The 72,089-nt window shown below is 43.7% G+C and overlaps 2 protein-coding genes and 1 pseudogene across 2 annotated transcripts; 1 reads left to right on the forward strand and 2 right to left on the reverse strand.

Moving 5' to 3' along the window:
* Positions 1–6,797: 6,797 nt before the first annotated feature.
* Positions 6,798–7,781, reverse strand: LOC115638005 (olfactory receptor 6B1-like). Its single transcript, XM_030539606.1, has one exon. It carries the CDS (start codon positions 7,779–7,781, stop codon positions 6,798–6,800), a length of 984 nt encoding a protein of 327 aa, XP_030395466.1.
* Positions 7,782–37,896: 30,115 nt separating this feature from the next.
* On the forward strand, positions 37,897–38,832 carry LOC115638006 (olfactory receptor 14A16-like). Its single transcript, XM_030539607.1, has one exon. The coding sequence runs from the start codon at positions 37,897–37,899 to the stop codon at positions 38,830–38,832; it is 936 nt and encodes a 311-aa protein (XP_030395467.1).
* Positions 38,833–46,333: 7,501 nt separating this feature from the next.
* On the reverse strand, positions 46,334–47,101 carry LOC115638007 (annotated as a pseudogene).
* Positions 47,102–72,089: the final 24,988 nt, after the last annotated feature.

Below are 72,089 nucleotides of genomic sequence, written 5' to 3' on the forward strand. Positions count from 1 at the left end.
TGCAGCAGTTGCTCTTTGCTTACAGGGATGTACCACATCCCAGTTTAGGGTTTTCACCATTTGAACTTGTGTATGGCCATGAGGTTAAGGGGCCATTACAGTTGGTGAAGCAGCAATGGGAGAGGTTTACGCCTTCTCCAGGGACTAACATTCTGGACTTTGTAAGCAACCTAAAAAGTACCCTCCGACACTCTTTAGCCTTTGCTAAAGAAATCCTAAAGGATGCTCAGAAAGAGCAAAAGGCTTGGTATGACAAACATACCAGAGAACGTTCCTTCAAGGTAGGAGACCTGGTTATGGTCTTGAAGGCGCACCAGGCCCATAAGATGGAAGCATCATGGGAAGGGCCATTCATGGTCCAAGAGCGCCTGGGAGCTATTAACTACGTCATAGCATTTCCCAATTCCTCACTAAGGCCCAGAGTGTACCATGTTAATTCTCTCAAGCCTTTCTATTCCAGAGACTTACAGGTTTGTCAGTTTACAGTCCAGGGAGATGATGCTGAGTGGCCTGAAGTTGTCTACAACGATGGGAAAAAAGACGGTGGCGTGGAAGAGGTGAACCTCTCAACCACCCTGGAACATCTGCAGCGGCAACAAATCAAGGAGCTGTGCACTAGCTTTGCTCCATTGTTCTCAGCCACCCCAGAACGGACTGAATGGACATACCACTCCATTGACACAGGTAATGCTCACCGCATTAGAACCCCACCCTACCGGGTGTCTCCTCATGCCCAAGCTGCTATAGAACAGGAGATCCAGAACATGCTACAAATGGGTATAATCCACTCATCTACTAGTGCATGGGCATCTCCAGTGGTTCTGGTACCCAAACCAGATGGGGAAATACACTTTTGCGTGGACTACCGTAAGCTAAATGCGGTAACTTGTCCGGACAACTATCCAATGCCACGCACTGATGAGCTATTGGAGAAGTTGGGATGTGCCCAGTTCATCTCTACAATAGACTTAACCAAGAGGTACTGGCAAGTACCGCTAGATGAACCTGCCAAGGAAAGGTAAGCATTCGTCACCCATGAGGGGGTGTATGAATTTAATGTCCTTCCTTTTGGGCTGAAAAATGCACCCACCACCTTCCAGAGGCTGGTAGATGGTCTACTAGCAGGACTGGCAGAATATGCAGTTGCCTACCTCGATGATGTGGCCATTTTTTCAGACTCCTGGCCCGAACGCCTACTACACCTGGAAAAGGTCTTTGAGTGCATCAGGCAGGCCAGACTAACTGTTAAGGCCAAAAAGTATCAAAATGCCGAAATAGAGTGACTTACCTGGGACACCAGGTGGGTCAAGGAACCATAAACCCCCTACAGGCCAAGGTGGATGCTATCCAAAGGTGGCCTGTCCCAAAGTCAAAGAAACAGGTCCAATCCTTCTTACGCTTGGCCGGGTACTACAGGCGATTTGTACCACACTACAGTCAAATCGCTGCCCCATTGACCGACCTGACCAAAAAGACCCAGCCAAATGCAGTTAAGTGGACTGATGAGTGTCAAAAGGCCTTTACCCAACTTAAGGTGACGCTCATGTCTGACCCTGTGCTCAGGGCCCCGGACTTTAACAAGCCATTCCTAGTAACCACAGATGCATCTGAGCGTGGTATAGGAGCAGTTCTCATGCAGGAAGTAATGGATCACAACTTCCATCCTGTCGTATTTCTCAGCAAGAAACTGTCTGAGAGGGAAAGTCATTGGTCAGTCAGTGAAAAGGAATGCTATGCCATTGTGTACGCCCTGGAAAAGCTACGCCCATACTTTTGGGGACGGCGGTTCCAGCTACAAACTGACCATGCTGCGCTAAAGTGGCTTCATACTGCCAAGGGGAACAACAAGAAACTTCTTCGTTGGAGTTTAGCTCTCCAAGATTTTGATTTTGAAATTCAGCACATCTCAGGAGCTTCTAACAAAGTAACTGATGCACTCTCCCGTGAGAGTTTCCCAGAATCCTGTAGTTAAAAAGTGTTCTTAAAATGTAAATGTCTGTTACTTATATACTTAGTGGTAGATGTAAAGATGCATGTGTTTTATTAATCTGTTTATTTTAAAGTTCTAGGAGGAAATCGCCGCCTGTGAGGTTCCCCACTGTCTGCAATTTGAGGGGCGTGTCATAAACAGATAGCTAAAGGTTAATATTCTTTTACCTGTAAAGGGGTAACACCAGTAACCTGAAACACCTGACCAGAGGACCAATCAGGAAACAAGACTTTTTCAAATCTGGGTGGAGGGAAGTTTGTGTGTGAGTTCTTTGTTCTTTGTCTTGGGTCTGACCCTCTCGGCTCTGAGAGTGATCTTTCTGTCTCCTGGCTTTCAAATCTTCTGTTTCCAAGTTGTAAGTACAAAGATAATAAGACAGTAGGTTTATATTGTTTGATTTTTTTTGTATTTACATGTGTGTAGTTGCTGGAGTGTTTTGAATTGTATTCTTTTTGAATAAGGCTGTTTATTCATTTTTCTTTTAAGCAATTGGCCCTGTACATTGTCACCATGATACAGAGACTATTTTTATGTAATTTTCTTTATTTTTATATAAAGCTTTCTTTTTAAGACCTGTTGGAGTTTTTCTTTAGTGGGGACTCCAGGGAATTGAGTCTGCAGCTCACCAGGGAATTGGTGGGAGAAAGAAGTCAGGGGGAAAATCTCTTTGTGTTAGATGTCCTAAGCCTGATTTTGCATACCCTCTGGGTGAGGGGAGAAGTACTTATGTTACCAGGACTAGAAACAGGGAGAGTGGAGTCCCTCTGTTTAGATTCACGGAGCTTGCTTCTGTATATCTCTCCAAGAACTCAGGAAGGGAACACCTGGAAGGGAGGAGGGGGAAGGGAAATGGTTTATTCCCCTTTGTTGTGAGACTCAAGACATCTGAGTCTGGGGGTCCCCCAGGGAAGGTTTTGGGGAGACCACAGTGAGCCAGGCACTGTATAAATCCCTGGCTGGTGGTAGCTTTACCAGGTCCAAGCTGGTAACTAAGCTTGGAGGTTTTCATGCTAACACCCATATTTTGGATGCTAAGGTCCAGATCTGGGAAAAATGTTATGACACAGGGGTCTCCAACGTGGTACCTGCGGGAGCCATGGTGCCCACGGGGTATCTAAATAAGCCTCTGTCCTGGCCGGTGGTCAACCAGCCACTGAAATACTGCCAAAATTTGGCGGCTGTGCCCCTCGATGACGCTACTTGCTACCGACAAGTGACATCATCGAGAGGCGTCATCGTTGAAATGCCGCAGAAATTCAGCGGCAACGCCTCTCGATGATACCATTTGCTGCTGACAAGCAATGTCATCGAGAGGCGTTGCAGCCGAAATGCTGCAGAAATTCGGCGGCATTTCAGCAGATGCTCCACGGCTGCCACAGTCCTTTGTCTGGCGCCTGCCAGACGGAAAGGTTTGGAACCACTGCCATATGGTTACAGAATTGACTGCAAAGTGGAACAATTTTCAGGTTGTGTGTTTGGAGGATATCTGGATGCATATTATAAGACTGTCCTCCATAAATGAAGAAAAGTTGACTTGCCTTTATTATTCTTTTGTTCCACTCTTTGTTTCTATGGTGAATTTGCCAGTGCAATATCACGGTCTTTCTTTTAAACAAATACAACTAAAAAAAAAAAAGCAACGGTTGTTGAAAATAGCAATTCCAGTCCTAAAAACCACTGGGAAGCATTTCTTGCTCAATTTTATCCTACTTTTCCTACAGAAAATTACAGTGGATCAGTATATTTGATTTGGGAGAAATGAAGTAACAGCTGTCCAAATTGAGCTTGAGCACTCCTGAACTTTGAGGGTGTTTATATCTGGAAGGCAGGTGCTAGATTCTCTTTCTGAATATTAGCTAAATATTGAAAGGAAAAGTCAATTTCTGCTTCCATGGCTCAGAAGTGGACATCCTCCTACGTGCCTGGTACTGTATTTAAAGTTGCCGACGTCCTCTAGTAAAGCCTCCCCTCCCTTACTTTTCATTTTAAATTCTAGTAGGACCCACATATCTCCCTTGCTAGGCTTCAGATAGAGAGGGGCACTGTCCATTTAGTCCACCCATTTCCTTCTTTGGGGGCTGCAAGGTGAGGTCACACCGGTATCCCTAATCCAATCTGAGGATGTCTTCTGAAGGGGATATGTGGGGCACAGCCTTCTACTCCTTGGCCACACTTGTTCCCCATTCACAGTGCTACCCCGCTCTAGCACTGACCTTTCCATTCACAGGAAGCTGCAGCATGAGGTTTCAGCTACCATACTCCCTCTCCCTCCCTCTCCTGTTTATAGCAGCCAAGGGAATGCTGGGAAATGTGGTTCTTTCCCTGCTCCAGGGCTGGGTCTCTAGGCAGGGAGCTAACCAAGGAACTACAGCTCCCAGGCCCCCCTGTTGGTTTCTCAGCTCCTAGGCTGAAATTTGCCACTGCCAGCCCTGAAAATGGGTTTTCCCAAACACGTGCTTGCTTTGCTGGTGCGTAGAGCCACCCCGGTCCCAAAGTCTGTGAAACTGAGGGGTCATCCATCAGGATAGATTGTAGATTCTTGATGGTGTGCTGGAGAGGCTTTAGTTTGGGATGAAGGTGACAACTAGTGGTGTTCTAACTAACCCAGAACCTATCCTTGCAGCAAACCCCGTTGCCAACTCTGTCTGCCTATCTATTCAAGGCACACCATCATAGGACCTAACCACATCAGTCACACCATCAGGGGCTCTGTCAGGATTCCTTCCGATTCTGAACTCTAAAGTACAGATGTGGGGACCCTCGTGAAAGCCACCTAAGTTTATTTCTACCAACTTAGGTTAAAACCTGGTACGCTGCCACCACCAAGTGATTTAACAAGAAAGAAGGAAAGGACCACTTGGGGTTCCTCTTCCCCAAAAATATCCCCCCAACCCCTTATATCCCCTTTCCTGTGAAGCCTTGAGAATAATATTCTAATCAACTGGTTACAAAATGACCAAAACCTCAAACCTCTGAGTCTTTGGATAATGGAAAAATCAGTCAGGTTCTTAGAAGAATGATTTTGTTAAAAAGAAAATGTAAAAAATATCTCTGTAAAATCAGGATGGAAAATAACTTTACAGGGTAATCAGATTCAAGGAGCCCAGAGGAACCCCCTCTAGCCTTAGTTTCAAAGTTACAACAAAACAAGGATAAACCTCTCTCTAGCAAATGTAAAATTCACAAGTTGAGAAAACAAAGATAAACTAATACTCCTTGCCTGGCTGTTACTTACAAGTTTGAAATATGAGAGACTGGTTCAGAAGGATTTGGAGAACATGGATTGATGTCTGGTCCCTCTTAGTCCCAAGAGCGAACACCACCAAAACAAAGAGCACCAACAAAAGCCTTTCACCACCATCCCCCAAGATTTGGAAGTATCTTATCCCCTTATTGGTCCTTTGGATCAGGTGTCATCCAGGTTATCTGAGCTTCTTAACCCTTGTGACAGACCCAGTCCAGTGGGGTACAGGAGTCTGGTAGAGGGCAAATATACTGGTCACTGGATGAGTAGTTTTCTGTTCCCTGAGTGACCAGAGCAGGGGCTGCACTGGAGTAATCAGGAACCTGCTAGAACCAATTAAGGCAGACAGGCTGATTAGAACACCTGCAGCCAAGCAAGGCATGCTAATCAGGGCACCTGGGTTTAAAAAAAAGCTCACTCCAGTCAGGGAGGGAGGAGCTAGAGGAGAGGAAGTTTGTGTGAGGAGCTGGGACCAAGAGGCACAAGGAGCTGAGAGTGAGAGGCTGTGCTGCTGGAGGACTATGGAGTACAAGTGTTATCAGACACCAGGAGGAAGGTCCTGTGGTGAGGATAAAGAGGTGTTTGAAGGAGGCCATGGGGAAGTAGCCCAGGGAGTTGTAGCTGTTATGCAGCTGTTACAAGAGACACTATAGACAGCTGCAATCCACAGGGCCCTGGGACGGAACCTGGAGTAGAGGGCGGGCCCAGGTTCTGCCCAAACCTCCCAACTCCTGATCAGACACAGGAGAAGTTGATCCAGACTGTGGGGAAGATCACTGAGGTGAGCAAATCTGCCAAGAAGCTCAGGACCCACCAAGGTAGAGGAGGAACTTTGTCACACCCTTTACAGGTAAAAGGATTTTGGTGCCTCTGGCCAGGAGGGATTTTATAGGATTGTACACAGGAGGGTTGTTACCCTTCCCTTTATAGGTATGACAGGCTTGTTCACTTGCACATCTACCAATGTGATATATGCCATCCTGTGCTAGCAGTGTCCCTCTGCCATGTACATTGGCAAAACCAGACAGTCTCTACACAAAAGAATAAATGGACACAAATCAGATATCAAGAATTATGGCATTCAAAAACCAGTTGGAGAACACTTCAACCTCCCTGGACACTCAGTTACAGACCTAAAAATGGCAATTCTTCAACAAAAACACTTCAGAAACGGACTCCATTGAGAAACTCCTGAACTGGAATTAATTTGAAAACTGGACACCATCAAATTAGGCCTGAATAAAGACTGAGAGTAGATAAGTCACTACAAAAACTAATTTTCCCTTACTGTTACTCACACCTTCTTGTCAACTGTTTAAACGGCCACTCTGATTATATTGGCCTCATTACCATTACAAAAGTGATTTTTAACTCTCTCTCTTAAGAATAGGCCATTTCCATTTTAATTGAATTATCTTGTTAGCATTGACACCCACTTGGTAAGGCAATCCTCATCTTTTTATGTACAGTGTATTTATATCTGCCTACTGTATTTTCCACTCCATGCATCAAATCAAGTGGGTTTTAGTCCACAAAAGCTTATGCCCAAATAAATGTGATAGATCATACACTCCATTTCATGTCACCCTCTATAAATGAACTCATGAAAGCTACAGAGTTCCTGGCAGCTTTTCTCAGGGCCTCCATGACCTCTTTGTTTCTCAGGCTGTAGATGAGGGGGTTGGCCAAGGGAGTCAGGACGGTGTAGAAGACAGAGAACACTTTGTTAAGCTCTCGCAGCATCTTGGTTTTTGGTAAAATATACACAATGATTAGAGTGCCATAGAAAGTAGTAACCACAATAAGGTGAGAGGAGCAGGTGGAAAATGCCTTTTGCCTCCCAGTGCTAGAAGGGATTCTCAGGATGGCAGTTATGATACAAACGTAGGATGTCAGGGTTAATATAAATGGTGGTAAAGTGAATAGGAAGGATCCCAAGAAGGTCACAAGTTCCATCTGGTGGGTGATACTACAGGACAGTTTTATCACTGGAGTGAGATCACAAAAGAAATGGTCCATTTCTTTGGGGCCACAGAAAGTTAACTGTGACAATAAACATATTATTATGGTAACAATCAAAAATGCACTTAGCCAAGACCCAGCTGCTAGCTGGAAGCAGAACCTGTCATTCATATGGGTTGAATAATGCAATGGTTTACATATTGCTAGATACCGATCATAAGACATTGCAGCTAGCAGGTAACATTCCGTGCCTACTAGAGAACCAAAGAAATATAATTGTACCAAGCAGCCACTAAGAGAAATGGTTCTGTCCCCAGTCAGGAGACTGGCCAGCATCCTGGGCAGGATGGTGGAGATGTAGCAGGTCTCCAAGCAGGACAAGTTCCCCAGGAAGAAGTACATGGGGGTGTGAAGGTGCTGATTGGCCACAACCAGCACAATGATGAGGACATTCCCGGCCAAGGTCACAACGTAGATCACTAGCAACAACAGGAAGAGAAGGATCTGCAGTGCCGGGAGATCCCCAAATCCCAGGAGGATGAATTCAGGGATGATCGTTTGATTTCTCCACTCTGTGTTTGTCATTGTCATATCTAGGGAACACAAACAAATCCAAAAATACAATTTGAAGAGAATAAACCTAAACCACCTCTTCTTTTAAATTCCAGAAATGTTCAAAACTGCTCATTCTCCTCTATTTACCTTTCCAACAATTGGATCAAACTCCCATACCATGGAATTTATTTGTCTGGTATCTCTCATTTCGGAACAAATCATGCATATTCTGCCATCCAAACTCCACCAGTAAAGATCAAATAATGGCTCAGGCTACACAACTTTGAGGTGGTTGGGAAATTGCTTTTTTTGTTTGTTTCTTTCTTTTTTTCCTGAAAAAAAAATATAAAAAGAAGAAAAAATAGAACATTTTAGTTTTTGCTCATTGTTTTCAGTGTTTGTGGTTTTGATTCTTCAAAAGAAAATAAAAACAGAAAATTTAGCAGAATATGGACATTTTCACAAAATATTCCATTTAATTGAAAAAGCCATTTTGCTTCAAAAGATGCACCTCAGTGAAAAAGTTTTCACTAGTAGTACTGAGAGACTGAAGTGTTGTCATAACAGTTTTTATTATTTGCTCATTTTCTGTCATGCACTAAATATAGGAGCAGAAAAATGAAGAGTCCACTGCTGACAATGTTCATTATTTGACACTTTGGGGGATTCCCTTATTATTCTTTAGCATTTTTCACTCCTGTAGGTGCTGTGAAATGATTGTGATTGGTGTGGGATATTTACCTGAATAGAAGTAACAAGGACAACACCAACATCTGTGTAACACCATTGTCAGGGATCTAGTCACGCTTCCCGTATGGGGCACATGTCAGAATGCTGTCAGGAGATACACATGCTCTTAGCTTGCTGGTGATGGGCCAAGTTTAGGCACTGTCCCTGGCTTTGGGATGCGAGGTGCAGACCTTTTGTCTGGCACCCCTTTTGCCAGATCCAATTGCCCAAGCCCTGAAACTAGCATCATCTCCCTCAGGCCTCCCCAGCAGCTCTCTGCAATCCCCACCATGCCACTAAAGGTGTGAGCCCTCTGGTTTACAGTGAGAGCCAGTAGATTCACAGACAGACTTTGCACAGGATTCTAAACCTCAGTGCTCTTTACTTAACAGCAGGAGAGATACACAGGGCTACACAAAATATTAAACACACCTATCCACATTTCCCTGCCTCAGCTTTCCCCCGACCCTGGAGAGTTCTCTGGGCTGGGGAGAAACTCCTTGGGTGTACAGGATCCTTTACTGGTGTCTCATGACTTCTCTATTACGGCCAACCTTCTCTGATTTGGCTAGTCTACAGATAAACAGGACTCCCACTACAAAAGTTTCTTTTTGTCTTCTCCTCTCCTACCCAAAGCTTCATCTTCCTGTCTTAGCAAGTGTCTTGAATGTATATGTCCCCCTACCAAAACCAGGTTCCTTTGTTCTGCTTCTGGTGTTTTTCCAAATCCTCCATCACCAGCCCCCTTGCAATAATCTGGAGGAAGTAGCTTCTCCAAGCACCAGCCCACTTCCTCAGCATACCAATTGTTGAGTCAGAGTTCAGCCATGTAGATTAACGGCTCTCCATTGCCTGGTAGGTACATCCTTGTGCCAGTGTTAGAAAGTGGTAGATTCCACATTCACATAAAGGCATTCCCGGATACATCCATTTTATAACAACTTCATAGCATCAACCAGAATTTATAAATTGCACAGATAAATTCCCCAAGCCATCACAGCCATAAATCATGACTGTATCGCTGTGAATGCAAATCTGGTATTGCTGGGCATATAAATATCTGCTTATTTTGGAAATGCAGCTACATTTCAGTTTCAGATGAGAAAATATTTCAGGTTGACACTGTATAGCACACAGGAGCTTTTTCTTTTATTGGTGGCTGCCACCGGAATTAATTCGGATAAGCTCCAAAGGCCTATGTTTTGCAGGAGGTCAGACTAGATGTTCACCATGGTCTCTTCTGGTCTTGGAATATATGAATGGTTGTGTTTTTATTCCCTGACCTGTTTCTATCATTTCAAATAGGAAAAGGGGGAAGATTGCTTTACCTTTAAGACTGATCTTCAACCTCTGATATAACCTCTTCAATCAGCATTTTGGATAGCCAGGTGCAGATTGCATTCTCAGCAGACAGTCACCATCTTCTTCACTTGTCTTCATTCTCTCAGCAATAGTCTGGATGGCCTGCTTGGTTTCCTGTGCCTTGTATGTAGTACTAAAGAGCCTGTGTCTCTTCTGATTCATTATTTATCCTGCATGTGAGAAGGAGGCATCTCCCTTGGCACTTTGGCTGATGGGTGCTTGAAATAAGCCAAAGGGAAAAGCTAATTATATCTATACTCTCTAGACAGAATCAGTGGATGTGGAAATGGAGTCAACTTCTAAACTAAAAGGGAAAATTAAGGAGTGAGAAGAACTTCTAACTCAAAGGAAGTCTTTGTTTTCATTAGGTAGATGAGATGACAGTTTAGGTAACTTTGAAGCAATAACTCACCAGACCATGAAGATAAGTTTAGTGGTGTGATCATACATATTTTCTGATTGTGTGTTGATTTCTGGGTAAATCTTTCCAGCCTTTCTTTGAAGATTTGTTTTCTTTTCTCTTTTATGCTTTCTTGGGCTGGGATACACACTTGGCCATCACTTGGTATTGTGTCCTTTTACTCTGACTCCTCACAGAATTGATGTTATATTCTTCATAGTTAATTGCTTCCTCCACAGATAGCAGATCTTTCCCTCTATCACAGTGGTCCAAAACTTTAACAACCTTTGAGCCCCTTTCACTAAAAAGTCAAGTTTTGTGAATCCCCTCCTAAAAATGAATATTTCAAGGAATTTTCTCCTTTACCTGATGTCATAAACAGATAGCTAAGGGTTAATGCCTCTTTTACCTGTAAAGGGTTAAGAAGTTCACCTAGCCAAGCTGACACGTGACCAGAGGAACCAATGGGAGAACAAGAGGTTTAAAAAGGAAGGAGGGAAGTTTCATTTGTTTAGTCAGTTTTCAGTTTCAGCTGGAGTGAAAAAGATCAAGGAACCAGCCTCTTTTCAGACTAGTAAGTTTTAGAAAGGAATAAATAGGTTTATGTTTATTTTCTTTTGTACTTGTCTTGATGCAAATTAAGGGAATTATCAAATTTGGGTATTCTTGTGTGTATTAAGATTTTTGCCCAGGGGAACATCCTGTGTTTTCAAGTTATTGTCTGTGAAATTAGCAGATATGCTGTCTCCCAGAGGTTTTTTTTCTTTCTTTTACCTTTCTTTTCTTTAATTAAAAGCCTTCTTTTTAAGAACCTGATTGATTTTTCCTTGTGTTAAGATCCAAGGGATTGGACCTGGACTCACTAGGGAATTGGTGAAGGAATCTCTCAAGGCTACCCAGAGAGGGGAAGGTTTTTGGAGGAAAGGAAGTGATCCAGACACTAAGAATTCTGGATGGTGGCAATGATACCAGATCTAAGCTGGTAACTAAGCTTAGAAGTGTCCATGCAGGTCCCCACATCAGTACCCTAAAGTTCAGAAGCGAGGAGAGACCTATGACACCTGAGTATAAATTATAAATGCAGTGATCTTGGAAATGTAATATAATAATATTTGTATTTTATGACATGCTCATTATACACTATTTATTATTAATTATTATTTATCATTTGTGGTAAATATTACTAGTGTCCCAGAAAATGGGAGTGGAGAGGGAGAGACCCGGGCCTGCCCTCTACTCTGGGTCCCAGCCCAGGGGCCCTAGGGATAGTGACGAACCACTTGAAGTAGCGGTTTCTTCCCTTGGGCTACTTCCTTCTCTGGCCCTTCAGCTTGTGGGGCTTCCTGCACTCTTTCCACTTGGGCCAAGTTTCTCCCAACCCCTTGTGTCTGTAGAGTCCTTCTGCTCTTCCCAAGCCAGGTTTCCAGGGTTACCTAGGGTCTTGGTCTTCTGGACCACCACAGCACTTCTCCCAACTGCTCTTCGGTGCAACATCAAACCACTCTGCTTCAACTCCTTCAAACTGCTCTCCTCCAAACTATTCTCTGCTACAACACCAAACCACTCAGCTTCAACTCCTCCAACTGTCTGATTGAAGCAGGGTGTTTTTATCAGGTGACTGGCGTCAGGTGCTCTAATTGATTTAATTGGTTTCAGGTGCTCTAATTAATCTGTAGCAGTCTTTCTTCCCTCTACAGGGAATAAAGCTCTCATCATCTTGGGGCTTACATATCTCCCATCTATCACTCTCCTGCTGCCCTTGGCCCTGCTATATCACAAATTCCCCTCCTCCCCCGCCTCTGTTCAACACCATGGGGTTGGGCTACTTGGGACTAGAAGCAGTGTTGTTGTGACAGGCCATCAGCGTTGCCATGCTGGCTTCCAGCCCTATGCTGTACATGGAAATGGAAGGGTTGCAAGGATAGGAACCATCTTCGCATTCTTCTCCTTGTTTCCGTGCATCTAATGGAGCAGGGCGTGGTCTGGTTGTCTGACCTTATAGTCCACCTCCCCAATGGCTTGCACTGTTTCATACAGCCTATGCCAGAAAGGCATTTGCTTTCTGCTGTCAGCACTAGCACCATCACCCATTCTTTTAGGTGAGATATCTATACTTTCGCCTGGTGGTTGTAATATGTCCACTGGGCCTCTTGTGCTTTTTCCAAATGTTCTCGTACTATGGGGGTCACTTGAGCTATTCACTCTCTCATCTGTATCACATACTCAATGACATTCTTTCCTGGATTGGGTTGTTCTTCACAATCCTCCTTTCTAATATTTAATATTCCATGTGGTTGGTGTCCGTATAGTAGCTCAAAGGGAGAGAAACCAGTGGATGCCTGGGAAACTTCCCATATTGCAAAGATTAGGTATGGCAGAAGGGTCTCCCAGTCTTTTCTATCCTGTGCTACCACCTTCCGGATCATACTTTTATATCGCTCGACCAGGCCATCTGTTTGTGGATGGTAGACTGAGGTTCCTTGGGCGGATCAGGGTACATAAGCCCTTCATTAATTTCACTGTGAAGAGGGTTCCTTGGTCAGTCAGGTTCTCTTTAGGGATGCCCACTCTGGCAAGAACCTGTAGTAGTTCTTTAGCTATTGCCTTGAATTTGGGGTTTCTTAAAGGAATGGCTTCTGGGTACCGCATGGCAAAGTCAAGGATGACTAGTACATTTCGGTGGTCCTGTGTCAATCTTTCTAGTGGGTCCACAGCTATCGTCTTGAAAGGGACTAATACGTAAAAGTACTAATGAGGCCCTCAAGTGAGGTCAGGGGCTATGCAACTGGCATTCTGAGCAGGAGGCACAATAGCGTTGGACCTCTGCATGTATTCCTGGCCAGTAAAACCTTCTTAGGATTCACATCCCCCTTAACCCTGAGGATTTTAGAATACATTTCCACTGCAATCACAGAGTGTAACGGCAGCACAGGTAGATATACTCACACAATCTTTTATCTGGTGAGCATAAGGCCCAAAAGCCATGAAGCAGGTGCAGCACAGGCTGTACAAATCTGGCCCAGGACTCTGGGTACATACTTGGATGATTAGCCTGCTGTTGGCCAATAGATGTGTTATACGTACTGCACATTATATTTATACGTATTGCATATCACATGATAAAAATTAGCACAAAGTTATGCTAAATTGTACTAGGTTCACTCTTGCTCCCTGGTGACAAGAGCTATATGTTCCACAATACGCTGCAAGGTTAAATGGAATGTTTGGCACTAAAGAATATAAATGCTGTCAAAATCAGGACACGTGAGTGTTCTACTCTGGTATAAGTTAAGGAATCCCTTCACACCTCACTAGTTTGGAATGCTGTGTTCAAAAACAAGAGCTATAGGGTACTTCATGGTACCAGAAAAAACAAAGTATAAAATCATGACTAGTGTGGACAAAGTGAATAAAGAAGTGTTATTTACTCCTTCACATACCACAAGAACTAGAGGGTCACCAAATGAAATTAATAAGCAGAAGATTTAAAACAAACAAAAGGAAGTATTTTTTCACACAACACACAGTTAACCTGTGGAACTCCTTGCCAGAGGAGATCATTGTGATGTTGCACTCCATACGATTTTATGAAAATATGCTAAAGAGTGTGAATATAATGAACTGGAATATGCTTCATACAGAAGGTGTCTTGTAAGGTGTCATTACAAATCTTATAATTTGCTAAGTGTGTTCATCCTATTTGTATGAATGTATCATTTTTGTAGCTGAAACTAGAAATATGAAATATAACTCTAAGGTCCTATTGTAATTATGCAAAATGTGGGCTATTAATGTGATTTGGAATCTTGATGGCTCCCATTAATCAGGACAATTGATTGTAAATGGCTCTGTTTACTTGTAAGCCTTTCTGTATATGTGGGTGCCAACAAGTGGGTAAAGAAGTCTTATAGTGACATGTGATCATGCCACCTGAACTGGAATCCGTCTTTAGCCTGGTGCTTTTCCATTTAGAAAGATGAGTGGGAACCCAGAGAGAGACAAAGGATTCCTGCCTTGTGCCAAAGTTATATAAGGGGATGGAACAGAACAAAGAGGGTTCCAGTCATGAGAAATCCCTTAGTTACCACATGAGTTGGAACTAACAAGAACTGTATCAGGGAAAGAATTGGGTCCAGACTAGGAAGGAGTCCAGTCTGTGAAAGAAGCTTATTGGAACATCTATGAAGGTGAGATTATCTGTAATCAATTTCTTAATGTATTAGGCTTAGACTTGCGTGTTTTGTTTTATTTTGCTTGGTAACTTACTTTGTTTTGTCTGTTATTACTTGAAAACACTTAAATCCTACTTAATACTATCCTATACTTAATAAAATCACTTTTGTTTATTAATTAACCTAGAGTAAGTGATTAATACCTGGGGGAGCAAACATCTGTGCATTCCTCTTTGTCAGTGTTATAGAGGGTGGACAATTTATGAGTTTACCCTGTATAAGCTTTATACAGAATAAAACTGATGTATTTGGGGTTTGGATCCCATTGGGAGCTGAATGTCTAGGTGATGAAGACAGAAGCACTTGTTATGCTGTTTTCAGTGAAGTCTGCAGCTTTGGGGGCATGGTTCAGACCCTGGCTCTGTGTTGCAGCAGGCTTGCGTGTCTGGCTCAACACCACAGGGTTCTGAAGTCCCAAACTAGCAGAGAAAATGGGCTCAAAGGTGGTCTCAACACATCAGGTGACAGTCCCAAAGGGGTCTCTGTGACCAAACCCGTCACAATCATGAAGGCCAAGACTATAACAGGGTTCAAAAAAGAACTAGATAAGTTTGTGCAGCATAGGTCCATCAGTAGCTATTAGCCTGAATAGCTGGGGAATGGTGTCCCTAGCCTCTGTTTGCCAGAAGCTGGGAAAAGGCGACACGGGATGGATCACTTGATGATTCCTTGGTCTTTTCATTCCCTCTGGGCCACCTGGCATTGTCCACTGTTGAATACTGGGCTAGATGGACCTTTGGTCTGATCCAGTATGGCTGTTCTTATGTTCTAAGGTAAAAAGCTGATTGATTAATTCTTGTCTTGGGTGTTCTATAAAGTTCTTGTACTAGTATAAAATCAATATAGCTAATTTGCGGTCGGGGGGGGCATACTTTGGGATGTACCTTCTGTGCAAGATGAACTGACATGATACACGGAACAGTTTCCCAGAAGTATCACTAGCATAGTAACTCTTTCCTGAACTGCACTGTTATTGACTTTGAGCTGTAAATTTAGGTATTTTTAGTTATTTAGTCTTTTGAACACTTATCATCTTGAACTACACATGTGTTCAATATTCTTCTTCTTTCATTGGCTGGTGTAGAGCAGCAACTACCATGTCCCCTGAGGTCGATTGAGCCAGATGGCTCCATCAGGAGTGGCAGAATTTATTGCAGGGAAGTGTCCTTCATATAAATAAACTGGGCAGTAGGTGGTGACTTTTATAGTCTGTCATGGGGATCTGCTCCACCACCCTGGGGAGTCCTTGATTTTCAATTTGTGCATTACATGTCTACATCTAGCGTGGTTGGTTTGGATTAAGCTCAGAGTTGACCAAGATGTCCTTTTTCAATCAATTGACTGTGCTATTAGTTAGCAACACACTGAAGTGCATGCTATTGTGGCTTCACTTGGTACCAATGCTAGCTAGATTAAAGCTAACACAGGTATGATGATGATGATATTTTGTATTGCTATTGCACCATGGTCCCCAGTCATGGACCCAAACCCCATTGTGCTAGATTATGTACAAACATAGAACAGAAAGATGATCTCTACTCAAGGAGCTTTCAATGTAAGTACAAGACAAGAGGCAACAGGTGGATACAGACAGGCCAACAAGGGAGTACAAGAAACAATGAGATAATATTGGTCAGCATGGTACGTAGTGGTCTCAGTTCCCCAGTTTTCTAACTGTTGTCAAGGGTTTTTTTTTCTTTTTTTTTTTGGCAGATATTATGGTAAAGGAGATTTTTAAGCAGGAATGTGAAGGAGGATAATGAGGTAGCTTTGTGGATGTGTATGCAGAGTTTGACCCAGGCATGGAGACAGCATGTGAGAAAACATGAAGCTACTTATTTGAAAACTTAACAAGAGGGCAATGAAGGCTGACATTGATGGGCTGGTCAGAAGTGGGAGTTGACATCTTGATAGTGAAAGAAAGATGGGGATAGGCCAGGCAGGGCCTTGAAAAAGACCAGTAGATTGTGTTGGATGTGATGGAGAGTTGGGAGCCAGTGGAGGGATGCAAAGAGAAGGATGACATCGTCAAAGACATGAGCTAGGATAAGTGTCCTCAGGAAGAGCTACTTGACTTACCAACTGGCCTCATGTAACTTGCATGACCTTCGACTTGAGAGTAGATTTCAGTTGTGACCCACTACAGATGGCATCCTAGTAATCTGCTTTGGAGCTGACCATGTCATAGAGGGGTCCACATCTCAGAAGAAAGAAGGCCTCTTCTTTGGATGTGGACAGACCTCTTGCCTGGTATTGGCCGAACCTACTGGGAATCAAAGTCCCTATCTCCAGTTCTGAACTCAGGTAACAACTGGTGGGCACATTCTCTTAGTTAACCAAAAAAGGATGGTCTTGTGGTTCAGGAGACTTGGGAGACCAACTCTGCCAAAGATTCACTTGTGACCTTAGGCAAGTCATATGGGGCCAGATTTTTAAAGGTACTTTGGCGCCTACTGGAATTTTTAAAAGCATCTAGCTGCTTAACAATGAGTGATTTCAATGGGTGTTACATGCATAGGTACTTTTGAAAATCCCATTAGGCTCCTAGATATGTTTAAAAATCTGACCCTACGTGCCTATCTGCATCTTTAGGTGCCTAAATACCTTTACAGACATGGTCAAAGGATAATTTTTAAAATGGGACTTAGGATTCTAATCATAGAATCATCGAATATCAGGGTTGGAAAGGAACTCAGGAGATCATCTTGTCCAACCCTCGGCTCAAAGTAAGACCAATTCTCAACTAAATCATCCCAGCCAGGGAATTGTCAAGCCTGATCTTAAAATACTCTAAGGAGATTCCACCACCTCCCTAAGTAACCAATTCCAGTGCTTCATCACCCTCCTAGTGAAAAAGTTTTTCCTAATATCTAACCTAAAATTCCTCCAATGCAACTTGAGACCATTACTCCTTGTTCTGTCATCTGCTACAACTAAGAACAGTCTAGAGCCATCCTCTTTGGAACCCTTTTTCATGTAGTTGAAAGTGCTATCAAATCCCCCCTCATTCTTCTCTTCTGCAGACTAAACAATCCCAGTTCCCTCAGCCTCTCCTCATGTCATGTGCTCCAGCCCCCTAATCATTTTGGTTGCCCTCCGCTGGACTCTTTCCAATTTTTCCAAGTATCAGAGGGGTAGCCGTGTTAGTCTGGATCTGTAAAAGCAGCAAAGAGTCCTGTGGCACCTTGTAGACTAACAGACGTTTTGGAGCATGATGCATGTAGTGGAAATTTCCAGGGGCAGGTATATACATGCAGGCAAGCTAGAGATAATGTGGTAGTTCAATCAGGGAGGATGAGGCCCTGTTCTAGCAGCTGAGGTCTGAAAACCAAGAGAGGAGAAACTGGTTCTATAATTGGCAATCCATTCACACTCTTTGTTTAATCCTGAGCTGATAGTGTCAAATTTGCAGTTTCTCTTTGAAGTCTGATCCTGAAGTTTTTTTGCTGCAGGATGGACACCTTAACATCTACTATAGTGTGGCCAAGGAGGTTGAAGTGTTCTCCTACAGGTTTTTGTATATTGCCATTCCTAATATCTGATTTGTGTCCGTTTATCCTTTTCCATAGTGACTGTCCAGTTTGGCCGATGTACATAGCAGAGGGGCATTGCTGGCATATGATGGCGTATATTACATTGGTGGACGTGCAGGTGAATGAACTGGTGATGGTGTGGCTGATCTGGTTTGGTCCTGTGATGGTGTCGCTGGTGTAGATATGTGGGCAGAGTTGGCATCGAGGTTTGTTGCATGGATTGGTTCCTGAGCTAGAGTTCCTATGGTGTGGTGTGCAGTTACTGGTGAGAATATGTTTCAGGTTGGCAGGTTGCCTGTGGGCAAGGACTGGCCTGCCACCCAAGGCCTGTGAAAGTGTGGGATCATTGTCCAGGATGGGTTGTAGGTCCCTGATGATGCGTTGGAGAGGTTTTAGCTGCTGACTGTATGTGATGGCCAGTGGAGTCCTGTTGGTTTCTTTCTTGGGTTTATCTTACAAATTCTACCCATTGAATAGTACCTGTGCCTTAGACGTCCATTCAAAGTAATATACATTATCTAATTCAAGGCATAACAGTAGAGGGAGCCATTAAGCAGCGGCGCCCACAGTATAATTAGGTTCAACATCCTACGGGCAGGTAGGGTATCAAATAGTGACAGTTTTGGTTTTGTGGCTGAATGTTATCTGCTAGCATTAATGTCTTATGATTGGTATTTATCAATATGTAAACCACTCTATTATGCAGCCCTTGTGACTTGCTGGAGCATAAGTACCTTTCTGACTATTATCATAGTAATATCTTTGTTATAATGAATAATGTTCTGTGGCAACCAATGAAATTGACCTTTTCTTTTGTTACTTCACCCCACTGATCAATCTCTCCTGCCATGGCATCTCCTGAATGACTGGTGACCTTCAGATTCTCTTCTACACACACTCTGCCCAATTCCTATTGACCCCTACATCCTATGCTTGTGTCATCACCATCATCCTGAGAATCCCTTCCACTACCACAGGAAAAAGGCATTTTCCACCTGCTCCTCTTGCCTTATTGGGACCTAATAGCCGGTTTGCTACCAAATGCTGTTGCACTAAGAGACCTGAACACTGTGAAATCCTTGCTGATCTTAAATGCAAAAAAGAAGCTTACAAGAAGTGGAAGATTGGACAAATGACCAGAGAGGAGTATAAAAATATTGCTCAGGCATGCAGGTTCCGGTACAATGCCTGAGTGATCAAGTGGAATCAAAAGGAGAAGCTAAAAGAAGATATCTAAACAAGAGAGCTCCTGATGATACACAGAGTACTGAATATGAGTGAAGACCTGGACAGGATGTACAGCCAGCAATGTGATCAGGACCAGTGCTAGTGTTTTTAGCGTCCTAGGCACATGACTATTTTGCCGTCCCACTCGCTGGTCTGCGGCTCCGACGGAGCTGCCACAAGCATTCCTGCAGAGAGGGTCCACTGGTCAGCGGCTCCAGTGGAGCTGCCGCAGCCGCGTCGCAGGAGGTCCACCGAAGCCACTGGACCAGGGGACCCTCCGCAGGCAGGACTGCGGAAAGTCCACTGGAGCCGCCTGCCGCTCTCCGCCAGCAAAATGCTGCCCCCCAATAATCCTGGCCCCCTAGGCGATTGCCTAGGCCACCTAAATGGAAGTGCCAGCCCTGGATGTGATGTATTTGCTATCTCTGGAAGAAGCAACTGACATAGAAGAAATAACAGTAAATGGGTGAACATCCATCCCAGCCCAAGAAAGCACAGAAGAAGGGGAAAGCAAATTGCCAAAGAAATCCTAGAAAGAGTTACACAGAAGCCAATGCATGGGCAGTGGTGGAGACAGATCAAAACCCTTAGTGATAAAAGATTCACAGACTCACGGTTTGCAGAAAGATGCCTCAAAAGAGAGGCAGGGATCCTCGTTATGAGTGCACAAGAGCCGTCCTTAAGGCTTAATGACATTTGAAATCAAATTGACTGACAGAACTTCTCCCCAATCTGCAGAATGTCTTCCAAAAAGGAAGAGATGGTGGAGCATGTGTCAAATACCTGAAGGAGGCTGGCTGGGAGGGTATATATGAACAGACACAATGAAGTTGCCACTTTTCTGCACTGAAGCCTCTCTGGATTTAAATTAACCATGTGGTGTCACAACCACTGAATCAAAAATGCTCTAGAGAATGACAAAAGGGCTATTGTAATTGTCACAGGACAAGGACTGCAGTCACAGATGCTAGACACAGCTGTTTTAGGTAAACAAGCCCATGTTAATTGATACTGCCGGAGCAGCAGACAGAAACATGGAAAAGGAATGAGAAGAGGGCAAAGTGTGAACATCTCTACCACAAAGTGCAATGATTATGAGCAAAGATTGTGCTGGTGATTACTGGAGCCCTCGGAGCGACTCCTATGGATATGAATGAGCAGATAAAGAATGGAAGACATCACCGTCTATGACCTCCAGCAGACAGTGTTCTTTAGCCAAAGCTAAATGAGGGCATTTGAGCAACTAAAATGCAGGCTTTCTGTGGTGGGTTTAACAAAACTTCTAACCAAAATCTGTGGCGTCTGTCTGTGGCCAGGATTCACTGGTGACTCATGGGGATAAATTTTAGATGGTAGCTTTCCCCATTGTCTGCTTAAACATCTTGTGGTCCCAGTGGTCCCTTCTGGCCTTGGAATCTGTGAATCTATGAAAGGAAATATAACAAAACAAATTATTATTAACGTTCCCATGCTGTAATACTGAGGGATAACAATAATACAAATCTGGATATAGATGCTCCTGAAAGCTGTGGCCCACTGCACTAGGTAATACATAAAGAGCAAGATGGGCCAAGGGTGGGAAACGAAACAGACCCTGAGTTGAAGGTTGTTGCATACAGCAAGTGAGTAGAACCCAGGAATCCTAACACAGACACTTAGAAACTCCCAGCTCTATATGGTTTTGGTCTGAGCTCTCTCTGACTTTTGAGTATGAGCATCTTATAAAAGATTTACATGGTATTTATTTTCGTCACTTAGTATGTGTGAGAGTGTACACGCAGATGGACCCAATGAGTATCAAAAGATTATGAGTGTAGACATACAGAATAATTTCCTCTGTTGAGAGAGATTTCTTGTAAAATTTCTATTGACCATTCTCCTAGCTGCTGCACAAACACCTAGTGAGAGACAGCCTGTGTCACACTGAATTTGTAATCTTAACACAGAACACAAGGGAGGGGAAACTGAGGCACAAAATGACACAACTTGGGCCAGGTCACATAGCAGGTCAGTGTCAGGGCCAGGAATAAATGCCATGTCTTCTCAGTAGCAGGCCTCTGCCTCTACCAATTGAATCATAGACTCATAGATTCATAGACTTTAGGGTCAGAAGGGACCAATATGATCCTCTAGTCTGACCTCCTGCACAAAGCAGGCCACAGAACCCTACTCATCCACTTCTATAACAAACCCCTAACCTATGTCCGAGTTATTGAAGTCTTCAAATTGTGGTTTGAAGACCTCAAGCTGCAGAGAATCCACCAGGAAGTGACTCATGCCCCATGCTCCAGAGGAAGGCGAAAAACCTCCAGGGCATCTGCCAGTCTGCCCCAGAGGAAAATTCCTTCCCGATCCCAAATATGGTGATCAGCTAAACCCTGAGCATGTGGGCAAGACTCACCAGCCAGCACTCAGGAAAGAACTCTCTGCAGTAACTCAGATCCCATCCCATCCAACATCCCATCACAGACCACTGGGCATACTTATCTGCTGATAATCAAAGATCAGTTGCCAAAATTAAGCTATCCCATCATACCATCCCTTCCATAAACTTATCAAGCTTAGTCTTAAAGCCAGATATGTCTTTTGCCCCCACTACTCCCCCTGGAAGGCTGTTCCAGAACTTCACTCCTCTAATGGTTAGAAACCTTCATCTAATTTCTAGTCTAAACATCCTAGTGTCCAGTTTATACCCATTTGTTCTTGTGTCTACATTGGTACTAAGCTTAAATAATTCCTCTCCCTCTCTAATATTAATCTCTCTGATATATTTACAAAGAGCAAGCATATCCCCCCTCAGCCTTCTTTTGGCTAGGCTAAACAAGCCAAGCTCTTTGAGTCTCCTTTCATGAGGCAGGTTTTCCATTCCTGGGATCATCCTAGTAGCCCGTCTCTGAACCTGTTCCAGTTTGAATTCATCATTCTTAAACATGGGTGACCAGAACTGCACACAGTATTCCAGATGAGGTCTCACCAGTGCCTTATATAACAGTACTAACACCTCCTGATCTTTGCTGGAAATACCTCACCTGATGCATCCTAAAACTGCATTAGCTTTTTTAACGGCCATATCACATTGGCGGCTCATAGTCATCCTGTGATCTACCAATACTCCAAGGTCCTTCTCCTCCTCTGTTGCTTCCAACTGATGCGTCCCCAATGTATATCTAAAATTCTTATTATTAATCCCTAAGTGCATGACCTTGCACTTTTCACTATTAAATTTCATCTTTTTACTATTACTCCGGTTTACAAGGTCATCCAGATCTTCCTGTATGATATCCCGGTCCTTCTCTGTGTTAGCACTACCCCCCAGCTTTGTGTCATCCGCAAACTTTATTAACACATTCCCACTTTTTATGCCAAGGTCAGTAATAAAAAGGTTAAATAAGATTGGTCCCAAAACCGATCCTTGAGGAACTCCACTAGTAACCTCCTTCCAACCTGACAGTTCACCCTTCAGTATGGCCCGTTGGAGTCTCCCCTTTAACTAGTTCCTTATCCACCTTTCAATTTTCATATTGATCCCCATCTTTTCCAATTTAACTAATAGTTCCCCATGTGGAACCGTGTCAAATGCCTTACTGAAATCGAGGTAAATTGGATCTACTGCATTTCCTTTGTCTAAATAATCTGTCACCTTCTCAAAGAAGGAGATCAGGTTGATTTGGCACGATCTACCTTTAGTAAAACCTTGTTGTAACTTGTCCCAATTACCTCAATGTCCCTAACTACTTTCTCCTTCAAAATTTTTTCCAAGACTTTACATTCTACAGATGTCAAACTAATAGGCCTATAGTTACTCAGATTACTTTTTTCCCTTTTTTAAAGATCAGAACTATGTTAGCCATTCTCCAGTCATATGGTACAACCCCTGAGTTTACCGATTCATTAAAAATTCTTGCTAATGGGCTTGCAATTTCATGTGCCAGTTCCTTTAATATTCTTGGACGAAGATTATCTAGGCCCTCCGATTTTGTCCCATTAAGCTGTTCAAATTTGGCTTCTACCTCAGATGTGGTAATATCCACCTCTATATCCTCCTTCCAGTTTGTCATCCTTCCATTATCCCTAAACTCCTCATTAGCCTTATTAAAGACTGAGGCAAAGTACTTATTTAGATATTGGGCCATGCCTAGGTTATCTTTATCCTCCATTCCATCCTCAGTGTGTAGCGGTCCCACTTCTTTCTTTGTTTTCTTCTTATTTATATGGCTATAGAACCTTTTACTATTGGTTTTAATTCCCTTTGCAAGGTCCAACTCTACATGGCTTTTAGCCTCTCTCACATTATCCCTACATGTTCTGACCTCACTAAGGTAGCTTTCCTTGCTAATCCTACCCTGCTTCCACTCCTTGTAGGCTTTCTGCTTTTTCTTGATCACCTCTCTGAGAATCAGACTCATTGTTCTATACCCTACTGCCTCTCTGTAATTGTGACCACTTGAGTTTCCGGGAACTTTCAGGAAAACACAATACAGTAACTTTGCCTCTGCTCTTGTGCTATGCAGAGCTTCAGGGAGTGAGTGCCTGAAATCCCTTAGGGGAATAGTCATGGATAAATATTCTCCCAACAGTTAGACACACACAGCTTGTCTGCAGAGAGCAACAGGTCAGCAGGCCAGGCTCCGTGTGAGCAGAGAATGGTCTGTCTTAATACAGTAATTGGGACATTTAGATTGATAGATAAATAGCCAAAATGAGGCTAGTGTTGGAGTAGAGAAGAGTTGGGAAGATTCTACACACACTGGCATGGTAAGTTTACTGTTGCAATGAAATACAAATGGGGTTTGCAGAGGCATCCTTTAAGGGGAAAAAAAGTAAATGGACACTATGTATTTTTTTCAGACTTCGAGTTTGGCCATGGATGACTAAAGCAGCCCAGATGAGGGGTTACTTTAGGAAAGTGATGATAGAATGTTTGTGTCTCAGTTTCCTCCCATGGAAAGTGGGGGAATTAATCAAATGACTCAGATATTTTTAAAATATGGATCAAGAAACCTGATTGAAAATTGTCCGTAAGCCTTACCCACTGGTGTCTTCAGTCTGATAGTTCATGGGAGATATTATGGGATACATTTAGGAGTGACTGAGCAGAGAGGTAGGGAAAGAGAGAACAATTCCAATACATGACAAACAGGGCAGAGATTAAAAAAATAGATCTCTCTCTCTCTCTCTCTCTCTCTCTCACTGTCTCTCAGGGACAAATGAAAAACAAATGTAGAATCCATCTATCCATGTATTTGTCTAATTATTTATTGTTACCTCTTTCTTTCTATGTATCTTTACTCTTATTTCTTCTATTAATTTGTTGTTACTTCAACCTAAGTTGCTAAGTTCCCTTCCTTTCTATTAATCTGATGTATTTTATGTTCATTTTGTTGGCAAAAATTGTCCCAGAGAGTCAAAGGTGTTGAATTCTTCCTGTCACGGTACAACACTGAACAGTCAAACATGCTTCTGGATTTTGGGTACAGAGACTGCAGCCTGGTTAGTCCCATGGCACATGCCCTGGAAAATCCGTGCCAAAGATTGGAGATGTATTGACTAGGATATACAAGGCAAGGAATCAAAGCAAGACGTAAAGCATATTGAAATTGATACAGAGTGGTTCTGTCAAACAACCATAATCAAAACTCACCTAGATTCCTTTTTCAGAGAGAGGGTATTAATTAGAACTTGTCTACGTGGTGCAGTAGTCAACAGGAGAGGGGTGTATACTCTACTGTGCACTAGCTCATCACAATCCCAAAGGACTCTAGGATGCACTGATGTAGTTCTGTTTCAAACAATACTGTGTTAATGTGCACTAGGGATCTTTTAGTGCAGGCCAGCAGAGTCTACATGGACCAGTCAGTGCACAGCATGCTCGAGCATTTGCAGAATGTCAAGTGAACCCCTGTGAATGGTGGTTACTCTTTCTGCTTTTGAAAAGACTGACAGACATAAAGTGAGGAAACATAAGATTGGCTATACTGGGTTAGACCAATAGTCCTTCTAACTCAGTATTCTGCCTTCTGACAGAGGCCTGTGGCAGATGGTTCAGAGGGAATGAACAGAACAGGGCAATTTTCAAGTGCCACTAGATTTCTCATGTTTGAGTGGTTCCCCTGTTTGAAGTTAAATGGTTCTATGGTGGGCTTCTTTGGTAGTTCCCACTCACCAAACTGTGCATATTAAATTCAATTATGTTATGTCACTGTCACCAAGCAGTTCAGCTATACTCATCTGTTGGACCAGATCCTGTGTGCCACTTAAATCAAAAATTGCCTCTCCCCTTGTGGGTTCCAGGACTAGCTGCTCCAAAAAGCAGTCACTTGTGGTGTTTAGAAACTTTATCTCCACATCCTGTCCTGAGGTGATATCTACCCAGTCAATATGAGGATAATTTGAAATCCCCCTTCATTACTGAGTTTTCTCCTGTTATAGCCTCGCTAAGTTCCCAGAGTGTTTCACAGTCACTATCACCACCCTAGTCAGGTGATCTGTTGTATGTTCCTACTTAATGGGACAATATGTACCCTTATTATTCAAACATGGATTTGCTATCTATGCAAATTCTATAGTATAATTTGATTCATTTAACATCTTTACTCTATTTAAGTCTATACTTTCTTTCACATGTTGTCAAGTATCAGAGGGTAGCCGTGTTAGTCTGGATCTGTAAAAGCAGCAAAGAATCCTGTGGCACCTTATAGACTAACAGACGTTTTGGAGCATGAGCTTTCGTGGGTGAATACCCACTTCCTCAGATGCATGTAATGGAAATATCCAGAGGCAGGTATATATATGTGTGCTAGCAAGCAAGCTAGAGATAACGAGGTCAGTTCAATCAGGGAGGATGAGGCCCTGTTCTAGCAGTTGAGGTGTGAAAACCAAGAGAGGAGAAACTGGTTCTGTAATTGGCAAGCCATTCACAGTCTTTGTTCAATCCTGAGCTGATGGTGTCAAATTTGCAGATGAACTGAAGCTCAGCAGTTTCTCTTTGAAGTCTGGTCCTGAAGTTTTTTTGCTGCAGGATGGCCACCCTAAGGTCTGCTATAGTGTGGCCAGGGAGGTTGAAGTGCTCTCCTACAGGTTTTTGTATATTGCCATTCCTAATGTCTGATTTGTGTGAACCAGTGATGGTGTGGCTGATCTGGTTAGGATCTGGTTCTTTCACCTGCACATCCACCAATGTAATATACGACATCATATGCCAGCAATGCCCCTCTGCTATGTACATCGGCCAAACTGGACAGTCTCTACGGAAAAGGATAAATGGACACAAATCAGACATTAGGAATGGCAATATACAAAAACCTGTAGGAGAGCACTTCAACCTCCCTGGCCACACTATAGCAGACCTTAAGGTGGCCATCCTGCAGCAAAAAAACTTCAGGACCAGACTTCAAAGAGAAACTGCTGAGCTTCAGTTCATCTGCAAATTTGACACCATCAGCTCAGGATTGAACAAAGACTGTGAATGGCTTGCCAATTACAGAACCAGTTTCTCCTCTCTTGGTTTTCACACCTCAACTGCTAGAACAGGGCCTCATCCTCCCTGATTGAACTGACCTCGTTATCTCTAGCTTGCTTGCTAGCACACATATATATACCTGCCCCTGGATATTTCCATTACATGCATCTGAGGAAGTGGGTATTCACCCACGAAAGCTCATGCTCCAAAACGTCTGTTAGTCTATAAGGTGCCACAGGATTCTTTGCTGCTTTCACATGTTGTGCCACTCCCCCACCAGCATGACCTACTCTGTCCTTCCTTGAGATTTTATATCCTTGTGTTACCATGTTTCACTGATTCTCATTGGTCCACCAAGTTTCTGTGATGTTGATTATGTCAATAGCCTCCTTTAATACCAAGCATTCAAGTTCACCAATTTTAGTGTTTAGACTTCTAGCATTTGTACAAGAGCGCTTACAAAATTTGTTAGTATTTAGTTGTCTGCTTTCATGTGATGGAATTGTATAGGACTCTTTTATGCTTGACTGTTTCTTTTCAGTTCCTACCTTTCATAGAATCGTAGATGACAGAGGTTGGAGGAGACCTTAGATGATCATCTGCTCAAAGCAGGACCAACACCAACTAAATCATCCCAGCCACGGCTTTGTCAAGCCCGACCTTAAAAACCTCCCATTCCAGTGTGACTCCATCCTCCTAGTGAAATAATGTTTCTGATGTCCAACCTAGACCTCCCCGACTGTTACTTGAGACCATTTCTCCTTGTTCTGCCATCTGCCACCACTGAGAACAGCCAGGCTCCATCCTTTTTGGAACCCCCCTGCAGGTAGTTGAAGGCTGCTACCAACCCCCCCACACTCTGCAGCCTAAATAACCACAGTTCCCTCAAGCTCTCCTCATAAGTCATGTGCCCCAGCCCCCTTATCATTTTTGTTGCTCTCAACTGGAATCTCTCTAATTTGTCCACATCCCTTCTGTGGTGGGGGGCCCAAAGCTGGACGCAATTCTCCAGATGTGACCTCATCAGTGCCGAATAGAGGGGAATAATCACTTCCTTCGACCTGATGGCAATGCTTCTACTAACATAGCCCAATATGCTGTTTGCCTTCTTGGCAACAAGGGCATACTGCTGACTTATATCCAGCTTCTCATCCACTGTAATCCCCAGGTCCTTTTCTTTAGAATTGCTGCTTAGCCAGTTGGTCCCCAGCCTGTAGCAGTGCATGAGATTCTTCCATCCTAAATGCATGACTCTGCACCAGTCCTTGTTGAACCGCATCAGATTTCTTTGCTCCCAATCCTCAAATTTGTCTAATTAACTCTGGACCATAACCCTATCCTCCAGCGTATCTACCTGTCCCTCGCAGCTTCTATCAACTTTATCAACTTCTATCTTCTCTTCTTTATGAGAATATAGAGAATCCCCATTAATAAATCATCCCCTATAGGATATGTGTCTCCAAATCCTGTACTCCTCTGGTCCTGTTGGCTTTCCCCCAGCCTTTAGTTCAAAAAACTTCTCAACAAGCTATATTATTTTACATTCAACAGTCTTGTTCTGTTTTGATTTAGGTGGTGCCCTTTGTTCCTGTATAGGCTTCTCCCTTCTCTAAACATTGTCTGGTTGCTAATGGACCTAAATTGCTTCTTTGAACAGCATCATATCATCCACATATTGAGATCTTGTAGTTCTGCCTCTCTCCCTGGCCCTTTGCGTGAAACTTGAAACATTTCTGAGAATGCTACATTGGTGCTCCTGGACTTTAATCGCTTACCCACAGCCTCCGTTTGGCAGTCAGGACCTCTCTCCTTCCTTTGCCTATGTCATTGGTACCTACATGTACCATGAGCACCGACTCCTCCTCAGCCCTGCACATAAGTATCTTTAGATATCTTGAAAGGTCCTCAACCCTCACACCTAGCAAGAAGAAAATATAGGATCATAAAGGTGCAGAAAATACACCTCAGCATATATGGTGGCTTCCCTGTCACAGGTGGATGATTTGGGTTGGTGGCAGGTTAGCCAGGACAACTGTTTCTCTGGATTCTGTCTCACTCCTCTGGTCTGGGATGTCACATGGTGGGTCTGGTCAGGTCTCTATTCTTTGCTGATCCTTGTCCGCCTGGGCCAAGCTGGATGGGCCATATCAGCTCACTATACTCATGGTGAAGTTGGTCTCAGGATCAGGTAAAAAGCCGACAGAGAAGATGATAGTAGGGGAGAGAAATGGAGGGGAAACAAGAGCAGGAGCTCACATATATCAGTCCGTGGTCCTCACTGGTCCAGCACTGATGGCCAGACGTATCCCCTGGTGACCTGTGGTCTGGTTGTACAAGGGCTCATGAGCAAAGGACAGAGTCTCTGGAGTTGAAGGAAAGGGCTGTTAGTCTGTTCCCTAGGAATCTCCCAAGAGTCTGTTCCTCAGTTAAGCCCCCCATCTTCTTAAGGATGAAAAGAATGAGATTATGGTCAGACACCCCATTGGCTTATTATATTGTCCCCCAGTTAGGTCTAGTTTCCAACACACACATTTTGGTTTTTCTTCAATGAAGTTACAATGCAGTCTTTAATTATATGACCATGTATTACATTTTCCATGGGACCCCTGCCTCGTTCAGTGCACAAGATGGACAAGGCTCACCGAGTAAGCTACTTTTCAGTATTTTCTTTTCTCCTCATTCTTCAGTGTGTGGCTCCAGGCCTTATTCACTGCACACTACTCTAATCTTGCTCCTACAAAAAAATAATTGATTTTCATCTTGACATTTTCTATGTTGCTCATGAATACAGCATCTGATTGCTTTGTTAGGGAGCTGGCCAAGAACCAGCAAGTCCATTTCATGGGATAGGCTGTGATTTGAAAATTTGTTTTTGTGCCAAATTGTAATTAAATTTCAAAATTTCCCTTGGAATGATTTTTTTTTAATTTGGGTGTCAGTTCAAACATTACCTTACAGTAAAATTGAAGCATTTTGTTCAATTTTCAATATTTTATTTTTTACTTTAAATCTTATTTTAGATTATTTTTATCTCACCTTTTTTGTTTTATAAAATGACTCCTCATGCCAAATGTCAAGTCCAGTCTCCAAAGCCTGGTCACACTAGAGTTTATAATGAGCAAAACAGCATATTTTCCCCTGACTTCATTCTTGGAAATGTCTCAAGTGTTTTGAGCTAGACACCGGACATAGAAGCAGGGCTGGCTCCAGGCCCCAGCGCGCCAAGCACATGTTTGGGGTGGCATGCCGTGGAGGGCGCTCTGCCATTTGCCAGGAAGGCGGCAGGAGGCTCCGGTGGACCTCCCACAGGCATCCCTGCGGGAGGTCCAGTGGAGCCGCAGGATTGGTGAGCGGCAGAGCGCCCCCAGCAGCGTGCCGCCGTGCTTGGGGCGGTGAAATGGCTAGAGCCGGCCCTGCACAGAAGTTAGCAACCTCAGTGGTTAAAGTTTGGTGAAGTTATAGGCAACAAAAAACAGGGCTTTGTAAAGGGAAGTGTCAGGCAACATTAATAAGAGCAGGCATTGCCGGCCCTACCTAAAATAATGTCAATCAATACCCAAATGCCAAATAATATTTTGTGTATCCAATGACTTTTACAGGGGGATGGATTGGTTGAGCCTGCATACGAGTGTTCCAGAAAGGCTAATCATTATTCCTTCTGAAATCTCATTTATCTTCTTTCTTGTTGATGCAACTTGTAATTGATTGAGTGGGAGGAAGCAGGAGAAAGGAAAGGATGGTGCTAAATCTTGCAGTTCATACACATGACAGACCATCACTGATATAAAAGGAAATAAAATGCTGGACAATTCAAGAAAGCCCAGCTTGGTAGTGCCCTGATCTTGACTGGATCTTGATCCTGCGGCATTGTAATATGATTTTTGGTGCCTAATCTGAGGAACTGTCCCAGATTGAGGTGTCATCAGAAGAGGTTTTGTAACAAATTGATAAACTAAACATCAATAAGTCACCAGGACCATATGGGATTCACCCAAGAGTTCTGAAGGAACTCAAAATGTGATATTTCAGAACTACTAACTGTAGTCTGTAACCTATCATCTAAATCAGTTTCTGCACCAAATAACTGGAGGATAGCTAATGTGATATCAATTTTTTTTAAAGACTTCAGACGTGATCTTGACAATTATAGGCCAGTAAGCCTAATTTCAGTACCGGGCAACTTGGTTGAAACTATAGAAACGAACAAAATGATCAGACAAATAGATGAATATGATTGGTTGGGGAAGAGTCAACATGATTTTTGAAAAGAGAGATCATGCTTCACCAATTTACAAGAATTATTTGAGGGGGGTCAACAGGCATGTGGACAAAGGGGATTGAGCGGATACAGAGTACTGAAATTTTCAGAAAGCCTTTGACAAGGTCCCTAACCAAAGGCTCTTAAGCAAAGTAAGCTGTCATGGATTAAGAGGGCAAGTTCTCTCATGGTTCAGTAAGGGGTTAAAAGACAGGAGACAAAGGCTAGAAATATATGGTCAATTTTCAGAATAGAAAGAGGTAAATAGTGGTGTCCTCCAGAGGTCTGTACTGGACCAGTCCTATTCAAAATATTCATAACTGATCTGGAAAAAAGGATAAACATTGAAGTGAAACAATTTGCAGATGATACAAAACTACTCAAGATATTTAAGTCCAAAGCAGACTGTTAAGAGTTACAAAGAAATGTTGGAAAACTGGATGACTGGGCAACAAAATGGCAGATGACATTCAATGCTGATAAACGCAAAGTAATGCACATTGGAAAACATAATCCCCACTATACATATAAAATGATGAGGTTTAAATTAGCTGTTACCAATGAAAAGAGATCTTGGAGTCACTGTGGATAGTTCTCTGAAAACATCCACTCAATGTGCAGCAGCAATCAAAAAAGCAAACAGAATGTTGGGAATAATTAGGAAAAAGATAAGATAATAAGACAGAAAATATCATATTGGCTCTATATAAATCCATGGAACACCCACATCTTGAATACTGCATGCAAATGTTGTCTCCCCATATTAAAAAAAAGATATATTAGAAATAGAAAATATTCAGGAAGGGCAACATAAATGATTAGGGGCATGGAATGGTTTCCTTCATGAGGGGAGATCAATAAAACTGGGATTTTTCAGCTTTGAAGAGATGACTAAGGGGGGGATATGATAGAAGTCTATAAAATCATGACAGGTGTGAAGAAAATTATTTACTCCTTGTCTAACATTACAAGAACTAGGGATCATCCAAAGAAATTCATAGGCAGCAGGTTAAAAACAAACAAAAGGAAGGTTTTTTTTCACACAATGCACAGTCAACCTGAAGAACTCTTTGTTGAAGGATGTTGTGAAGATGAAGACTATGACAGGGTTGAAAAAGTAACTAGATGTGTTCCTGGAGGATAGATCCATCAATGGCTATTAGCCAGGATGGGCAGGGATGGTGTCCCTAGCCTGTGTTTTCCAGAAGCTGGGGAATGTGTGACAGGGAGTGGATCACTTAAAATCATAGAATCATAGAATATCAGGATTGGAAGGGACCTCAGGAAGTCATCTAGTCCAACCCCCTGCTCAAAGCAGGACCAATCCCCAACTAAATAATCCCAGCCAGTGCTTGGTCAAGCCTGACCTTAAAAACCTCTAAGGAAGGATAACCCACTACCTCTTAGGTAACACCTTCCAGTGCTTCACTGCCCTCCTAGTGAAAAAGTTTTTTCCTAATATCTAACCTAAACCTCCCTCATTGCAACTTGAGATCATTATTCCTTCTTCTGTCATCTGCTACAACTGAGAACATCCTAGGTCCATCCTCTTTAAAACCCCCTTTCATGCAGTTGAAAGCAACTATCAAATCCCCCCTCCTTCTTCTCTTCTGCAGACTAAATGATCCCAGTTCCCTAAGCCTCTTCTTATAAATCATGTGCTCCAGCCCCCTAATCATTTTTGTTGCCCTCCACTGGACTCTTTCCATTTTTTCCACATCCTTCCTGTAGTGTGGGGTCCAAAACTGGACACAGTACTCTAGATCAGGCATCGCCAATGCTGAATAGAGAGGAGTGATCACGTACGTCTCTCTGCTGGCAATGCTCCTACTTATACAGCCCAAAATGCTATTAGCCTTCTTGGCAACAAGGGCACAATGATTACTCATGTCCTTTTCTGCAGAACTGCTGCCTAGCCTTTGGATCCCTAGTCTGTAATAGTGCATGGGATTCTTCCGTCCTAACTACAGGAATCTGCACTTGTCCTTGTTGAACCTTATCAGATTTATTTTGGCCCAATCCTCTAATCTGTCTCAGTCCTCTGTATCCTATCCCTACCCTCCAGCATATCTACCACTTCTCCCAGTTGAGTGTCATCTGCAAACTTGCAAAGAGTGCAGTCCACACCATCCTCCAGGTCATTAATGAAGATATTGAACAAAACCGACCCCAGGACCAACCCTTGGAGCACTTTGCTTGGTATTGGCTGCCAACTAGACATGGAGCTATTGATCACTACTCATTGAGCCCGACGATCTAGCCAGCTTTCTATCCACCTTATAGTCCATTCATCCAGACCATATTTTTTTTTAACTTGCTGGCAAGAATACTGTAGTAGACCATATCAAATTTTGTTAAAGTCGAGCAATAACACATCCACTGCTTTCCCCTCATCCACAGAGCCATGTATCTCATTATAGAAGGCAATTTGGTTAGTCAGGCATGATGTGCCCTTGATGAATCCATGCTGACTCTTCCTGATCACTTTCCTCTCCTCTAAGTGCTTCAGAATTGATTTCTTGAGGACCTGCTCCGTGATTTTTCCAAGGACTGAGGTGAGGCTGACTGGCCTGCTTTTCCCCGGATCCTCCTACTTCCCTTTTTTAAGGATGGGCACTACATTAGCCTTTTTCCAGTCATCCAGGACCTCCCCCGATTGCCATGAGTTTTCAAAGATAATGGCCAATGGCTCTGCAATCACATCTGCCAACTCCTTTAGCAACTCCCTCGGGTGCAGTGCATCCAACCTCATGGACTTGTGCATGTCCTGCTTATCTAAATAGTCCTGAACCACTTTCTCCACAGAGGGCTGGTCACCTCCTCTTCATTGTGTGCTGCCCAGTGCAGTAGTTGTAACAGAAAACAAAGTAGCTGTAAAACTGTAAAACTGTTTGTGAAGACAGAGCCAAAAAAAGCATTGAGTTCATTAGCTTTTTCTACATCCTCTGTCACTAGGGTGCCTCCCGCATTCGGTAAGTGGCCAACACTTTCCCTTACCTTCTTCATATTGCTAACATACCTGTAGAAACCTTTCTTGTTATTCTTAACATCCCTTTCTAGTTGTAACTCCATTTCTGATTTGGCCTTTCTGATTTCAGTCCTGCATGCCTGAGCAATATTTTTATTCTCCTCCCTGATCATTTGTCAAATCTTCCACTTCTTGTAAGCGTCTTTGTTGTGTTGAAGATCAGCAAGGATTTCGCTGTTAAACCAAACTGTTCGCCTACCATATTTACTATTCTTTCTACATATTGGGATGGTTTCTTCCTGCAACCTCGATAAGGATTCGCACACTTCTTATCAAACTGTCTGTAATGGGCTATCTTGATTATCACTTCAAAAGTTTTTTCTCTTACTTAATTGGACTCTCAGAGTTGGTAAGACAACTTCAACCTTTTCATGCTGTCTGTATGTGTATATATATATATCTCCTCACTATATTCTATGCATCTGAAGAAGTGGGCTGTAGCTCACGAAAGCTTATGCTCAAATAAATTTGTTAGTCTTTAAGGTGCCACAAGTACTCCTGTTCTTTTTGCGGATACAGACTAACACGGCTGCTACTCTGAAACCTAAAATACAGGCAGCTGTCCTGGACTCCTTTCCCCCTCATATTGTTCTCCCTGGGGATCCTATCCATCAGTTCCTTGAGGGAGTCAAAGTCTGCTTTTCTGAAGTCCAGAGTCCGTATTCTGCTGCTCTCCTTTCTTCCTTTTGTCAGGATCCTGAACTTGACCATTTCATGGTCACTGCCTCCTAGAGTCCCATCCACTTTTGCTTCCCCTACTAATTCTTCCTGGTTTTTAAGCAGCAAGTAAAGAAGATCTGTGCCCCTAATTCAGTGGTCTCCAACCTTTTTGTGGCAAGTAGCACATTCATGTTTTCAGAAGAGTGTGGCAGGTACCAACAATTTTTCAAGGTTTATTTTGCATTTGTACCATAAATAATATGAGAAACATCATATTTAATATTACATAATATATGAATGCATAAGATAAAATAGGTAATTGTACAGTTAAAAGGTATTAATTAAATGATTCGCCAATTATTCTTTCACCTTACCATGTGAATTTTTTCTTTTTTATCTACCTATGTGAAAAATTAAGGAGTTTTTACAAAATAAATATCATAAACAGTTTTCATCTTATTTATTTTTAAAAAAGTAAAACATTGTTGAACTTGTCCAAATATATTTATTATTCTTACTTTAACATAGATAGCCAGTTATGGTTCATTAAAAATACTCTTTGTATTGTTACTTGTATCTGTATCTCAATAAACAAATAAACAAGTATGAAAAACATTGAACACAAGTTAATCATACGTGCTCATCAGCATTTAATGGAAAATAGGTATAATTAATTCACGTGTCTATTCTAATAAAGTCAGTGTGATTTTTGACACTGCATTTCTTCAGCCAATTTTTTGTAGTTGGGAAAGTAGGATGATATTCCCGTTCATAAGCAATCATCAAGATGGGCATCTGTAAGCTGAGATCTGTATTTTGATTTTATGATGTTCATTGTTGAAAACAGAACTTTGCACAGACAAGTGGAACTGAAATAAGATTTTATTTTGTATGCTACATGTTTTAAGGCAGGAAACTTTTTTCAGTCAACCAGATTCCAAAAGTTTTCATCTGTTGCGTAGGATTTTAGACAGTATAAATGTGAAGGTCCAAAATGTCCAGTTCTGCATCTTCTGTTCTTACTTGAATGAGACTCGCAATTGATGTAGCCATTTCTGTTACCTCTATTTGGCAAGTAAAAGGATTCTCGAGAAAGGCAGTTACAGGCTCAATGGTGGTGAACTGTTGAAATCTCTTTTCAAATTATTCCAGAAGTGTTTGAATATAGATAACAAATGGTGATGGGTTAAAATCACTGTCACATACAATTTTCTTCATACTTGGGAAATGTTAGAGAGACTTTGCCTTCATGTGTGACATCTAGAAGATCAGTTTTGCTTTGAATGATTTTACAGAACCTATCATTTGAGCCACATGTTTGTCTTTTCCCTGGAGCTCAAGATTTAAAATGTTCAATTTTTCAGTAATGTCAGCAAGAAAAGCCAAGTCCATTAACCAGCTGGAATCTCCTAGTTGCTCAAAGTTCTGATTTGTGGACTTCAGAAATTCTTTGATCTCTTCTATTAGGCTTAAAAAATGTGCAAGAACTTTACCTTCACTCAGCCATCGTACTTCTGTGTGCAAGATAAAATCAGATTGTTTATCATCAACATCTTCCAACAGGGCCTTAAAAAGTAGGTGCTGCAAAGGTTTCGCTCAAATAAAGTTAATTATTTTAACAACAATATTCATAACGTGTTGAAAAGAGAGAACTTTGAGGCACAAAGCTTCTTGATAGATAATGCAATGATAAGACATAAAGTTTGAAAAGGATTCATTCTTCTTACATTCGTCTTCAGAACCCGGAGAGAAGCTGCAGCCCCGTGCCTTCTGGGGACAGAGAGCATCAGTGCCCGCAGCCCTGGAGTTCTCTGTCCCTAGCAGGCGCGGGGCAGCAGCTTCTCTCCGGCTTAGCCACAGCCCCACACTTGCTGGGGACAGAGAGAACCGGCACCCGCAGCCCCGGTGTTCTCTGTCCCCATCAACCACAGGATCACGGCTTCTTTCCCCTGCTGAGCTCTAGGCAGGTGCACATAAATGCCCCAGTGGGTGCCATGCTGCCCACGGGCACCTTGTTCGGGACCACTGCCCTAGCTGGTTCCTCCAGCACTTGCACTTGGAAATTGTCACCTACACTTTCCAAAATTTCTTGGATTGTCTGTGCACTGCTATATTGCTCTCCCAGCAGGTATTGGGGTGATTGAAGTCCCTCATGAGAACCAGGGCCTGTGATCTAGTAAATCCTGTTAGTTGCTGGAAGAATGTCTTGTCCACCTCATCCTTCTGGTCTGGTGGTCTATAGCAGACTTGGTGATTACCTGCTCTGTTCATTCCCTTTGGGCCACCTAGCATTGGTCACTGTAGGAAGACAGGATACTGAGCTAGATGGACCTTTGGTCTAACCCCGTATGGCTATTCTTATGTACTACTGATCTTGCTGCTACTAAGAGCACTGTGCAGCATTTCTACAATTCTTAACAGTGGAATCTTATAGTGGAGTGATTAGGGTGGGTGGCTTGGAGTCAGGACTTCCTGCTTCTATTCGCAGCTCTGGGCTTAGAATGTAATCCAATGATTATGGGAGGGGTAGGTCAATATCACGACTCCTGGGTTCAAATCCTGCCCCCCACCAAGAGAGCATGGGGTTATGGGTGCTATAGGTTATAGAAGTGAGAAAGTAGCCTGGGACCCTTTTTGTTCTGTTATGGGTAGATAGTGTTGGGTCATGGCTAGAACAGCTGACTGGATTCAGAGTTTGTCCTGCATTCTGTTCCTGATTCTACAGTCAGTCATTGTATAGCCATGAGTGAGCCCTTTCATCTCTGTGGTAGATGCTACTACCATTTCCAGCAATGTTAAATCAAAGTACTTCCACTGCTTTCAGTGACATTACCTGAGATTTACACTGGTGTATCTGACAGTACATTCTAGCTCTCTGGTCTGCATTCTCCCCTCTATGAAATGAAGATAAGATTCACCTAATTTTATATTTAATTGAGTGGAAAGGTATACAGAACCCTAAAAAGCAGTTGGTCCTTACTCTGTTTTCCTTCAGCTTGGTGTAAATCAGCAGCAATCTCATTTGGTCAATGGGGCTGAATATCCTCTCACTCTACCCAGTGTAAATCTGGACTAACTCCACTGGAGTCAGTGGTTCTTGTACTCCCCTTCCCATATTACACCAATCTGCACAAGCCAGGGGTCTGACGTCTGCAAACTAAAGTGGTTTTCACAAAAGAAGAATTATTTTACTGAAGTTATCGTGACCATTGCCCTTCTCCCCTCCAGAGGCAGCGTGTGATGTTCTGAGGAAGAAAATGTCCAACCAAACCACCTTGACCCATTTCCTTCTCCTTGGATTCTCAGACATTTGGGAGCTGCAGATTTTGCACTTTGTGGTGTTCCTGGTGATTTACCTGGCAGCCGTGATGGGGAACCTTCTCATCATCACAGTCGTAGCCCTCGACCACCATCTTCACACTCCCATGTACTTCTTCCTGGTGAACCTGTCCATTATAGACCTTGGCTCCATCTCCGTCACCATCCCCAAATCCATGGTCAATTCCCTAATCAACTCCAGATCAATTTCCTATGCTGGATGTGCCATCCAAGTCTTTTTCCTCATCTTCTTGATGGGAACAGATTTTTCCTTCCTCACTATCATGGCGTACGACCGATACATTGCCATATGTCAACCACTGCACTATGAGAGTGTAATGAACAGGAAAGATTGTGTCCAAATGGCAGCCAGTGCCTGGATAGGTGGAATTCTTTATGCTGCACTGCACACTGGCAACACATTTGCAGTAACTTTCTGTGCAGGCAACATAGTGAATCAGTTCTTCTGTGAAATCCCCCAGCTCCTCAAACTTGCCTGCTCTGACTTGTACCTCAGGGAAATTGGGGCTCTTATCTTTAGTGCATGCATAGGCTTAAGCTGTTTTGGTTTTATAATTGCGTCGTATGTTCAGATCTTCAACACAGTGCTGAGAATCCCCTCTGAGCAGGGCCAGCATAAAGCCTTCTCCACTTGCCTTCCTCACCTCACTGTGGTTTCCTTGTTTGTTTTCACTGGTATCTTTGCCTACCTGAAACCCACCTCCAGCTCAGCATCAGGTCTGGATCTCGTTGTGGCTGTTCTCTATTGCGTGGTACCTCCTATGATGAATCCGGTCATATACAGCATGAGGAACAAGGAGATCAAATCTTCATTGAGGAGACTGACTGTGGGGAGGCTATTCATCAAGAATTAATTTTCTGTCTTTTTCAAATAAATACTCTTTCAGTTTATGTCTCACAGTCCATGTTATTTACTTCCATGACCACACAGTTTATGCAGAAGTGGACAAGATTCTGCTCTCAATTGCCCCCAGTGCAAATCCAGATTAATTCCACTGATGTCAATGTATTTGGGCTGGTTTACATCATCAGAAAATCTGACCCAATTCTGGAGTTAATATGGTGTGCATTTCATAGGAAGGAGAAATCAGCATTTCATTCTGTGCCCAAGCAATGCCTATTAAACTGTGTTGCCACTTACAACTGTTCCATGGACACTAGAAAGCAAGGAAGGGAGCTTCTTTCCCTTTTGTGTATTAATTAAGGTCAAAAGGGATCATCATGGTAATCGAATCTGACCTCCTGCATATTTCAGGTCACAGAATGTCACCCATCCACTCCTGTAATAGACCCTTAGCCTGTGGCTGAATTAGTGACATCCTCAAATCATGGTGTAAACACTTCTAATTACAGAAAATTCACCATTTACACTCATTTAAACCTACAAGTGACCCATGCACTATGCAGCAGAGGAATGTGAAATCCCTCAGGGTCTCTGCCAATCTGACTCCAAATATGGCAATCAGTTAGACCTTGCGCATGAGGGCAAGACCCTCCAGGCAGATTCCTGGGAAAGAATTCTCTGTAGTAACTCAGACTCTTCCCCATCTAGTGTCTCATCTCCAGAAGCTGGCGATTTTTGCTACTGGTAGTTGCCGATGGCCACATACCATTGTAGGCAGTCTCATCATGCCATCCCCTCCATAAGCTTATCAAGCTAAGTATTGAAGCCAGTTAGATTTTTTTTGCCCCCACTGCTCATCTTGGAAGGCTGTTCCGCATGACATCAATGGAGTCAGACTGACATAAAACTGGTATATGTGAGAAAATAATCAGACCTTAACATTTAGGGCTAGATCCTTAGCAAACCAATGTAGTTCTATTCATTTTGATAGCACTTAACCAATTTACACTCTATGGGGATCTGGAATACTGATTTCAATGGAGATATATCCATCTACATGTATCAATTATAAAAGCTACATAGGGGTTTGTCATAAACGGATAGTTAAGAGTTAATGGAACAGAAGTACTTCATATCTCTTTTGCCTGTAAAGGGTTAACAAGATCAGTGAGCCTGGCTGTCACCTGACCAAAGGACCAATCAGGGGACAGGATACTTTCAAATCTTGAGGGAGGGAAGTTTGTGTGTGTGCTGTTAGTTTTTGGTTGTTGTTCTCTCTGGGTTCTCAGAGGGACCAGACTTGCAACCGGGTTTCTCTCCAATCTCTCCCATACAGGCTCTTATAAGTTCAGAATAGTGAGTATTAGGTAGATAAGGTGAGTTAGGCTTTGTTTGTTTTCTTTATTTGCAAATGTGTATTTGGCTGGAAGGAGTTCATATTTGTATTTTGCTGAAAGGATTTTAATTTGTACTTGTATACTTAGGCTGGGAGGGTATTCCCAGTGTCTATAGCTGAAACACCCTGTACCTATTCCATTTTAAATTTACAAAGATAATTTTTACTCTTTTTCTCTCTTTAATTAAAAGTTTCTTGTTTAAGAATCTGATTGGTTTTTTTATTCTGGTGTGAGACCCCAGGGGACGGGGTCTGGATTCACCGGGGAACTGGTGGGGAGAAAGGAGGGAAGGGGGAAAGAGAGGCTAATTTCTCTCTGTGTTAGGATTACTGTCTCTCTCAGGGAGAGTCTGGGAGGGAGAGAGAGAAGGAGAGCGGAAGGTGCATTTTCCTCTCTGTTTAAGATTCAAGGAGTTTGAATCACAATGATCTTCCAGGATAACCCAGGGAGGGGAAGCCTGGGAGAGGCAACGGTGAGGGAAAGGGTTTACTTTCCTTGTGGTAAGATCCAGAGGGTCTGAGTCTTGGGGCTCCACGGGCAAGGTCTTGGGGGGACCAGAGTGTACCAGGCACTGGAATTCCTGCTTGGTGGCAGCACTACAGGTTCTAAGCTGGTAATTGAGCTTAGAGGAATTCATGCTGGTACCCCATCTTTTGGATGCTATGGTTCAGAGTGGGGAATTATACCATGACAAGGTTGAACACAGGGCCCGTAGATTTTCAAGCAGGATCCCATAATCCCTAGGCTACAAGCACTAAGTGAACTAGTATAGAGACTAAAACAGACTCATTAGCTACTGTATAAGCTCTGATCACTAGGAGAGACCAATAAGCCACGCTGTGTTAGCCTGGGTTACATGCACATTTCTGGAGTGTGAGGATCTGAGTGACCGTGTGTACCTGAGAATAAACGACAATAACAATGACTTGGGATTATAGGGAATGTCTGGCCTCCAGGATGTGTGAGGTGAACTGAGTTCAGATAAAGCAGCCACACAGAGTCACTTATACAAATGCCACCTACTGGTCTCTTACAAATCTCCTCTGTGCCCAATCCCCAGAGTTCATGAGTCTGTCACACCCTTACCAGGGAGCCTGCCTGTTTAGATCAAGCTGCAGGGAATCCCACCCTTACTTCTGGAGGTCCCTGGTACAACCATAACGTACCAGCCAAGATACTGACCATCATATAAGTGCAACAGGGGCCCTATTTCTATATTTGTCCTAGAATCATAGAATAGTAGGACAAGTCCAATCCCCTGCACTCATGGCAGGGATAAGTATTATCTAGACCATCCCTGACAGATGTTTGTCTAACTTGTTCTTAAAAATCAGCAGTGATGGAGATTTCACAATCTCCCTAGGCAATTTATTCCAGTACTTAACCACCGTGGCAGTTAAGAGGTTTTCCCTACCTTCCAAGGTAAACTGCTCTTTCTGCAATTTAAACTCATTGGTTCTTGTCCTATCCTAGGAGGTTGAGGAGAACAAATTTTCTCCTTCATCCTTCTAACAATCTTTTATGTACTTGGAATCTGCTATCATGTCCCTGTGACACTCTGTGCTCCACAACAGTACCCTGGTACCCCCATATTTTACATGGTTATATGACTATGATAGAAAGCAACAAAGAGTCCTGTGGCACCGTATAGACTAACAGACGATTTGGAGCATAAGCTTTCTGGGGGGAATTACCCACTGTGTCTGATAAAGTGGGTATTTACGCATGAAAGCTCATGCTCTAATATATATGTTAGTCTATAAGGTTCCACAGGACTCTTTGTAGATTTTACAGATCCAGACTAACACTGCTAACCCTCTGATACATGACTATGATAGGTTTCGTACAAAATATGCCTTATGAAGTATCATTTAAAAATCATAAATATCCTGTTGCATTGTATGTACTATCACTGTATGGGAAGTTATGAAGTTTGCTATGTATAATACTGAAGTATATTGTAAGATTGGAAACACCTACAATCAGCCTTTCGGGTACAACGATGGCAAAGCCAGCCAACTTTGATGGCCCATTAAGGGGAAACCACACTACCAAGGACTATCACAGGATCTGTATACAATGAAGGCTTTTCAGAGGGAGCACATAGGGAATGGAGACTTCTTTACTCACATCATAGCAAAGACTCTTTCCAGAAAGCTGGAGGATGCTATAAAGGGGGGGAAATTATATCATCACTTGGTCTCACTCCCCCCCTCACCAATTGAATGCCTGGAAAGACATCTTGTGGACAAAGGCATTGAATGGGGGAGATGGTCCCAGGCTGAAAAGAGGAATCTCAGTCTGAAGGAATTATACTGTCATGGTGAGATAGTGTTTGAGTCAAATTCTTTCTTGTTGTAGAACTCAGATTGTGATTTTGCTTTTATTTCTTGGGTAACCAATTTTGATCTTTACATTTATTACTTACAATCACTTAAAATCTCTCTCTCTATAGTTAATAAATCTGTTCTATGTTTTACCTAAAACTGTGTTTTTCTTGAAGTGCTTGGAGAATCTTTTCAGTGTACAGAAGCTGGTGCACGTTGACTTTCCTTTGTAGAAGTGGCAGATTGGGTATTAAACTTTCACTGGAGAGGCTTCTGACCAGGTGTGACGGGGTGTACCTACCCTGAACCAGCTCCTAAATGGTTAATTGTGCTTTTCAGGCTGAGGAATCCCCAGCTCTTTGACTCTGCTGGGCATGTTCAGAGGCAGAGTATAAAAGGAAGCAGCCCAACTCAATGTGGGCAGGCTGCTGAAGGGGGAAGAGGCAGACTGCAGGCTCTTTCCAGGGAGCTGCTACAGACTCCAGATACAGATCCACAGGATGCAGAGCTTCAGATGGACCCCAGACTGCCTAAGTAGCCCAGAGAAGGATCTGTGCTAACAAGAGCTATGCCACTTGAGGACCCCAGAGATCCAGGGGAGTCATAGAGCATTGCTGGGGGAGAAAGGGTAGGAAGCAGCCCAGGGGATGTATACTGTTCTCTGGTGAGTGAACTGGGGAACCAGTTAGCATGTTTCAGGAGGATGCCCACTGACTCAGTGGTAAATACTCTGACCACTACTAGGGCCCTGGAATGGGACTTGGAGAAGAAGAAAAGGCCTGAGTCCCCCTACTCTGGGTACTACACACCCCTGAGTGGTGCCTCACTTCCCCAAGAGGCCACACAATTCCACAGAGTGTGGCAAATTTATTGACTCTGGTCATTAAGACATGCCGCCTTGACTGGAAGGGTCACTTTATTGATCTTCCTTCCTGACCTGGCTTCCCAGGAGGTATGTTGTCTGCCAGAGACCTGTATCTGAGACATTATGGAAGGATTCTTTAGGATCATCCACCTCTCTGACTACTACTACTACATCCAAGCAGAAAGTAATGGTATCTGCAAGGTATGAGCCTGAACAGATCATCTGTGACTACTGGGCTCTGGAAGTGAGGGTGAAGGAGCTGGAGGCAGCTGGTGTTATCTTTGATCCTCCCAGATGAGGATAGGGGCCCAGGCAGAGACTGACACATTCAAGAGTTGAATGCCTGGCTGCTTGGATGGTGTCTCCAGGAGGGCTTCAGCTTCCTCAGCCATGGAATACTGTTCTGAGAAGAATGACTGCAGAGCAGAGTTGGGGTCAATCTATTGAAAAAAGATAAAAAGTATCTTTGGCTACAGACTGGTTAACCTAGTGAGGCTGACTTTAAGCTAAGTTTGAAGGGGGCAGGAAACAAAATCCCAGAGGTAGTCCAAAGCATGGAGACCTGGGTAAAGGGTTGAGATCTGGGAGAAACATGGGCCATCTTATCATGAACAAAGGAGACACAAGAGGGATCACAGAGGGGAAATCTAACAGACATCTAATATGGGAGATATGGAGAATAAAAAGAAAGTACTAGAAATACAAGTAAAGAGATTGGTGTTGTGCATCATCTCCTTGGCATGACATGAGTGTGCTCACCCAACATCCCAATCATTCAAACAGGAATTGTCAACCCCATATGAGCAGTGTCAGCAGAGACCAAGGACCAGTCCTGATCTGAAGGGAACACCTCAGAAGTGGGAGAGGCTAGTTCAATCTCCCAGTCCCAGTCACTTCATGTTCTCTCCAAGGACACTGTGATATCCATCAAAATGGACAATTGTTGCCAATCAAATGTGGTGGGTTATGTAGGGATGAGTTCAAAACTGGGACATACAATATATCAGTGTGTTGTGTGACACTCCAGGTCATTTTAAGGATCCATTCATGCTTGTATTTGATGTCTTCTTGTTATGAAGGCAATATTTGAAATGTTTGGAGTCATATTTGCAAATGTAACTTTTTTCTGCAACCCAAATTACACCATATTTGCACATGCAAATTAAATATTTAGGCTGGAATTTCAAAGGAGGGTGATGTAGTTATTGCACTAGATATGAAGTTAGAGGAACTTGATTCAGGTCCAGGTCCTCAAAGGTTTTTAGGCCTGTAATTCCCATGTGCCTTGGCGCCTTGTTTTGCCACTGGCATATTTAGTGACTTTGGGCAATAGCCAATACCTAAGAGCTGGTTGTCTAATTATGATAGGCCCAACTGAAAATCACATCCAAAAGTCCCCCATACTCCCCCCCCCAAAAAAACCCCAAACCTAACAATATAGGTTTAGCTGTAAAACTTCAATGGGTCTTCTCTAATATTTAAAGTTAAGCACTTGCTTATGAGTTTTTCAAGATTAGTACCTTAGTTCAGAATATTCAAAGGAGATGAGTTTTAAATACATATGCAGTATACACAACCGTGCACAAACATGGTTTAATAAATGATAAATAATAACAACAATAACAATGCAGCCAACTTTTATGATCTAGACACAATTGGATCCTTGTGTGGATGAGAGACCATTGGCCAAATCCCAATCTACCCTTTGAAGCAAATGGCTAAATCCCATGTGTTATTGGTTACAAGGTTAGAATAACCTCTGCATTGTGCTCTGGTCTTTGAATGCAAACCCGCATGTCTTCATCTTGTGCTTGTCCCTCTTTTAGAGTTGAATCACGAAATTTTCCTTCTCAAACTGGGTCCCAGGTTACAGCAATTTGTGAACCCACCATTATTTCTCCCACCATACTTAGTACCTGCAGTTCTTCCCACAGGAGCTGTGACCAGTAGTAAGTTGAGTGACTAGCCCGGCCTTCACCATACAAAATACTATTTATTTATCACTGTAAGAACAAAATGTAACATAAGAAAAAATATGAGCAATTCACTGCAGTAGTTCGGTAGGATAAAAATTTGGGTTTATTACTCAGACTCAGTTTGTCTTTAGGAAATATTGCAATAGCTTTCTCTTCCAAAATGCCTTTCCACTATAGCAAGAAGAATACAGTATTTATTTAAATAAAAAAGGTAATACACATAATTATATAAGGATGTAGGATCCCTAACACATCATACATAAGACAATAAAATCCTATAAACATTAAAACAATAATTTAAACAGGAACTCAACTATTAACACACCTACAGAAAGTATTTTTAATTCTTCATCATTGAGGAAAGGAAAAGTCCAAGTCTTCGAGAAAGCACCTTCAAAGATATTATGACATTGAAGCCTTGAATAAATGACAAAATAAATGGATATCCACATTTAATCAAACATATTCCACCCTGCCAACCCCACTAAAGTCACCTAGAATAAAGAAACAACTCAACCAATGAATCTATAAAATGACAACATGAAAAAGAAACAAGCAAACAAACAAGCCAAACCTCTGATAGCCCAACCACATTTTTTATCCCAAAAAAGGAGAAGCACCACAAAGTTAATGAAGTCCACTACTGACTTAGCTATGGCTATTGATATTCTGTGCAACATGCTCAGATAGCAATATGATGTTAGCAGTAAACGGCATATAGATAGGTGTGTATGTGCATTCATGGATTGATATTTAGATTCTGATATTAGTTACACTAGTGTAATTCTAAATTTTCTCATTTTACTTCAGTGCAGTTAGTCCAGATTTTATAAATTCATAAATAGATTGCACCCTATATTCTTAAGGATACAATGTTGTCATCAGTTGATTATATTCATAAAGAAGCTCAGAATGAAATCTCAATCAAGTATCAATGACGGACATTTTAATTCTTGGTGAATAACCTCCAAACAATCAGTTTCTTTAATGCGGCTTTGATCTCCTTGTTCCTCATGCTGCAGATGATTGGATTCATCACTGGAGGCACCAGGGAACAGAGAACACTCACCACAAGGTCCAGAACTAATGCTGAGCTGGAAGTGGGTTTCACATAGGCAAAGATGCCAGTGAAAAACATCAAAGAGGCCACAGTGAGGCGAGGCAGGCAGGTGGAGAAGGCTTTACGTCGGCTCTGCTCAGAGCAGATTCTCAGCACTGCTTTGCAGATCTGAACATAAGACACAATAATAAAAACAAAGAAGTTTAAACTTAAAAATGCACTGAAGACAAGAAGCCCAACTTCAATGAGGTACGAGTCAGAGCTGGTGATCTTGAGTAGCTGCAGGATTTCAGAGAAGAACTGGTTGATGACATTGGACTGACAGAAGGGTAACTTGAAGGTGTTCCCAATGTGCACTACAGAGTAGACAATACCAGTAATCTAGGCACTGGCTGCCATTTGGACACAAGCTCTCCCGTTCATCAATCTCTCATAGTGCAGTGATTGGCAGATGGCGAAGTATCGGTCGTACGCCACGATGGTGAGTAAGGCATTATCAACTTCAATGAAGACTATGAAGAGAAAGACTTGGGTGACACATCCAGGATAAAAAATCACCCTGGTGTTCATGAGGGAACTGATCATGGATTTGGGGATGGTGACAGAGATGGAGCCGAGGTCTATAATGGACAGATTCATCAGGAAGAAGTACATGGGGGTGTGAAGATGGTGGTCAAGGGCTACGGCTGTGATTTACTAGATGTCGTAACTCTCCTACTCAGATCTGAACCTCAGAGTTCAGAACATGAGAAGCTAGCATGAGATCTCCAAAGCTGAATTACTAGCTTAGATCTGATACCGCTGCCTCCAGCCAGAAGATTCCAGTGTCTGGCTCAATCTGGTCTCCCCAAAACCTTCCCTGGGGGACCCCAAGACTCAGATTCCTTGAGTCTCACAACAAAGGGGAATAAACCATTTCCCTTCCCCCTCCTCCCCTCCAGGTGTTCCCTCCCTGGGTTCCTGGAGACATATACAGATTCAAGCTCTGTGAATCTAAACAAAGGGATTCCATCCTCTTTACCTCCTCCCAGATTTCCCCGCCCTGGGGACCCTAGGATACTCCCTGCTTCAAGTCCTTGGAACACAAGTACCAAGAGATCTAATCTCTCTTCCCCCTCACCCAGAGGGTATGCAAAGTCAGGCTTAGTAAATCTAACACAAAGAGATTTTCCCTCTCCCTTAGTTTCTTAGCCTTAACCAGTGAAAAACACTCAAACAGGTCTTAAAAAGAAAGCTTTATATAAAAAGAATGAAAAAGGACATAAAAGGGTCTCTGTATCAAGGTGACAATATACAGGGTCAATTGCTTAAAGGAAAAAATGAATAAACAGCCTTATCCAAAAAGAATACAATTTAAAACATTCCAGCAACTACACACATGTAAATACAAAAAAACAATATAAACCTATTGTCTTACTATCCTTGTACTTACAACTTGGAAACAGAAGATTAGAAAGCCTGGAGATTCCTGTGGTCACTCTCAGAGCCGAGAAAGAGAACAGACCAAGAACAAAGGACTCACACCCAAAACTTCCCTCCACCCAGATTTGAAAAAGTCTTGTTTCCTGATTGGTCCTCTGGTCAGGTGTTGTTTGTTACCCCTTTCCAGGTGAAAGGGGAATTAACCCTTAGCTATCTGTTTATGATACCAGGCCTACCAGGTAAATCACTAGAAATACCACAAAGTGCACAATCTGCAGCTCCCGAACACCAGAGAATCCCAGGAGAAGGAACTCGGTCAGAGTGGTTTGGCTGGACATTTTCTCTCTCAGTTCATTGTATGATGGCTGTGGAGAGAAGCACTAAGATAGTGGTGGGGATTACAGTGAGAGAGGGAGTGCCACTGATTCCACGCTGCAATATCTCATGATGTGAGTGTCAATGATGAACAGCACTTATCACTGCTCTTAACCAGGGGTGGTGAGTTATCATATATGCGCCAATTGGCATGGGTCCCTTAATGTCAATGGAATTGTATAAGTTTACATCATCCAAAGATCTGGCTCAGGATGTGGCTTGATAAAATGCTGTGTGAAGGATGAGGCAAAGCACCTCCAACCCCAATGATCTAGCCAAGATATTTCCACCATTGAGGAAACATGCAAACTTGGATGTGGAGGTAATGTATTAAAAAGCCAATGCCTGATTTCAAGTTTCTGAGAAGTTATGACATGAAATAATAGAATCTTAGAATATTAGGATTGGGAGAGACTTCAGGAGGTCATCTAGTCCAACCCCCTGCTCAAAGCAGGACCAGTTCCCAACTAAATCATCCCAGCCAGGGCTTTCTCAAGCTAGGCCTTAAAAACCTATGAACTCAGAAAAAGCATCCTCAATGAAGCTCAGTTGAAAGAATTCCACTGCAACATCACATAGACAGCCTCCTGCCTGTTTCCAAAACTGATCTGTCGCACCGTATCCCAGCTGCATTTTCATCTCAGTGTGATGGGGAGCTAATAGCATCGCTCAGCTACATCTGTGTTGTATAATTCCCCTCTGTGACTGAATATCTGGCCTTGGCCATTCAGTGGCCATTAGGAGACTTATTTTCTATTCCTGGTTCTTTCATAGACCTGCTGTGTTACCTTGAACCAGTTACTTACCCTGCTCATACCTCTGTTTCCCCTCCCTCCCTTTCTCTGTCCTGTCCACTTCAGTTGTAAACTCTCTGAGACAAAAGCTGTGTGTTACTATGTTTGTATGCTCTCCACTTGAGTATTTCTGGTTAGCAGGCATCAGTGTGAGACAGAGGATACGGTGCTAGAACAGGAGATCTGGGGTCTAGCCACATTGCCCTCTCCTATGTCATTGAGCAGAGACAGGCTTTGTTTGGGGGCTTCAGCTCTCTGTGCCTCAGTTTAAAGGTGACTTCATGTATAAAGCATAGTCTGAGGATAGTATTATTGCCACTTTCTCAGTTTTACCATTCTGCACAAATCTCTTTGAAACAGCAATAAATGAGATATTGGACAATATCAATGTTGGCCCACTGGCTTAATTATTAGTTTCTAAACTGAGGAATTCAGATATTTTCTGTGTAAATCATTTCAAAGGAAAAGTGGACTTTAAATTGAAAACATTTTTATGATAGATTTGTGCTATTGTTAAAATCAATGTATGTATTGGAAAAATCTTTTTCATTTTTCATAAAACAATGTGACAATTTTTAAGTTTTCAGCCTTTTGTAAGAGCAATAGTTTGGTTCTTGATTCACAAAACCAAAAAAATGTTTGGTAGCTACAATTTCAGCGAAAATAGGATTTTTTATGCTGGAAAAAATGAGCAGCTCTAGATGTTGGCTTGAATGATAGTAAAGGTTTCAAAGAGTTCCAATTGTAACTCATAGTTCTAGTATTACATTGCTGCAGTATATTAGCACCCAAATATATTTAACTGAAATAGCAGACTTATAGCGTTGGTCTTTGTGAAATGTTTGCCAGCCTCTGAAGCACTGGACAGTCCACTGCCAGGATTCTTCAGTCACTGTCTGTCTGTGCACCTGTCAGTAATGCCTCATCACTATGTTATCAGTCTGCTGTCTTTCAGTCCCTTCACAATATTTCTTGAGTTGCTGGGTCTCTCTGCAGATCCAAGCAGACAGGGATTCACTCCACAGATGGGTGCTCTCCTCCTTGGGCAGGCTTGACTGAAATGTGAAGGACTGAATGGGATTGGGGACTGAAAGCCCCTCCCATCTCTGAAATTGATCCTGGCTTGTGCAGGATTCAGACACAGTCATAGCCCAGGATATACCTTGCCTGGAGCTAAATAGCTGAATCTAGTCTCCAGGGCAGTGGGCCCAGCTCTGATCTCATCTCAGGAACAATCCACCTTGACAACCTTCCCTAGCTGACTTTAACCCCACAGAAGGGGAAGAGTACCCAGCCTGGATCTCACACAATAGCAGCATCCCTGCAAGGATCCTTGGTTAAAAATGAGGCAGGGCTGAGTCCCATATGGCATTCTAAGAAGATTGCTGAATAGAATATATATTGGTAGCATAGACATGTGACCTACAATAGCTCAGAGCCCAATGGCACCAGAGCCCCAATTGGCAGAGAATGGCTTGTTCCTTCATTAATGTCACAAAAACAGCTCGGGGGGAGTAGAGATTGCTTTTCTTCCTACATTTCGTCAGCAGCTCTTGGGATGAAGCCTCTAGAGTAACCCACAGCTCAGACTGCTCTGGGTGTTTGATGTTGGTCACTAAGAGGTACCCAGAGGCAAACTCTAAAAGCTCAGAACAATCTCCTAAAATAGTGTAAATTGATATAAGTATCAGAGGGGTAGCCGTGTTAGTCTGGATCAGTAAAAGCAGCAAAGAATCCTGTAGCACCTTATAGACTAACAGACGTTTTGGAGCATGAGCTTTCGTGGGTGAATACTCAGATGCATGATCTGAGGAAGTTGGTATTCACCCACGAAAGCTCATGCTCCAAAACGTCTTTTAGTCTATAAGGTGCCACAGGATTCTTTGCTGCTTTTAAATTGATACAGTTCCATTGAGTTCCGAGTAGTTAGGGCTCTTCATACCAAGTGGAGATGTGGCCCTTTGATTTCAATGGAGATACTTAGTTTTACATTAGCTGGGGATCTGGCCCTAAGATGACCATGAAGCTATGTCACTTTTCACCAGTTGGGAATCAGGCCTCATTGACTCCACCGGAGCTACTATTGATTTACATCAGCTGGGGATCTGTTCCCTTAAACAATTTCAAATCCATTTTATTTGTCTGTGAATCTGAACTGAATGAAAGACAAAAGTTGCTATCCAATTGGCACTTTCTTAGCTCTTTGTCCGATAGAATTAATTATCAGAGTGTAACTTTTAATTGTTAAGGAGCAATTCATTCCGACTGGGGACAGAACTTTGGAGGAATTCAGTGTTGCAGAGATTTTCTGTATCTGAATTTCAACTACCATAGGGATGGATATCCTGACAGTCTTTTGCTTTTTCATTCTTTCAGTAATTCCATATATATTAGAGCAGACAACATGAAAATAAAAGGCACCTTAGATTGCAGGTGCAATGCTGCATGTCATTTTAAAACTGTTTATTTCACACTGATCCAGTTACTAATGCTATCTTAATATCACATTTCCATAGGAACATTTTCTGTAGCTTGTGTAGAGATGTAATGTGATGTTGAATGGCAATGTGGATAGTCCCCATAATTTTGTCTAGGTGGACAGGCAGAGGATCACAAATGAGAGAGGAACCTTCCACAACACAATCTCTCTGCTGATGTACAGTCCATGTGCTCTAAAAATAGTATGAGAACTTCAAGACAGAAAAACCTGCCTAGTTGGGTCACTTTTCAGGATTGGAACGAGAGGAAAACAACATTTTAAAATACAGCTCAAAATAATTATTGTCTTAATAGTAGCAAGATGGCAAATGCTAATGCTGAAGGATCCCTAATAAGACATGGACTTGGCTGCAGTTATATTACTGTAGTGCCAAAAGCTTAAAGAAGTCCTTAGACTCCCAAGTTACTAAGGCCAAGTTTTAAAGATATGTAGGTGCCTCTAGGAAATTATTGGGGCACTTTGAAAATGAATCATAGAATATCAGGGTTGGAAGGGACCTCAGGAGGTCATCTAGTCCAGCCCCCTTGTCAAAGCAGGACCAATTCCCAACTAAATCATCCCAGTCAGGGCTTTGCCAAGCCTGACCTTAAAAATCTCTAAAGGAGGAGATTCCACCACCTCCCTAGGTAACCCATTCCAGTGCTTCACCACCCTCCTGGTAAAAAAGTTTTCCCTAATATCCAACCTAAACCTCCCCCACTCCAACTTGAGACCATTACTCTTGTTCTGTCTTCAGGTACCACTGAGAACAGTTTAGATCCATCCTCTTTGGAACCCCTTTTCAGGTAGTTGAAAGCAGATATCAAATCTCCCCTCATTCTTCTCTTCTGCAGATTAAACAATGCCAGTTCCCTCAGCCTCTCCTCATAAGTCATGTGCTTCAGCCCCCTAATCATTTTTGTTGCCCTCCACTGGACTCCACATCCTACTTATAGTGTGGAGCCCAAAACTGGACACAGTACTCCAGATGAGGCCTCATCAATGTTAAATAGAGTAGAATGATCACGTTCCTCTATCTGCTGGCAATGCTCTTACTTATACAGCCCAAAATGCCGTTAGCCTTCTTGGCAACAAGTGCACACTGTTGACTCATATTCGGCTTCTTGTCCACTGTAACCGCTATGTCTTTTTCTGCAAAACTGTTGCCTAGCCATTCAGTCCCTAGTCTAAATGGGAGCTCAGCTCCTGAAAAGCATTTGAAATTTAGAGTATTAAATACACTTTTATTCTAACAACATTCCCTAGCCTCTTTCCCTTTAGAGGAAGAGAATTTTTAGAAGGAAAAACAAAACAAAAAACTTTTCTGACAGTCACCTCTTAACTTTGTCCCTGCCTGCAGGTATATGGGATCTTGGGGAGCAATTACCACACAGGTGGGGTGCAAAATAAACTTTATTAAGAAAATGCAAAAACAGGGAAAATTTAATAGTGAGGGGTATGGGGTTTGTTAAGGTAGGCAATTGGGGAGGGAGTTCTTTTAGTATAGTATAGGGGGTTTCAATAGTGGGGTACAATACAGTTGGTAACCAACTAACACTGAAGTATAAATGTAACAGATAGCTAACAATTTCTAGGTAAAGGGTGTGTCACAGCAGCATATAACCAACTAACAGTTATGGGTAAAATGTGTTAAATAACCAACAACTCTAGGTAAAAATGTGTCACAGTGGTGTAAATATAAAATGTGAGGTGTGTGAGAGAGAAAAAGGGTAACCAATGGGGTTTTATGCTAGACTTCAGTAATACAATTGAGGTTTGGCAGCAGTAGGAGCAGGGTGAACACGTGGGGGAAGGGATTAAAAGAGAGAGAGAAAGGCAGTGGTAGAGGAATGAGGTTAGGGGATGGGGGAAGAGGAGCACGTGGTGGAGCAGAAACCAAAGATAGAGGTGCTACAGAGGGAGATTTAAACTCAGGGAGTCACAGAGAGCAGACAGGCTGCAAGTTTAAACAGCAGAGAGACTGCAATGAGTGACTGGGGAGCTCGGGGGGGGGGTTGGGGCAGTGAGAAGACAAATTCAAATAGTAAAAACCTTATCTATCCCCTAACTTAATCAAACTTATATAAAATGACAGGCAGCTACAGAATACGACCAGGCAATGATTTTCTAAACTTATCTTAACCAACAATTAGGCAACACAACAAATATCACAGAAACTTACAAGCTCTACAATCTTAAACTATGACTTATTAAATTAAAAAAAAAAACCCAAGACCTATGGTGCACCTTATGCTATGGGGAGGTTACAGAGGGCAGAGTGGTATGTATCCAGGACCCAGCTCCCAAGGAAGCCAAGGGATGGTGGCTACAGCTGAAAGCAGAGAGCCCCAAGGCAAAGCCCACAGGAGCAGAGCTTAGCAGTGGCAGAGAGCCCTGTAGTTTAAGAGAGGTTTTAAAACACAGACCAAGGTTTAGCTTGAGTCTGTGTGCTGGGGAAACAGAGCCAGCAGCTAAAATAATAAAATAAAAGTATAGAAAGTTTTACAGAGGGATTCTTACCAGTCCCCAAGGCAGCAGCAAAGGCAGAAGCAGCAGCAACATCAGAAGAGGCAAGGAGGGTTCGGTACAGTCTCAATAATCAGGAGATCTCTCAGGTAGCAATTCGTTTTTCGTGGGGGGTTTTCAAAAACGGGGGTTCGCTCAAAAATAAAACGAGAGCGGAGAAAGGACCCCCCAGAACCCCTGGCTGATCAGACCAGGCAGCAATGCAGGAACCTTTCTGAGGTGTGTTTCAAAAATGTCTGGTTTTAAAGGCAAACTTGGGCAGTTTCCCACCAGTAATCCTGATAGGCTCCCTCTGTCACAGGGGAGGGGGCACAGGGGAAAAACTGAAGGTAAGCCCAGAGACATGCCTGGACATAGTCCTGTGCAATAGGTGACTCAAGAGCACATGAGACTATGACTCATGCCCAGGATCTTAAAACCACAATAGGCCTTGCAGCTCTGGACATTGCCTACCCTACACCAAGCCCAGGTTCAACGAGGTGATAACAGGACTAACCCTTTGAAAAGGGCAGTGGTCCCACTTAGCATGCAGCACAAGTGGCCATCCCTTTGAGAAGGGCAGTGGCCCTGGTAAACAACTTAACAGCCAGGGAAGGGCGGCCACAGGAGAACAGAAAACAAAATGGAGTCTGGGGAAACAAAATGGAATAGGGGAATAGCTGTAACGGACAAACTTTACCTTTGTTAAGATAAATAGATTGAACTCCTTGAGTCTATCAATATATGGCATTTCTCCAATCCTTTAATCATTCTCATGGCTCTTCTTTGAACCCACTCCAATTTATGTACAATTTCTTGAGCTGTGAGAAGAGTATTAGAGCAGCAGTAGTGACGCTGCCAAATATACATGTAAAACAACTTCTCTATTCCTACTTGAGATTCCCTTATTTCCAGATCCAAGGATTGCATTCACCTCTGTTGTATTGGAAGTTTATGTTCAGGTGAGTATCTCCACAACCCCCAAATCACAGGATAGAGTTCCCCATCCTGTAAGTACAGCCTAATTCTTTGTTCCTAGATGTTCCTAAACATTTACATTTAGCCATATCAAAAGGAATATTGTTTGCATGTCCAGTTTAGCAATTGATCCAGATAACTCTGTATCAGCATCCCATCCTCTTAATTATTCACCACATTATTTACTGTAAAGTTTGTGAGTCATGTTTTAAGTTTCTTCTAGGTCACTGATAAAAATGTTAAGTTGTGTTGGGCCAGGAACCAATCCTTGCAAAATGTTATATGGTACCACCTCAAATGCCTTCCAGATGTCTAAATATATATTACATCAACATCCATCTCTTTATCAGCCCAACTTGTAATCTCATCAGAAAAAAGAAATCAGATTAATTTGACAGGATCAATTTTCCATAAACCCGTGTACATTTGCATTAATTATATTAACAATATTAAATTCTTTATTAATTGAGTCCCATATAAGCTATGCTTGGCAGGAGTCAATGTCAGGCTGGGAGGCCAGTAATTACTTGGATAACCCCATTTATCCCTTTTATAATTGGCACAATATTAGATTATTTCCAGTCTTCTGGAACTTTCTCTGTGTTCCAAGACTCACTGCAAAGAAATATTAATGATCCAGTGAACTCTGCAGATATCTCTTTCAGAACTCTTGGAAACAAGTTGTCTAGACATCCAGATTTAAATAATGTCTGACTGAGGATTCCCTTCTTCGAGCCCCTAGACCTCCCCACAGTAACAGACTAGACCTCTGGTAACCCATTCCAGTGTTTCACGGCCCTCCTAGTGAAAAAGTTTTCCCTAATTTCCAAACTAAACCGCCCCCACCTAGAATAATGTAAATCAATACCCAAATGTCAAATAATATTTTGTGTACCCCAATGACATTAATGAGGGATAGATTGGGTGACCCTGCATATGAGTGTTCCAGAAAAGGTCATCATTAGTCTTTCTGAAATCTCATTTATCTTCTTCCTTGTTGATACATTAATTGATTGTGTGGGAGGGAAAGGGAGAAAGAAAAGGATGGTGCTAAATCTTGCATTTCTTATACAAGACAGATCATCATTGATATCAAAGGAAAAAAACTGCAGTACAATTCAAGAGAGCCCAGCTCGGTGGCATTCTGATCTTGATCCTGCAGCATTCTACTACTATTTTACATGACTAATCTGAGGAACTGTTTCAGATTGAGGTGTCATCAAAGGAGATTTAAAAAAAATGATAAACTAAACATAAATAAGTCACCAGGACTGAATGGTATTCACACAAGAGTTCTGAAGGAACTCAAATGTGATATTGCAGAACTACTAACTTTAGTCTGTAACCTATCATTTAAATTAGTGTGGTAAAGCTCTGACCTTGCCTCTGTGGGTCCTTCTCTTCTAGGCAGTTTATGCTAGCCTCAGTGGTTCACTGTGACCCTCCACGTAGCCCTTCTCTCTCTAGGACCAGGGTTACAGTCTACTGAGCCCTTTTCATCATCAGCCAGTGTCATAAACAGATATTAAGTAAGAGTTAATAGAACAAAAGTACTTCATATTTCTTTTGCCTGTAAAGGGTTAACAAGATCAGTGAGCCTGGCTGTCTCCTGACCAGAGGACCAATCAGGGGACAGGATAATTTCACATCTTGAGGGAGGGAAGTTTGTGTGTGCTGTTAGATTTTGATTGTTGTTCTCTCTGGGTTCTGAGAGTGACCAGACTTGCAACCAGGTTTCTCTCCAATCTCTCTGATACAGGTTCTTATAGATTCAAAATAGTAAGTAGTAGATAAGGCGAGTTAGGCTTATGTTTGTTTTCTTTATTTGCACATGTGTATTTGGCTGGAAGAAGTTCAAATTTGTATTTTGCTAAAAGGATTTTAATTTGTACTTGTATACTTAGGTTGGGAGGGTATTCCCAGTGTCTATAGATGAAATACCCTGTAACATATTCCATCTTAAATTTACAAAGATAATTTTTACTTTTTTTATTTCTTTAATTAAAAGCTTTTCTTGTTTAAGAACCTGATTGGTTTTTTTATTCTGGTGAGATCCCAGAGGACTGGTCTAGATCCACCAGGGAATTGGTGGGAAGCGGGAGACAAAGGTTAAATTCTCTCTTGTTAGGATTACTTTCTCTCTCCTGGAGAGTCTGATAGGGGGAAAGAGAAGGAGGGTGAAGGTGAATTTTCCTCTCTGTTTTGAGATTCAAGGAGTTTGAATCACAGTAATCTTTCAGGGTAATTCAGGGAGGAAGGACCTGGGAGAGGCAAAGGTGAGGGAGTTTACTTTCCTTGTGTTAAGATCCAGAGGGTCTGGGTCTTGGGGGTCCCTGGCAAGGTTTTGGGGGGGACCAGAATGTACCAGGCACTGGAATTCCTGGTTGGTGGTAGCACTACAAGTACTAAGCTGGTAGTTGAGCTTAAAGGAATTCATGCTGGTACCCCATCTTTTGGACGCTAAGGTTCAAAGTGGAAAATTATATCACAACAGCCAGCAAGGAGGTTGGTGAGAGAACTCCCAGTCTCTGTTGTCTATAGGGGCTTATTTCAGAATAGTTTAGCCTTCTGTCCTGACTGGTGCTTGACTTCTTCTCCCAGGAGATGTTTCCTGTTGTGGTGGGTTGGGGGGAAACCAGGCCCACCCTCTATTCCAGATTCTGGCCCAGGGACCCTAATGGTAGCAGCTGTTGGCAGCCAACCTTTCATTTCCAGAGTTGCTACATTTCCCTGGGCCACTTCCCCACAGCTCTCCTGCTTCTCCCTTACCTTAGGGATCCCTTAATGATGGTTTGAGGGTGTCTTCATTAACAAGCTCTTCAGCTGCACTTCCTCTGCCCTGCCTGACTGGAGTGAGCCTTTTTATAGTAACAGTGGGGCCTTAATTAGAGTCAAGTGGTCACATTAGCTTAATGATCTCACCTGACTCTTTGCAGGTTAATTAAAGTCAGGTGTTCTCATCAGCCTGGAACAGCCCCTGCTTTGGTCAGTCAGGGAAAGAAAACTGTTAATCCAGTGGCCAGTATATCTGCCTTCTGCTATTGTGCTGCAGAGGGTAGGAAGGAAAGGGTGTCATAGTATCTTTCCCCAATATGAACCTTAGAGTTCAAAAGTTGGGGCACTAGCATGAATTCCTCTAAGCTTAATTACCTGCTTAGATCTGATAAGTGGCCACCAATCAGGAATTCCAGTGCCTGATACACTCTGGTCCCCCCAAAAACCTTCCCTTGGGACCCCAAGACCCAAAATCCTTGAGTCTCACAACAAAGGGGAATAAATCATTTCCCTTCCCTCTCCTTCCTCCTTCCCAGCTCTTTCCTGCCATGGGTACACCAGGAGATCACCATGATTCAAACTCCTTAAATCACCACACAGAGAGGAATGTTACCTTCCCCCCCTCCTCTTTTCCCTTCACCCAGAGGCAATACAGATTCAAACTCCATGAATCTAAAACAAAGAGGAAATTCACCTTTCCCTTCTCCCCACCAATTCCCTGGTGAGTACAGACTCAGTTCCCTTGAGCCTCAACAACTGGAAAAATCAGACAGATCTTAAAAGCAAAACTTTTAATACAAAGAAAGGAAAAAAAGGTAAATGTTATCTCTTCAATTTAAATGGTAAAAGTTGCAGGGTCTGTCAGCTTATAGAAACTGGAGAAAAAGCCTCCTCCAGCAGAAATACAATTTAAAATACTTTCAGCCAAATACACATTAGAACTCTACCAGCCAGATACACATTTGCAAATAAAGAAAAACAATCAAAAAGATTAAACCGCCTTTCTAACTTTTGTATTTACTAAATTTGAACAGAAGGTTAGAGAGTCTGTACGTACTTGTGGTTACTCTCAGAACCCAGAGAGAACTAAGCCTAACCCAAAAAAACATAAACAAAGGCTTCCCTCCACTGAGATTTGAAAGTATCTTGTCTCCTGATTGGTCCTCTGGTCAGATGTTTGGTTCCCTGTTTGTTTACCCTTTAAAGGTAAAAGACACATTAACCCTTAGCTATCTGTTTATGACAGAGGGCTGCTGCTGCTGCTGTTCCAGCTGCCCCTCTGGCTGGGTTAGACACCACCACCACCCCCTTTCTCTGCTATCTGCTTGCTGGCTGGCTGGCTAGTGAACCCCCCCCCCCGGTTGCTGCCTTTACTCCACCTACAGCCCCTTGGGTGGGTGGGGGCTGTTGGCCTGCTCCCCAGAGGAGGGGAGTGAGGGACCCCAGCTCCAGCCCTTGTTACTGAGGACTCTGCCACCACCATTATCATCTGAGCAGAGTCCCTCCTGCCTGGCCACCAGACCACCACCTGGAGATGCTGTGTTTGCTGCTGGGGAGCTTCTGGAGCCCCAAGGAGGAGAAGAAGAGAATCACCTGCTTCTGGAGGACCACATAGAGGCTCTGAAAACAACCGTGGAGGGAGCACTTAAGGACTGAGTATTTTTCGGACTGTGATCTTGTGGTGGGGATCTGGACTGTGTTTGTGGGGACACCAGGGGTGTGGCGTGGAGCCTGCCCCCAGTCCAACCATGTCCCCTTCACCCTCACCACCATTGTTGCCCCCTCCACCACCTCCGCTGGCTGTTTTCTATCTACCTTGACCTCCTGCCTCTGGGACTGAGCTGCTCACCTGGCTTGCCGCACCCATTTCTATCATTTGGGCCTGCAGAAGCAGCCAACTACAATTGACTTTTTGTACAAGTGCTGGTGGGTGCACACACACACACACACATGCCCTTTGGGCTGACCCTCTCTCCTTTGCCACCTTTGTCTGCCCTGCCCGTTTCTATCTGCAACCCTGATTGTCCTACCACAGCCCTAAAGCTAGCCCCTTGGTCCCTCTGCCCCATTCCCAGATGGACTTTTTTTTTCTTCTCCCTATCCCGTGGCTCCCCTAGCCCTGATTAGCCACTCCTTTCGTGTGCCCATGCCCCTTCCCACGTGCTTGTGCCCCTCCCCTGTTTGAGTTTATCCTTGTTCACTGCACTCCCCTATGCCGTTATCCTCCTCTACTCCCTAGTGCAGCTAAAGGAGCCAGAATTCCCCTCTGAATCAGTGACTGACATCCTCCTCCACATAAGTCCTTAATATCTTCCCACACCCATTTAGCCTCCCCTTCTGGCACCCTCCTTCGCTGCCTGCAGCCTAGCAAGGAGGGGTGGTTGCCTCTTCTCACTGTCTAGCCCCCTCCATGCTCTCATTATTTTGGGGGACATGGTTGGGGAGACCCCTCATGATGCTTCCACCGCCCCTCCTCCACCTGCCCCCGTCCCATTCCCCAAGCCTCTTCATCAACCGTCGCTGCTGGTCCACCTGCTACCACCCCCACTAGGGCGCCAGCAGCGGCGAGCACTGGGGAGATCTCAGCTGCTGCCAAGTCCCTCAACCCTTCTGATTCAGGGGGAGCCCCCTGCTGGCGGGAAAGGTCAGGGAAGAAAGAAGGGTAAGGGCCCCGCTAAAAAAACTGGGCCCTCCATGGCAGGGGCTACCTCCACTGCTGCAACCCTGCTACAGGCCGCGGCATCCTTCCCTGCTGCTCCCTCCACCAGCTCCTTGGGTGCCCATCCCCCGGCCCCAGGGCATATGCCCAGTTGGTGGCGGCCCCCCCGCCTGCTGCTGCTCCTCCGACCACCATTTCCACTACCATCTATAGCGGCGTGGCCCCATCCCCACCTTGACCAGGAAGCACAGTGTCCGTTGCCTCTTGGTGTCCACCTCGCTCCACATGGAGACCTATGTACGGGCATTGGTGAGGGTGGTGGGATCCACAGCCATCGTGGTGGCCTCCAAAATGTATGGAAGGGTGGTCTTCTTCCTAGCATTGGATACTGCCGCCCAGGAGGCGGCCAAGATGGGCCTGGCGATGGGGGGCATGTTCATCCATCTGGAGCCTTTGGAAGACCTGGGGATGTGCTTAATCCTGACATCTGTCCCTCCCTTCCTTCCCAATGCCACCCTGCTGCCTGCCCTCTCTACTCTGGGGCACCCTATCTCTGTCATCAGCCATCTCCCGTTGGGCTGTAAAGACCCTGCCCTCCATCTCATCCTCTTGTTCCTCCAGCAAGTGCAGCTTCACCTGCCTCCTATGGTGCATGATGGAGAGGTGCTCGAGGGGTCCTTACTGGTCCCCTACCAGGGAGCCCACTGCTGGGTTCATTATTCTGCTGGGGAGGCCCGGTGCTAGCTCTACTGGGCAATGGGGCATGTCTGGAGGACTGACCCTTGGCCCGGCAGGGAGGAGTGTCCGGGACCCCCGAGCCCTGGCAAGGCACCAGCCTGGTCATCGCCGATGCCTCTGGCTGCCCAGTGCCCGGAGCTGCCCCTCCTCGTTCCCGGTCCACCACTGCTCCCACTCAGGCCCAAGGGATACTTCCCTCAGCGCACCCAGATGAGCAGGAGAGCCCTACCTCTGCTGTCTGCAATCTGGCGGGGCCTGTGGAGGAGGATGCAGCAGAAATACCACCAGGCACAGGAGAGGGCCTGCCCCAGGGAGACTCCTCCCTCCTACATGCTGCCCCACCATTGCCTCCCTGAGCCATCACCCTTGCCCCTCGACCTGACCCCTGTTAGTCAGCCCCCGGATGATACCATGGAGGGCTGATCCTTAGTGTAGGGGAAGCGGGGCAAGCGGAAGGCTTGGGCCCACCCAGATCAGACCTACACCGTCCCGGGCATCACAACAGTTGATAACCTGTGTCTGGTGCGGGACCTCCTGGAACAAGGGTATAGGGATGGTCTGTCTCCGCCAGAGAACTGGTACGGTTTAGAGGGCAGGGTGATGGAGCAGCTTCAGAAATGGACAGGATTATTCCGGTGCCTCTCCCTCCAAGGGAGGGCACTAGTGCTCAAACAACTAGTCCTGTCCATGCCCTTGTACCGGCTCAACACCCTGGTCCCAGCCCCGGGTTTTCTGGCCAGCCTTCAGACAGTGATAGTGGAGTTTGTTTGGCCAGGACTGAACTGGGTCTATGCAGGGGTCCTCCACCTGCCCCTGGAGGAGGAGGGGTAGGGCCTGAAGCGCCTACACACTCAGGTCCATGTTTTCCACCTCCAGGCCCTGCAGAGGCTCCTGTATGGTGCAGGTAGTCCGGCATGGAGACTACTGGCGCACGCCTTCCTCTGCCACTTCTAAGGGCTCCGACATGACTGGCAGCTCCTTTATCTCCATCCTAAAGGTCTTCTGCGAGACCTGTCTGGGCTGCCGGTCTTCTACCAAGACCTCCTCCGGACCTGGAGGCTCTTTTCAATGACCAGGTCCATGGCGGCCACCATGGGAGCTGATCTCCTCGTGGAACCCCTGCTACACAATCCCCAGCTTCGTGTGCAGGTGGCAGAGTCCCCCGCGATGTGCCAGAGGTTGGTCTTGGCAGAAGTCACCAGGGTTGGACACCTCCTGGACTATGACCGGGGAGACTGGCTAGATCCCCTGACGCTCTCTCGGCGCTTGGGGATCTCCAGACCTCGCACTCCCCAGCGCATACTCCAGGAGGTGAAGGCCACTTTACCACCCGCTGCTCGGGCCTACCTCGAAAGTGTCCTGCGAGAGGGCACACCCAGCCCACCCTCCACCTCAGGCCCTGCGGACATTTTCATCAAGCCTCTGCCCTGTGGACCCAATCGGCACCCCCACCTTTTCACTGTGAGATGGCTGCATGACGTGCAGCTGGTTCTGTTCCAAATTGCACCAAGGAAACATCTGTATACGCTTGCGCCTCACACTCTTCACTTCCGCACCCTCGCATCTCACCCTGACACAAAGTGGAGGGACCTTCTGCCACCTTTCGAGGGTGAGATGCAGCGGTGGACTATCTTGTACTCCACCCTGATTCCAAAGCCTTCTGGGAATATCAGTTGGCCGCTCCTTCATGGGACCATGAGCACAGGCGTGTACTTGGCATGGTTTACCCCTCTTCTAAACACCTGACCCTTTTGCAGCATGAAGGAAACCCTGTCGCACATTTATCTAGAATGCACCAGGTTGCAGCCCCTATTTTGGCTCCTCTTAAATCTCTTGTTACGTTTTTGGTTGCACTTTTCCCCTCACCTGTTCATCTATGCACTCCCCATCCGTGGCCCCACAAAGTTGCGGGATCTCCTTATCCTCCTCCTCTTAGCCCTGGCCAAATTAGCCATCTACAAAACTAGGGAGAGGAGGCTGGCCAAAGGGATTTCCTGCAACAGTGGGGCCTATTTCCGTTCCTCCGTCCATTCACACATCCGGGCAGAGTTCCTCTGGGCTGTGTCCGCTGGCTCCCTTGATGCCTTTGGGAAGCAGTGGGCCTTGTCTGGGTTTCTGTGCTTAGTGTCCCCATCAGGTTCCCTTTGTTTAGCCCTATGACCCGATCCTGTATTTTTCATTAGTTGTCGCCCGTATTTATTTGGTATCATAGACCTGTGATTCCTCCCCTTAGACTGAGGGGAGGTCCTTTAGCAGTGGGCGGGCTTCACCTGCCCACTTCTTGGATACCAACAGGGCTATTCTGCTGTACCCAACTGGCCTGGGTCTATCACATTAGCTGCTGTAACAAATGACTGGAGGATAGCTAATATGATGCCAATTTTTAAAAAAAGGCTCCAGACGTGATCTTGACAATTACAGGCTCATAAGCCTCAATTCAGTACCAAGCAAGTTGATTGAAACTACAGAAAAGAACAGATTGATTGGACAAATAGATGAACATGATTGAGTGGGGTAGCGTCATTGTGATATTTGTAAAGGTAGATCATGCTTCACCAATCTACTAGAATTATTTGAGAGGGTCAACAAGTATGTGGACAAGGGAGATACAGTGGATATGGAGTATTTAGATTTTCAGTGAGCCTTTGACAAGGTCCCTCACCAAGGGCTCTTAAGAAAAGTAGGCTGTTACGGTATAAGAGGGAAAGTCCTCTCATGGATCAAACAGGGGTTAAAAGAAGGGAAACAAGGGATTGAAATAGATAGTCAGTTTTCAGAATGGAGAGAGGTAATTAATGGTATCCCACAGTGCTCTGTACTGGAACCAGTAATATTCAACATATTCATAGATGATCTGGAAGAAGGGGTAAACAGTGAGGTAGTATGACATAGTGAAGTCCAAAACAGACTCTAAAGAGTTACAAAGAACCTTTGGAAAGCTGGGTAACAAAATGGCAGATGAAATTAAATGTTGATAAATGCAAATTGGAAAACATAATCTCAACTAAATTAGCTGTTACCACTCAAAAGAGATCTTGGAGTCATTGGGCATAGTTCAATGAAAACATCCATTCAGTGTGCAGCGGATGTCAAAAAGCTAAGAGAATGTTGTGAAACACTAGGAAAAGGATAGATAATAAGAGAAAAATGTCATATTGTCTCTTTATCAGAGGGGTAGCCGTGTTAGTCTGGATCTGTAAAAGCAGCAAAGAATCCTGTGGCACCTTATAGACTAACAGACATTTTGGAGCATGAGTTTTCGTGGGTGAATACCCACTTCGTCAGATGCATGTAGTGGAAATTTCCAGGGGCAGGTATATATATATGCAGGCAAGCTAGAGATAATGAGGTAGTTCAATCAGGGAGGATGAGGCCCTGTTCTAGCAGTGGAGGTGTGAAAACCAAGGGAGGAGAAACTGGTTTTGTAATTGGCAAGCCATTCACAGTCTTTGTTTAATCCTGAGCTGATGGTGTCAAATTTGCAGATGAACTGAAGCTCAGCAGTTTCTCTTTGAAGTCTGGTCCTGAAGTTTTTTTGCTGCAGGATGGCCACCTTAAGGTCTGCTATAATGTGACCAGGGAGGTTGAAGTGTTCTCCTACAGGTTTTGTATATTGCCATTCCTAATATCTGATTTGTGTCCATTTATCCTTTTTCGTAGCGAATGTCCGGTTTGAACGATGTATATAGCAGAGGGGCATTGCTGGCGTATGATAGCATATATTGCATTGGTGGAGGTGCAGGTGAATGAACCGGTGATGGATTCTTTGCTGCTATTGTCTTTTTATTAATTCATGGCACATCCACATCTTGAATACTGCATGTGGATGTGGTCTCCCCATCTCAAAAAAAATATAGTGGAACTGGAACAGTTTCAGAAAAAGGCAAGAGTGTTACAGGAGTTACAGTGGACAAGAAGCTCGATATGCGTCAACAGTGTGCCCTTGTTGCCAAGAAGGCTAATGGCATTTTGGGCTGTATAAATAGAGGCATTGCCAGCAGATTGAAGGATGTGATCATCTCTCTCTATTCGACATTGGTGAGGACTCATCTGGAATAATGTGTCTAGTTTTGGACCCCACACTACAAGAAGGCTGTGGAAAAATTGGAAAGAGTCCAGCGGAGGGCAACAAAAATGATCAGGGACTGTAGCACATGACTTATGAGGAGAGACTGAGGATACTGGAATTGTTTGGTCTGCAGAAGAGAAGAATGAGGGGGGGATTTGATTGCTGCTTTCAACTACCTGAAAGAGAGTTCCAAAGAGGATGGATCTAGACTGTTCTCAGTGGTAGCAGATGACAGAACAAGGAGTGATGGTCTCAAGTTGCAGGGGAGGAGGTTTAGGTTGGATAATAGGAAAAGCTTTTTCACTCAGAGAGTGGTGAAGCACTGGAATGGGTTACCTTGGGAGGTGGTGAACTCTCCTTCCTTAGAGGTTTTTAAGGTCAGTCTTGACAAAGCCCTGGCTGGAATGATTTAGTTGTTAATTAGTCCTGTTTTGAGCAGGGGGTTGGACTAGATGACATCCTGACGTCCCTTCCAATCCTGATATTCTGTGATTGAACACAAATAATTAGAGGTATGGAACAGGTTCCATGTTACTAGAGATTAATAAAACCATGATTTTTTCAGCTTGGAAGAGATGACTAAGAGTGGATATCATCGAGGTCTATAAAATCATGACTTGTGTGGAGAAAGTAAAGGAGGAAGTTTTATTTACTCCTTGTCTTATATCACAAAAAATAGGAATCACCAAATGAAATTAATAAGCAGTAGGTTTAAAACAAACAGAAGGAAACATTTTTTCACACAACGCACAGTCAACCTGTTGAACTCTTTTTTGGAGGATGTTGTTGTCATAAACAGATAGCTAAGGGTTAATGTCTCTTTCACCTGGAGCACCTGACCAGAGGACCAATCAGGAAACCGGATATTTTCAACTTTGGGTGGAGGGAATTGTGTGTCTGGGGTCTTTGTTTTCTGGCTGCCTGCTTTCTCTGAGCTTTGGAGAAGTAGTTCTGTTTTCTAATCTTCTGTTTCTAAGTGTAAGGACAAAGAGATCAGATAGTAAGTTATATGGTTTCTTTTCTTTGGTATTTGCATGAATATAAGTGCTGGAGTGCTTTGATTTGTATTCTTTTAGAATAAGGCTGTTTATTCAATATTCTTTTAAGCAATTGCCCTGTGTTGTGTCATCTTAATACAGAGAGACCATTTGTATTTTTTCTTTCTTTTTTATATAAAGCTTTCTTTTAAGACCTGTTGGAGTTTTTCTTTACTTCAGGGAAATTGAGTCTGTACTCACCAGGGAATTGGTGGGAGGAAGAAATCAGGGGAGATCTGTGTGTGTTGAATTGGCTAGCCTGATTTTGCATTCCCTCTAGGTGAAGAGGAAAGTACTTTTTGTTTCCAGGACTGGGAACAGAGAGGGCGAGTTACTCTGTGTAGTTTCACAGAGCTTGTGTCTGTGTATCTCTCCAGGAGCACCTGGAGGGGGGAAGGGGAAAAGGATTATTTCCCTTTGTTGTGAGACTCAAGGGATTTGGGTCTTGGGGTCCCCAGGGAAGGTTTTTCAGGGGGACCAGAGTGCCCCAAAACACTCTAATTTTTTGGGTGGTGGCAGCAAGTACCAGGTCCAAGCTGGTAGCTAAGCTTGGAGGTTTTCATGCTAACCCCCATATTTTGGACGCTAAGGTCCAAATCTGGGACTAAGGTTATAACAGTTGTATAGGACAAGACTATAAGATGATTCAAAAGGGAACTAGATATATTCCTGGAGTATAGGTCCATCAATAGCTATTAGCCAGGATGGGCAGTGATGCTGTCTCTAGCTTGTGTTTGCCAGGAGCTGGGAATGGGCAACAAGGGAAGTGTTACTTGGTGATTCTCTTTCTGTTCATTCTCTCTGGGGCACCTGGCATTGGCCACTGTAGGAAGACAGGACACTGGGCTAGATGGACCTTTGATCTGACCCAGCATGGTCATTCTTCTGTTCTTATGTACTACTGCTCTTATTGCTTATAAGAGCACTGCAGATTTCTACAATCTTTAACAGTGGAAAAGTATAGTATAGTGAATAGGGTGGGTGGCTTGGATTCAGGGCTCTTTAGTTCTGCTGGGGAACCTTCTCATCATCACAGAGTCACTCGTATATATGCCACCAGTGGTATTTGTGTGTTACAAATCCCCTCATCATCACAGTCGTAGCCCTTGACCACCATCTTAACACACTCATGTACTTCTTCCTGGTGAACCTGTTCATCCTAGACCTCAGCTCCATCTTTGTTACCATCCCCAAATCCATGGCCAATTCCCTAATCAACTCCAGCTCAATTTCCTATGCTGGATGTGTCACCCAAGTCTTTTTCCTCATCTTCTCTTCTCACCATCATGGCATACAACTGATACATTGCCATCTGCCAACCACTGCACTACGAGAGTGTGATGAACAGGAGAGTTTGAGTGCAAATGGCAGTCAGTGCCTGGACTGGTGGAATTCTTTACTCTACTCTTCACACTGGGAACGCATTTACAGTCACTTTCTGTGCAGACAACATGGTGGATCATTTCTTGTGTGGATTCTCCCAGCTCCTGAAGCTCTCGTGCTCTGACTTGAAACTCAGTAAAATTGGGGTTCTCATCTTTAGTGCATTCATAGTCTTAACTTGTTTTGTTTTTATAATTGTCTTACATTCTGTCACAGTATAAACCCCCATTCTGAACCTTAGAGTCCAAAAGATGGGGTACCCGCATGAATTACTCTAAGCTCAATTACCAGCTTAGAACCTGTAGCGCTGCCATCAACCAGGAATTACAGTGCCTGGTACACTCTAGTCCCCCCCCAAAACCTTGCCCAGGAACCCCCAAGACTGAGACCATCTGGATCTTAACACAAGCAAAGTAAAACCTTTCCCTCACCGTTGCCTCTCCCAGGCTTTCCCTCCCTGAGTTACCCTGGAAGATCACTGTGATTCAAAATTCTTGAAGCTTAAACAGAGAGGAAAATGCACCTTCCCCCTCCTTCTCTCTTCCCCTTCCCAGACTCTCCCTGAGAGAGACAGTAATCCTAACACAGAGAGAAATTAACCTTTCTCTCCCCCTTCCCTCCTTTCTGCCCACCAATTCCCTGGTGAATCCAGACCCAGTCCCCTGGGGTCTCACCAGAATAAAAAAACAATCAGGTTCTTAAACAAGAAACTTTTAATTAAAGAAAGAAAAAAACAATAAAAATTATCTTTGTAAATTTAAAAAATGGAAAGGTATAGGGTCTTTCAGCTATAGACACTGGGAATACCCCCCAAGCCAAAGTATACAAGTACAAATTGAAATCTTTTCAGCAAAATACCAATTTGAACTCCTTTCAGCCAAATACATATTTGAACTCCTTCCAACCAAATACACATTTGCAAATAAAGAAAACAAACATAACCCTAACTCACTTTATCTACCTAGTACTCACTATTCTGATCTTATAAGAGGCTGTATCGGAGAGATTGGAGAGAAACCTGGTTGCACATCTGGTCCCTCTGAGCCCCCAGAGTGAACAACAACCAAAAACTAACAGCACACACAAAAGTTTCCCTCCCTCAAGATTTGAAAGTATCCCGTCCCCTGACTGGTCCTCTGGTCAGGTGACAGCCTGGCTTACTGCTCTTGTTAAGCCTTTCCAAGCAAAAGAGATATGAAGTACTTCTGTTCCATTAACTCTTAACTATCCGTTTGTGACACATTCAGATCTTCAAAGCAGTGCTGAGAATCCCCTCTGAGCAGGGCCAGAAATAGCCTTCTCCACTTGCCTCCTTCACCTCACTGTGGTCTTGTTTGTTTGCATTGGCATCTTTGCGTACCTGAAGCCCACCTCCAGCTCAGCATCAGGTCTGCACCTTGTGGTGTCTGTTCTCTATTCCATGGTGCCTCCAGTGATGAATCTGGTCATCTACAGCATGAGGAACAAGAAGATCAAATCTTCATTGAGGAGATTTACTGGGGGGAGGTTATTCACATAGAATTAATTGTCTGTCTTTCTCCAAAAAATATTATTTCAGTTTCTGTTTCCCAGCTCATGTCAGTTATTTCCCATGACAACACAGTTTATACAGAACTGGACAAGATTCTGCTCTCAGTTGCCCCCAGCGCAAATCCAGATTGACTTCACTGATGTCAATGCAGTTGGGCTCGTTTACATCAGTAAAAGATCTGACCCAATCCTTGAGTTAAGCTGGTGGGTATTTCATAGGAGTGAAGAATTGGCCTTTCATTCTGTGCCCAAGCAATGCCTATTAAATTGTGTTGCCAGTTACACCTGTTCCATGGACACTAGAAAGCAAGGATGAGAGCTTCTTTCCCTTTTGTGTATTAATTAAGGTCAAAAGGGATCATCATGATAATTTAATCTGACCTCCTGCACATTGCAGGTCTCAGAAGGTCAGCCACCCACTCCTGAAATAGACCCGTAGCCTATGGCTGAATTAGTGACATCCTCAATTCATGGTGTAAACACTTCTAATTACAGAAAATTCACTATTTACACTAGTTTAAACCTGCATATGGCCCATGCACTGTGCCGCAGAGGAAGGTGAAAATCCCTCAGGGTCTCTGCCAATCTGACTCCAAATATGGCGATCAGTTAGACCTTGAGCATGTGGGCAAGACCTATCAGGAAGATATCTGGGAAATAATTATTTGTAGTAACTTACACTCTTCTCCATCATGTGTCCCATCTCCAGGATTTACGGAATTTTGCTACTGGCAGTTGCTGATGGGCCACATACCATTGTAGGAAGTATCATCATGCCATGCCCTCCATAAGCTTATCAAGCTAAATCTTGAAGCCAGTTAGGCTTTTTGCCCCCATTGGTCACCTTGGAAGGCTGTTCCACACGGTATCAATGGAGTCAGACTGTCATAAAACTGGCGTATGTGAGAAAATAATCAGTCCTTAATATTTAGGGCTAGATCCTTAGCAAACAAGGTAGTTCTATTCACTTCGATAGTGTTTAACCAATTTACAACTTATAAGGATCTGGCTTCCTAATTTCAATGGAGCTACATCCAGGACCAGCGCTAGGGGTTTGAGCGCCCTAGGCGGACGGCAATTTTGCCGTCCCACCAAGTGGTGCCTGCGGAGGGTCCGGTGCTCCACAGCTCTGGTGGAGCTGCCGCAGTGATGCCTGCAGGTGGTCCACCGGAGCCACGTGAACAGCCCACCGTCCACAGGCATGACTGCGGCAGCTCCACTGGAGCCACAGAGGACCGGACCCTCTGCAGGCACCACTGCCGCAGCTCCACCAGAGCCGCCTGCCGCCCCCTCTGGCAAAACAGCATCCACCAATTATTCTGGCAACCTAGGCAATTGCCAAGGCTGCCTAAATGGTAGCGCCGGCCCTGGCTACATCCATTTACACCAGCCAGGGACTGGGCCCATTGAAGCCAATGCTAACATGCCAATTTACACAAGCTGTGGGTCTGACATGTACATTTTTCAAGGAGCTCAATCTATTCAGATTAACAAAGATAATGTCAAGGGCTGACTTGAGCACAGTATATATATACCTACATGGGAACAAATGCTTCATAATGGGCTCTCTAGTCTAGTAACCAAAGGTATAACATGGTCCAAAGACTGAAAGTTGAAGTTAGACAAATTCAGAGTACAAATAAGGTATAAATTCTTAACCAGTGGAACCATTTACCAAGTTTTGTGGTCAAGAAATCAAATTGGATGATCACAATGGTCCCTTCTGGCCTTGGAATCTATTAATACTATTGGTTGATAGCCACACTGTTGTGAGTTATGACTTGCCTCTCACTTTGTAAATAAGCCTTTAGAGCTGCATGCTGATTATATTAGTGTAAATCTAGACTCGACACTGTTGTGGTTTTGCATGTGTACATTACCTGAACATGATTATGTGTTTGCATGTAGATTGGACTCTATTGTGAGTTTGTGTATATGTGAGCTATGCATTACTGTTTGTATTTGGTTGTACGCTATTGTGTGGCACTAGATGACAATGTCCTTTGATAGAAGCTATGTATGGCTTCAACACAGGGCCTATAAATTTTTAAGGAGGATTCTATACTGCCTTTGCTACAAGCACTATGTGAACTAGTATGGAGAAAACAGCAGACTCATAAGCTACTGTCGGAGCTCTGACCACTAGAGGGTAATAAGGAGCCACTGTATGTCAGCCTGGGTTAGGAGCACATTTCTGGAGTGTGAGAATCTGAGTGACCGGGTATACCTGAGAATAAACTGCAATAACAATGACATGGGACTAGTGGGAATGTCTGGACTGCTCCAGGAGAAAGGACCAGCTATATTGCATACTGTTGCCCAGCTATCAGCAGAAGCTCTAGGGTGGAAAAAGTGGGTAGCTATACCATACCCAGAGCTCTATATGGCTGCTTAAATTAGGGGATTAAAAAGGGGCAGCTATAGGGATAGATTCTCAGTTCTAGTAAACCCATAGCTCTGTTTACTTTAATGAGGCTACATCAATTTCATCAGCTGGGGATCTGGCCCATTGACTCCAATGGAACTACAGCTTATGCCTACCAGCTGGGGATCTGGCCTACAGATCCAGCAGAGCTACGTCAATTTACATCAGAGGAGAATGTTGTTCACTAACTCCATTGGAGATTCATTGGTTTACACCAGCTCGGGCTCTGGCCCACTCACGCCGATGGAGTTCACATCAATGTAATCCAGCTGGCAATCTGGCCCTTTGTCATCACTCTGAAAGGTAAACTAGTGCTTCATCATATGATGAAAGATTTTCCCCCAGAGGCTCATTAGGTTATTTCACTAAATGCAATTACATTTGGGAGAACACAAGTCAGTGGCATGAGGCATTAATAAAAACAACGCTTTGGAGACATAAAAGGTTAATGGTGATGGGTTAAAGTGAGACCT

This window comes from Gopherus evgoodei, chromosome 21 (genome assembly GCF_007399415.2).
Source record: "Gopherus evgoodei ecotype Sinaloan lineage chromosome 21, rGopEvg1_v1.p, whole genome shotgun sequence".
In the NCBI taxonomy this organism is placed as follows: Eukaryota; Metazoa; Chordata; order Testudines; family Testudinidae; genus Gopherus; species Gopherus evgoodei.

Excerpts from the sequence above, each read along its gene's own strand:
- LOC115638005 (XM_030539606.1), bottom strand. The coding sequence starts at position 7,781 with ATGACAAACACAGAGTGGAGAAATCAAACGATCATCCCTGAATTCATC.
- LOC115638006 (XM_030539607.1), top strand. The coding sequence starts at position 37,897 with ATGTCCAACCAAACCACCTTGACCCATTTCCTTCTCCTTGGATTCTCA.